Source organism: Pyrus communis, chromosome 14 (genome assembly GCF_963583255.1).
Source record: "Pyrus communis chromosome 14, drPyrComm1.1, whole genome shotgun sequence".
NCBI lineage: Eukaryota > Viridiplantae > Streptophyta > Magnoliopsida > Rosales > Rosaceae > Pyrus > Pyrus communis.
The window spans coordinates 3208124-3276255 of NC_084816.1; the positions used below are offsets into that span (position 1 = coordinate 3208124).

At 37.6% G+C, this 68132-nt stretch overlaps 4 protein-coding genes and 1 pseudogene across 14 annotated transcripts; all 5 read left to right on the forward strand.

Moving 5' to 3' along the window:
• The first annotated feature begins 3129 nt into the window (after positions 1-3129).
• On the forward strand, positions 3130-7262 carry LOC137715268 (26S proteasome regulatory subunit 6B homolog). Its single transcript, XM_068454531.1, has 6 exons — positions 3130-3744; positions 4840-5070; positions 5284-5442; positions 5643-5795; positions 6207-6290; positions 6762-7262. Exons 1-6 carry the CDS (start codon positions 3244-3246, stop codon positions 6894-6896), a joined length of 1263 nt encoding a protein of 420 aa, XP_068310632.1. The 5' UTR covers positions 3130-3243; the 3' UTR covers positions 6897-7262.
• A 6552-nt stretch (positions 7263-13814) lies between these two features.
• LOC137715143 (putative disease resistance protein RGA3) lies at positions 13815-24486 on the forward strand. The gene is made up of 12 exons (XM_068454379.1): positions 13815-14143; positions 14230-15191; positions 18126-20883; positions 21031-21208; positions 21668-22025; positions 22182-22293; positions 22396-22695; positions 22843-23049; positions 23171-23296; positions 23453-23563; positions 23663-23866; positions 24078-24486. The coding sequence occupies exons 1-3, from the start codon at positions 13969-13971 to the stop codon at positions 20163-20165; spliced, it is 3177 nt and encodes a 1058-aa protein (XP_068310480.1). The 5' UTR covers positions 13815-13968; the 3' UTR covers positions 20166-20883; positions 21031-21208; positions 21668-22025; positions 22182-22293; positions 22396-22695; positions 22843-23049; positions 23171-23296; positions 23453-23563; positions 23663-23866; positions 24078-24486.
• Positions 24487-32833: 8347 nt separating this feature from the next.
• Positions 32834-42333, forward strand: LOC137714981 (putative disease resistance protein RGA3). Of its 11 annotated transcripts, none has more exons than XM_068454167.1 (14): positions 32834-33047; positions 33134-33234; positions 33540-33726; positions 33814-34778; positions 35985-38934; positions 39077-39248; positions 39354-39423; positions 40089-40169; positions 40417-40509; positions 40779-41138; positions 41295-41406; positions 41509-41565; positions 41645-41720; positions 41924-42333. In XM_068454167.1, exons 3-6 carry the CDS (start codon positions 33552-33554, stop codon positions 39112-39114), a joined length of 4128 nt encoding a protein of 1375 aa, XP_068310268.1. In that variant the 5' UTR covers positions 32834-33047; positions 33134-33234; positions 33540-33551; the 3' UTR covers positions 39115-39248; positions 39354-39423; positions 40089-40169; positions 40417-40509; positions 40779-41138; positions 41295-41406; positions 41509-41565; positions 41645-41720; positions 41924-42333. The 11 variants fall into 11 exon arrangements, with proteins under 11 accessions (XP_068310268.1, XP_068310269.1, XP_068310272.1 ...); XM_068454168.1 differs by having other exon boundaries at positions 40779-40900; positions 40979-41138; positions 41509-41720; XM_068454171.1 differs by having other exon boundaries at positions 40779-40833; positions 40935-41138; positions 41509-41720.
• Positions 42334-48050: 5717 nt separating this feature from the next.
• LOC137714793 (26S proteasome regulatory subunit 6B homolog) lies at positions 48051-49260 on the forward strand. The gene is made up of 3 exons (XM_068453928.1): positions 48051-48203; positions 48609-48692; positions 49045-49260. Exons 1-3 carry the CDS (start codon positions 48051-48053, stop codon positions 49177-49179), a joined length of 372 nt encoding a protein of 123 aa, XP_068310029.1. The 3' UTR covers positions 49180-49260.
• Positions 49261-55180: 5920 nt separating this feature from the next.
• Positions 55181-60664, forward strand: LOC137715654 (putative disease resistance protein RGA3; annotated as a pseudogene).
• The last annotated feature ends 7468 nt before the right edge of the window (positions 60665-68132 follow it).

Sequence of the window (68132 nt, forward strand, 5' to 3'; positions counted from 1 at the left end):
GGTGTAATATATATATGTATGCTCTAGTGCTACGATCACGTGAAGCTGGGCGATAAATCGCGGGTCACCTACAAGTCGGAACCACCTAATGTGGTCTGTACGACAGGCTTGCACCTAACTTGGATCCAAGGCGAGCATGCGGTGCGGGTGAACATACACGTGAAGGCTATGCCCCTCACTCTGGGCGGGAGCACTAACACCGGGGGTGCAGATTATGAGCTCTCTAAGCATCTCAAACTACTATTGCATACAAACATGAATACCACTTACCTGTGCGTCCACAGCACCAATACACATATATAAATGTATGCCGCTACTAATGCATGTGATGATGCATAAGTAATAATAATAAAATGTATGGCATAAAACAATTACTCTTTTTAATCTATTTCTGGGAATTAATATGTATATAGGTATATACGGAAAACAAAAGCCCACTCACTGATAATTAGAAGGGTCGTAGCCCCCCTGCCTCGAGTGTGAATGCTCGTCCTCGGAAAACGAATCACCTATACGCGAAAAAGCTACGAAAACGTTAATTTAAAAGCACCTAAGCAACTTCTCGTAATAACTTCTCATACATTGCTCAAATTGGACAAATGAATATACCAACGTGATCTACACAACCTCAGGATCACACCCATATTTTTAGAATAATTTTTGGACCACGCACGCGCCCCCACGCGCCGTCCTAGGCACGGACCTACGCGCCCCCACGCGCGGCCACGTGCCATGCACACTGACGGCGTCAACTGACGCCGTCAGGAATATTCCGTTAAACTGACGGAATATTCCGTTAGACTTAACTGACGCCGTCCACTGCCGTTAGGAATATTCCGTCAGATTTGACGGAATATTCCGTCACCTTCTCCGGTGAGACTCCGGCGCCGGCGACGGCGCCGGAAAACTGGGAAATTTTCCAACTTAGTTTTCTCCTTCGTTTTTCAACCATTTTTCACGAACTTTATACCAAAATGAAGCTTAGGACTAGTAGAATCACGATAGACTAGTTTCAAGGGCTAAAAATTGCTAGATCATACCTGTCCACAACTTCAAAAGTCGGCCAACTTTGAACAGGACGATCCCGACGTCCACTCCCGTCCAACGATACACTCCGAGGTTCCTTGGGACCTCACAAACACAACTACGAGCTTCAAAATTCCAAAAACAAGCTAGTTTAAGGGTTGCATGAACAGTACATAATTCGGCCATTGTCGAAACGACGTGAAAACGTTAGAATTCTTACCTGAATTTGGTATGGTTGTGCTCCTCACAACCTCACGAGTCCAATGGTGTAATTGGTTTCTTGATTGGTGAAGGTTTGAATATGTTTGTGTGTAGTCCGTAAGTTTGCAGAAGGAAGAAGAAGAAGATGGACTCGGGGAGAGAGAGAGAGAAAGACAGAGTGACAGAAAGTGAGGGAAAGAGGGAGGGAATCCCGGGAGAAAAAGAGAGAGTATGAGTGTGTGTGGTCCTACTACACCACACAACACAAAACTACACGTAAGTTTAACGAACTAGGGGGTAAAATTGTAATTTCACACGTACGTTAAAATGAAATTTGGGACGGGATGTTACACTGTGTATGAATCAAACATATTTTAAAACATTCCAAAAAGATGAATATTCATTTTAATATAGTTTATAATTGGGTACATTTTAATTCGGGGTTGGTACGTTTTCGTTTGACTTCGGCACATTTTCATTTAATGTTGGTACGTTTCCATTTGGTGTGGGTGTACATTTAGATTTGAAAAGTTTAAATTTTCAGACTTAAATATAGTTGAAATTATTAAAAATATATAGCAGATATTTAAATGTAAATTAATTTCAACTAATCTGAAGTAATTCAAATCTCAGTATCTTAATCAAATGTTTCAAAAGCTTAATAAACTCAAAAAGCATAAATGTTTAGTCTACAAAAGTCTAAAATGAGGCATCTAATTCTAATTTTTTTTTTTTTCCTTCTAAAGGCTGTAATAAAATTACCAAAGGAATTTTAAACAGAGTTTGGTCCTAAGAGTTTAAAGGTTCGGGGCAATGCCAATATAAGTGTCCTAACACAACTCCATATAAAAAAAATATTTGTTTTATCGATTTCATGTGTACTTATGGAATGTTCAAAAAATAGCCTTTCACTACACTTAGAGAACACTTCAAATACAATGTTTCACAAAGAAGAGAAAACCAGATTACTTCTAATGGGAGAAGGGCGCCGAAAAAACCTAGATTACAAGTTGATAGATAATGAGTTTTTATCCCTCAATTTGAGATCTTGAAGTGTTGTATAAAACTTATAACCGATGTGTTTTTTCTCATATACTAATTTTTATGAGGATTCAAAAGAAATTTATAAAGCATCTTTGATTCTTTAATCTTTATGCATAACCAATAAATGAGCACTACATAATAATAATATTGTAGAATGGAAAGAAAAAACAAGCTAATATTTATAACCAAACAGGACATTGTAAAGTGGAAAGAAAAAAAAAACGGCAAATTGTACAATTCGAACCTAGAATGTTCTATCCAAGGGTGATTAACGATAACCAGTGTAGCCAGCGCCACTAATTCAATAAAAACATATGTAGATGACTACCTACTATTTTTGTGCTCTCGATTTTTTTAGGCCCCAGACGATGGTTTGGCTAGTTAATTTTGGTTATAAATCAAAGTAAGTAAAAGGTAAGTGGCATAGCGTATTGCCTCAGAGGTTGGGCCTTTGTAAATACACTCACTGCACCTGATTTCAGAACTTCCCCACCTTGTTCTTCTATTGTTAAAAAAAAAGTGAAAAAAACAATGAAAGTATAAGTCCATATATGCTACATGCATCATCATTTAACGATCAAAATAAAAGACATAAATCAAAAGTCTAACATTAGTAACAAATTCTAACGTCAAATTTTCTCCCTCGTATTATGCTCATCTGGCTGCCTTTCGAGCGCACTGTTACATGGAGGGTGAATCTTTGAATGGAGGTTTTACAACTAGGATTGAAGATGTTCAGATGCGGGTTTTTGCCCTTTTGGGCCGGGTCATAGGGTAATCCAACAACTATTTGGGCCCGTTTAAGAGCCCAAGCTAACCTCTTCAAAACTGATTTGGACTTTTGCTTTATTAGTCGGAACTGTACTTTCGTAAGGCTCACTCCATCTCTCTCTCTCCTCGCTTCTCTTCTCTTCTCCCAGAGCGAACCAGAAGAATCGAAGCGCCAAACCTAAACCCTCCGAGAGCGCAAAAATGGCAGGCTCAGCCATGGTGTTGGATCCGAAGCCCTTGCCGGAACCACCGGCATCGATCCCCTCCATAAGATCCGACCTCCAGGGCTACACCGAGCAGAGCCAGGCCTCCGACGAGGACGATCTCTACAGCCGCCTCAAGTCCTACCAGCGGCAGCTCGAGTTCATCGACATACAGGAGGAGTACGTCAAGGACGAGCTGAAGAATCTGAAGCGCGAGCTCCTCCGCGCCCAGGAGGAGGTCAAGAGGATCCAATCGGTGCCGCTCGTCATCGGGCAGTTCATGGAGATGGTCGACCAGAACAACGGGATTGTGGGCTCCACCACCGGCTCCAATTACTATGTTAGGATTCTCAGCACCATTAATCGGGAGCTCCTCAAGCCTTCCGCTTCCGTCGCCTTGCACCGCCACTCCAATGCCCTCGTCGACGTTCTGCCTCCGGAGGCCGACTCGAGTATTTCTCTCCTCAGCCAGTCTGAGAAGCCCGACGTCACCTACTCTGTAAGTTGTGCCCAATTGATTTGATTAGGGTAGTGACTCAATGTAGGGTCTTTTTTTTCGTTTGTTTGACTATTTACTATCACTGCTTAATTGGAGTAAATAGATTACTATTAGGGTTTTGGGTTTGGGAATTTAACAATACCCAGGTGTCACTTCTTGAGGAGAACCGTGGCTATAAAGTTAGCTATTCTGAATAACTCATCCTATCGGTGTCATTTGACTGGGTCGAGTTTATTGTCTTTGCTCAATGGTTTTATGTTAAGAGAATTTGAGTAGAGCCCAGAATTTTCCCAGTTGCTCAAGTTCTATGAGTCTAAGATTGAAAACTAACTATTTGTGTATGCCTAAAATTGTCGAGCTTTAGGGTTTGTAGAGTCTTTTCAAGCAAGAGATGGACTGCCTATTATTCGGTTATTGTTGTGTAAACTAGGAAACTCAATAATCTTTTCTAATTTATACCTTATTGGAGAGAACTGGTTATTATTGATGACTGAACTATTTAGGGCTAAAACATGGGTCTGGGAATCAACTAATTTTCTTTAGTTGGTTTTATTGGTTGGTTAAGCAAGCCAACACAATCAGAATGCTATGGTGTGTAATATGCATGCATTTTTTGAATAAGCGTCACGGGGACGTGTTACTTTTGGCTCACACCCTCTTTTGTTTTAAAATGTCGAATTGTTGAGTACATTTCCTGTTGCTAGTATTTTTTTTGATGTCCCCATCAAGCATCCAATAATGGAATCAATAATGGAATTTATCTAAATACGAGTTTAATATAAGAGATTGAAGTGCATTTGATTAAAAGAGAATTTGAAAAAAATAAATGGAATTCGTAACTTAAAATGATTAAGCAGTAGACTAGTACTATGGTTCAGTTCAGTTCCCTTTCTTAAGAACTGAAGCAAACCAATCCAAGTTGTTTGTGCTCAGTAAAATGCAGTCAAGCCGTCTGTTTGGTGATGGTTTTTGGTGGTTATTTTGTTTGCCTCTTCCTTCTTCTTAACTAAATACTGCATTGGCATACACATATTGGCTTTATCATAATATAATAATGTTAATCCCTTATCGTTTTTTTTTTTTTTGGTGTATCAGGATATTGGAGGATGTGACATTCAGAAGCAAGAAATTCGGGAAGCGGTAGAACTGCCACTTACTCACCACGAGTTATACAAACAGATTGGAATAGATCCCCCACGTGGTGTATTACTCTATGGTCCACCTGGAACCGGTAAAACCATGTTAGCGAAGGCTGTTGCTAATCATACAACTGCTGCCTTCATCAGAGTTGTTGGCTCAGAATTTGTTCAGAAGTATTTGGGAGAGGTAAGCTTTCATATAAGATCATTTTACTATGTTTTGTGTGTTATCCTACTTCTTACATTCCACATACCCTTATCATTTTTGGAATAGCCAATGTCGTGGGTGAATGTAGCAAGGGCACTGTGATATTTTCATGTTTCCTCACTATCTGTGGATTTATATTTATTGACTAACTTAGAAACATTGTGAGCACTTATTGTTTATTTATTTGTCAAGGGTCCACGAATGGTACGTGATGTTTTCCGTCTTGCCAAGGAGAATGCTCCTGCCATCATCTTTATTGACGAGGTGGATGCTATTGCTACTGCTAGGTTTGATGCTCAAACTGGAGCTGACAGAGAAGTTCAGCGAATCCTTATGGAGCTCCTTAATCAGGTAGGTTTTGAGTTTTGATTTGAAAGAATAAGTAATCCGAATGAACTACTGCTTCATATCAACCAGAGCTTGGATGCTTAATGCACCATTATGGGGTTGGAGAAAATATTTGAACAAATGTCAAGTGAAAGATTAACCCTGAAACAATATTTTTCTGTTTTCTGTTCTCAAAGTTGATTTGGGCTTAATAACTTTTGCAGATGGATGGGTTTGACCAGACAGTGAATGTTAAGGTTATTATGGCTACTAACCGAGCAGACACCTTGGATCCTGCACTTCTGCGTCCTGGAAGGCTTGATCGAAAGATTGAGTTTCCTTTGCCTGATAGGAGGCAGAAAAGACTTGTTTTCCAGGTAAAATAACAGGCTTAAAGTATCTTTCAATGAAAGAGTTATTGTTGGTAAATTGTTGTTTGTACGCTGTGAGGTAACTTTTTTCTCATTATCCTAAGATTTGTAGCTTCTGCGATGTCCATTCAGTGCCATCCATATCATTAGATTTAGACCAGTTACCTCTCCCTATATCTTAGTTGTGGACTGCACAGGAGTTGGACACCTCAAAACACACCTGCACCCAATGTCTATATGAGATTATCCCATTTAAAACTGTCCACCTTACGTCTTATGATATTTATGAAACTTGCCATCAGCTTTCTATATACCTTTTCTTCTATATTTTCTCTTGCAATCCTGATGTCTTACTCTTATGGAATTTTGGCAAGCTATTGCAAACAATGTAGTGTAACATACCTGCTTGTCCTGCAGGTTTGCACTGCTAAAATGAACTTGAGTGATGAGGTAGACTTGGAAGATTATGTCTCTCGGCCAGACAAAATCAGTGCTGCTGAGGTGAGATTAATTTCTTTAAGGAGAGAATATGCATATTGTTTTAATTCTTCTACCAGTGTTAAGTCCTGTTACTGCTATGTTATGTGTGTTTTTTCTTCTCTGTTTTAACTTAATTTGGGGTTTTGGTTGTTGGGGTTTTTTGGTCAGGCTTGTGCTATGTTCGTGAAATACTTAAGAATATTTGCTTCAAGCTCTTGGTTAGAACAATTATGGCGATTGACATATACATATTCTTTTTAACAGTCAGCATGAGAAGCTTTGGGGGGGTCGGATTTAGCCGTTATCAAGCATTAAAACGAGAACCTCAATATGAATGGCTATAAATTTGAATATGAGTTCTCTTATTGGACTTCACCTGTAGTATTCTGAGTGTAAAGATGTTGAAGTTTTGTGGCGATCTCAGATCTTTAATCATTTTTTTATAAAAAATTGAGTCTATAGTAACTGTTGTAAATGGTTCGGTTTGTACAGATTTCTGCTATATGTCAAGAAGCAGGAATGCATGCAGTTAGGAAGAATCGGTATGTCATACTCCCAAAGGACTTTGAGAAGGGTTACCAGACCAACGTGAAGAAGCCCGACACTGATTTTGAATTCTACAAATGATCGGTGCTGGAAGCTCATATTATAGTTCTGTTGCTCGGGTTTATAAAGATGCTTTGTTATGTTTAATTTGGTCACAATCACCACGCAAGCCGCATCCGGAGATATTGGTTTCGTTGCTTTGAACAATTGTAGCTCAATGTAGGGATGCCTTTTACGACATTCCGAGTTATTGCGGCGACGATGTATAACATCGAGCTATGGAATGGTTTTATTTTCCACTTGTCCTTCGGATAATGTGGGTTGCGTTTTAGTTGGATACTTGTTTTGGGAAAACTGTAACAAAGTAATACTGAAATTTTACTTTCCGTTCTTACTGTTTGTAGTGATGGCACGTTTTGCAGAGCTTTTACTTGCTATTCTTATTTCCTGGCCATGGCTTCTTAGCCCATTGGGCAATAGTTGTGCATCTGAAATTGGGAGTGTTTGGGATAGGAAGGGGGTACCTGTGACCCCTCCGCCCCGTGAGTATTAGGCCTTTGGGTACTAGCGTATCCAAGGTGCTTTGGGCTCGTGATATGTCCTGTCACCGGATTATATCCAGCCGGAAGCTGACTCTTCAAGAGTCTCTCTTGGGTGTCTGGTGTGCTTGAGCTCCTACCAACAGGGACATGGGACTACTATTAGGTAGGAATATAGAGATTGGTCTGTACCATCACTAGTAGAACATTAAGGTCTGCCTAATACGTCTTGCAACCTCCTCTACCTACTCAAAATTCTCAAGTTCATAGTTTCTCTCAAACTATCTATTTGACTTAGGCATCGAAAGCCCTTTGGTGGATGCCCTCGCCCTTTTATGGGTCTTCGTCAATTAGGCTAACATTGTTTGGTAATTGCAAATGTGATTACGTCAATCTAATCTTGTTAGAAATTTGCATCGACATTTGAGATTTAAACATAAAATCAATTGACAATATAAGAAATAATCAAATTACTTAAAAGTACATATAACGTCTGTTTTTTTTTTTTTTCCCCCTAGTGTGAAATTAAGGCTCAATATTATTTACGTACGAACGGTTAATTATTTATTTTCTTATAGATAAGAAAATAAAATCTCTCTCTCCTAGAAAGCATAAGTAGACTTTTATGATCACTACACTTACTTGCATATGTATGATTTTTTTAAAAAAATTTCCGAATCCTCGTGACACACGTTGGAATAATGCTGCCTTTAGGTTCTTGTTGCTGGTTGACAAGGACTAAATAGCTCCGAATCGGTGAAGGAGAAGGAGCCACGTCTAAAGTAAATCTATCCTCAATTAACTTTTTATCTGATAGGAATCCACCCTGAATTATTGAATGCACCACCTGTTTTATAAAAAGTTTAACCTACAGACATGGTTGTCCATCGCAAAAGGATTATCGTCAGATTATTTTTTCAGGAATCATATGGATTTCGTGATTGTAATTATTTATCATATATTGTGTGATGATAAATTATTTTAAAATTTAAATTTTAATATATATAAAATTGATCATACGATGTACGATAAACGATTATGATCACGAAATTTCTAAAATCCTTAAAAAAAGGATTCAGTAAAGAATATTTTCCCATCATATCTTTCTCCATTGCACTTGTATTGTATCGAAGAAGAGAGAAACTAATAACTCTGACTTAGACATCGAAAGCATTTTGGTGAATACCTTGCCTTTTTTTTGGGTCTTCGCCAATTAAACTAACGTTTTCTTGATATTTTGCAAGTGTGATTATGTCAATCTAGCCTTCTTAGAAATTTACATCCATATTTAAAATTTTAACATAAAATTAATTAACAATATAAGAAATAATCAAATCACTTTAAACACATGTAACATCTATTTTTTTTCTTACTGTGAGATTAAGACTCAATATTATTTACGTACAAACTGTCAATTGTTTATTTTCTTATAGAAAAGAAAAGAAAATCTTTCTCTCCTAGAAAGCAGAGTAAACTTTGATGATCACTATACTTACTTGCATCCAGCTGTCTGCATGATATATGATTTTCAAAAAAATCCGAAGCCTCGTGGCACACGTTGTTGGAATAATGTTGCCCTTCGTTCTTGTTGCTGGTTGAAAAGGACTGAACAGCTACAAATCAGAGAAGGAGAAGGAGCCACGTCTAAAGTAAATCTACCCCTGAATTATTGGATGCACCACCTTATTCACGTTATGAAAAGTTAAACCTACCGACATTATTGTCCATCATATCTTCCTGCATTGCACTTGTATTGTATCGAAGAAGAGAGAAACTAAAAACTCTGATTAGCTGAGTTGCGGGGAATTGAAGGAATGGCGGCTGACGCTGTGCTTTAATTATAGCTTTAATTTGTGATGTATATTTGATATGTGCAATGTACAATGGTTCGGGTATATATGAGGAAAGAGACAAAGAAAAAACAAAAAAACATTCCCCTTAAAACAAGGAGTAAAACAAGGAGTAAAACATGGAATAAAACAAGGAATAAAACATTCCTTAAATCAAGGAATAAAACATTCCTTAAATCAAGGAACTCATTATTTTCAACACTCCCCCTCAAGCTGGATCGAGGAGGTTCACTGAGCCAAGCTTGCCCAATAACCGATGAAACTGAGATGATGCTAGTGCCTTTGTAAAAAGATCTGCTAGTTGATCATGGCTTCATGTGAACATGGTCCGGATGATTTGCGTTTGAACTTGAGCTCTGATGAAATGACAATCCACTTCAATATGTTTGGTTCTTTCATGGAACACAGGATTGGCAGCAATGTGCATGGCTGCCTGATTATCACACATAAGCGTCATAGGGGTAGAACTAGGAAACCCTAAGTCTGAAAGAAGCCCTTTAAGCCAAATGAGTTCACAAGCAGTGGCTGCCATGGCTCGATACTCAGCCTCTGCGCTGGAACGAGCAATTACCTGTTGCTTCTTACTCTTCCATGTGACAAGGTTTCCACCAACAAATGTACAATAGCCTGTGATTGATTTCCTATCAATTGCATTACCTGCCCAGTCTGCATCTGTGTAGCCACTAATGACAGTGGACTGATTGTTATGCATTGTAATTCCTTGCCCAATTGAACCCTTAAGATAACGAAGGATTCTCTTAACAAGGTTAAGGTGATCAACAGTGGGAGAGTGCATGGACTGACTAGCCAAGCTCACTGCATATGTGATATCTGGACGAGTGATAGTAAGGTATATGAGTTTGCCTACTAATCGTTGATAGTAGCTTACATCATGCATGGCTTCTCCATCTATGCTGAGCTTCAGTTTACAATCAACGGGAGTGATAGCAGGCTTGCAGTCAAGCATTTTTGCTTCTTGAAGGAGGTCCAATACATATTTCCGTTGATGTAGAAACAGTCCTTTTGAAGATGTTGCCATTTCGATCCCCAAAAAATACTTTAACCTTCCCAAATCTTTGATAGCGAAAACTTGATGTAGTGAGAGTTTTAGTGCCTCAATCTCCACGGTATTATCTCCAGTGATGATAAGATCATCAACATAGATGAGGACCACCAACTTCCCCCTGGTGCCAGTTCTTACAAATAGCGAAGAATCAGCATTACTTCGCATGAATCCAGCCTTTTCCAGAACAGAACTGAGCTTGGCATACCAAGCTCTTGGTGATTGTTTCAATCCGTATATTGCCTTGTGCAATTTACAAACCATGTTGCCTTTAATACCATCATAGCCTGGAGGAGGTTGCATATACACTTCTTCCTGCAGCTCGCCGTGAAGGAAAGCATTCTTCACGTCCATTTGGTAGAGTGACCACCCACAATTGATTGCAACTGACAGTAAAACCCTGACTGAGTTCATCTTGGCCACCGGTGCAAATGTTTCCTTATAATCTACACCAAAGGTTTGGGTGAAACCTCGAGCAACAAGTCTAGCCTTGTGTCTCTCGATAGATCCATCAGCTTTGAATTTAGTCTTGTAAATCCAACGACTTCCAACAGCCTTCTTTCCTGGTGGTAGGTGAACTAGGCTCCAGGTGCAATTCTCTTCCAGTGCACGAAGCTCTTCTTTCATGGCTTGGTTCCATTGTGGGAGAAGAAATGCTTCTTGAAAGCTTCTTGGTTCATAGTGCTTATCAATTTCACTGAGAAATGTAGCATGAGATGTTGAGAACTTACTAAAGCTGATACATTCATTGATTGGATGTCGTGAGGCATATGTAACATAGTCCTGCAACCTGACTGGAGGTTTTCTGATTCGAGGAGGATTTCTTTTAATCACCTGAGACTCTGTAGAGGGCGGAGAATGATCAGAGTAGAACTCGTCTTCACTCTCATTGGCAGTAATTTGGTCAGTTTGAACTTCTTCACAATCTGGACTTACAATGACTGATCTATTTTCCAACATCGGATAATTAAAGTTTTGAGGGAGTGGGAACATGTCAACTAAATCCTCCCCCTGACTTGTAAAATAGGGATAGTCTTCTTCGAACTTCACATCTCTTGAAACTGTGCACTTCTTAGTGACTGGATTGAAGCACTTGTATCCCTTTTGAGTGGTCGAGTATCCCATAAACACACACTTGGTTGCCCTGGCATCTAGTTTGTCACGGTTCAAGGTTTGGATGTGAACAAAACATACACAACCAAACACCTTGAGATGTGTCAAATCTATTTTCCTCCCCTTAAGAACTTCATATGGAGATTTAAACCCTAGCACACGACTTGGAAGTCGATTGATGAGATAAGTGGCAGTAAGGATGGCAAACGACCAAAATTTCTTTGGAACGTGCATGTGAATCATGAGAGCACGAGTTTTTTCCAAGAGATCTCTATTTTTCCTCTCGGCTACTCCATTTTGTTGGGGAGTCCCCACACAGCTGGTTTGATGTATGATACCCTGAGAACTTATGTATTGAAGCATGTTGTTGGATAGAAATTCAGTGCCATTATCTGACCTTAAAACCTTAATGTTTGATTGAAATTGCGTTTTAACATGCATGTGAAAGTCTTTGAAAATGGTAGGGACTTCACTTTTTGATTTCATAAGATATAGAAAACTTGTTCGAGAGAAATCATCAACAAATAGAACAAAATATTTAAAACCTTCCATTGATTCAGTTGCAGGTCCCCATACATCGGTGTGTACCATTTCAAAAGGTTTACTTGTCCTAGACATTGAATTACCAAAAGGTAGCCTAGTAAACTTAGAAAATTGACAAGTATCACAAGTAGGATAAGGGTTACAAAAAATTGGAAACAGTTTTGACAAGACAAGTTCAGAGGGGTGAGCTAATCTCCTATGCCAAAGTTGATTTTCATCTATGGACTTTGATTGAGCTTGAAGAGCCTGAGTGAAACATGCATTCTTGCACAAGTAGTAAAGTCCATTTATGAAGACCCCTTCACCAATCATCTTCATGGTGAGAACATCCTGAAACATCACTTTATTTGGTGAGAAAATAGCACGGCAGTTTAGGGTGTTGGTGATCTTTCCAATTGACAAAAGTTGGAAGGGAAAGGTTGGTACATAGAGGGCAGTGGAAGGTGTTTTTTGAGAGAGTAAGTTTATTTCTCCTTTTCCCAAAACTAAGACATTTTTTCCATTTGCAACAGACACATGTGAGGGGCTTGAAATTTTTTTAAAATGATGTAAATTTGTAACTTTGTTTGTGATCTGTGGCGCCTGAATCAATTATCCAACAATCAGTTTCAGTACTAGTTAATAGGGCAGTAGTAAAGGCTTTGAGTATACCTGATGCTTCTCCCTTTGGAACTTTCTCATTTCCAGCAAGAAATCCGGCAAATTGTCCCAACATAGCTGTGTGACTACCCTCTTCATTGCCTTGACCATGTGTGCCTCCTCCGTGTCCCTTACTTTGTAGGTAAGCTGCAAATTCATTGATCAATGACAATGGATATCCTTGTGAGATAGTAGGAGCGTGAGCATTAGCAAGTTTTGCCTTGAAATGAGGTTGAAATTGTTGTGAGGACCTTGGTATCATCCTTCCATCTTTGCTGAACTTAGGCTTGAGTTCAGGATGAAGTTCCCAACACTTGTCTTCCTCATGACCAACACCATTGCAATATTTGCATTTTAGATGTGTGTTTCTTCCCTTGTATACCTTGGCTTCTGAGTTCTTGTAATTTGATGCATATGCCCGAGTCTCCGTTAATCTAGGATTGGGATCAACATTCATAACCTTCTTCCTTGCTTCTTCTCGTTGGATAGTTGCACAAACATTGTTGAAGGTAGGCAGGTCTTGACTCATCAAGATGTGACTCCTTAGGTCCTCGTACTCAGAACTCATACTCCCTAACAGCTGATAAATTTTGTCTTCCTCAGCTCGTTTTAGGAGAATGGTAGGATCTGTGGTATGAGGGAGATATACATCCAACTCATTCCACATGGCTTTGAGACTCCCAAGGTGTTGAACAAATGCTTTCCCTTCTTGTTGAGCACTGGCAATGTCCTTCTTTAATTGGAAGACCCGTGCATAGTTGTTTTGATTTCCATACATATCCTGCAAAGCTTTCCAAAGATCATGGGCGGAATTGGAGTAGCTAAAAATTTCAGCAACATGTTTCTCCATGGTGTTGAGCAGCAAGGACATGACAAGTTGATCTTTGCAGAGCCATGCATTGTATGTAGAGGAAGAACGATCTGGAGCTTCCACGCTTCCATTTACAAACCCTAGCTTCCCTTTGCCTCCGAGAGCTAGGGAAACAGCTCGAGACCAAGGAAGATAATTGAACTCGTTCAAGAGAACTGAACATAAACGTTGATTGGTGTTAACCTCAACGTCTGAGGAGTTTGGAGAGAGATTGTGCCGGGTTTCCTTATCATGGTTGACAGAACTTTCTTCAGTCATGACTTAGACTTTGAAAGAAAGAAAAATTCGCAGCAGCAAGAATGGCAGAGACAGGTTACAAATGAACCTGCTCTGATACCATATAGAAATTATAGATTTAATTTGTGATGTATATTTCATATGTGCAATGTACAATGGTTCGGGTATATATATGAGGAAGGAGACTAAGAAAAAACAAAAAAACATTCCCCTTAAAACAAGGAATAAAACATTCCTTAAATCAAGGAACTCATTATTTTCAACACTCTGATTAACTGAGTTGCGGGGAATTGAAGGAATGGCGGCTGACGCTGTGCTCACTTTTGCTGCGGAGGGAATACTGAACAAGGTGCTTTCACTCGCTGCTCATGAATTCGGTCTTGCGTGGGGTTTCAAAGCTGAACTCAGAAAGCTTCAAAAGTCCTTCGCCAGCATTGAACGTTTCTTAGTTGATGTTGCCGACCAACCACAAGGTAGTATATATTTCTGAATTCTCTCGTAATCTCACGCGCACATGATACAATTACAAGCTATTTAACCTCTTTCCATTCTCTAACAGGTCGGAGTAAGTCAATAGAGGAATGGGTGAAGAACCTCAAAGACGTTGCTCAGGATGCTGAGGATGTCTTGGACGAATTCCAGTACGAAGTTGATCGGCGTAAAGTCGAAATCCAAAACCATATCAAGAAAAAGGTTCTTAACTTCTTTTCACTCTCCAATCCACTTGCATTTCGTCTTCAAATGGCGCATAAAATTCAGAAGATCAACGCATCCTTGCTGGATCTCGAGAGGAAAGCATCTCCTCTTGGACTAGTTTCCAAGAATAAAGATGCAACCCCTCGAGGAAATAGATGGGACAGACAAACCGACGCATTCATTCGCAGAGATGAAATAACTGTTGGAAGGGAAGGTGTTGTGTCAAAAATAGTTACAACCCTGACCGACTCCAAATACGATCAAGAAAATCTTTCTGTTATGGCCATCGTGGGAATGGGAGGCCTCGGCAAGACAACGTTGGCCAAGTCAATTTACAATGAGGATTCTGTACAAAAGTTTTTCGAAACGAGAATATGGGTTTGTGTATCGGACCCTTTTGATGTCAATTTAATTCTACTTCAAATGTTAGAGCAGCTTAATCCGGCAAACGCCCCTTCTTCGAAAGATAACCGGAATGCTCTGCTTAAGTTCCTTAATGAAGAGTTGAAAGATAAAAGATATTTGCTTGTACTTGATGACGTTTGGAATGAAGATCCCATAAAATGGGAGAATTTGATGGAGTGTTTGTTTAAGCTTCATTCTGCGGGGGGGTCCAAGATTATTGTCACTACTCGTAGTGGCAAAGTCGCATCGATCCCCGAAAAGCTACTTCAACGACATGAATTGGGAAAGCTTTCTGTGGATGAATGCTGGTCCATCATGAAAAATAGAGCGTTCCCCAACAAAGCTGATATACCTACGGAGTTCCGTACAGTTGGATTGAAGATTGCCAAAAATTGTGGTGGCGTTCCATTGGTAGCAAAGGTGCGTATTATTATATATCATAATATGAAATTTGCACCTTTATTATTTATTATTATTTTTTATATGTTTTCATTTATAAATTAGGACAATACTTGTATCCACCAATGGGTTCACCACCTTATCCACCCCATGGAAAATTCAATTTACATAAATTCGTGGGTGTAAAAACTTTACCAAAAACAAACCGATCCAGTTAGAATCAATTAAATTAGTTAAGCGACTTAAGCCAGCTGCATTATTATTGGATGAATTATCTCTTTGTTTATTTATTTATTTATATTTTTACTCAAGTCATGTTGGTAGTTGTTACGTCATGCATTGTCTAAATTATTTTAAGACGCCTTAGAAAGCTTAAACTGGGGTAATTTTTTATTTATTTTTAAATTTTGCAAAATTTACACTTTATTATATTATTTTTTTCTCAATTTCATATATAGCTAAGGTTTAATTTTTTTACACTTTCATAATTCTGTCAGTCTCGATTTCGTTAACTAACGACGAGGCTTAATTTTAACCCAACAAATTTGCCATGTGGACAAAAACTAATTAAAAAATATTTTTAAAAAATTAATAAAAAATTCTAAACTAAAAAAATCTCTCCCTACCCTCTTGCCCTTCTCTCTCTGCCGTTCGAATGTAAAATTTTCGTTCTTTACGAGTCACGACACAAAGGTCACTGAAATTTCGCTTCTTCCAGATGAAATGAAAAAACCGAATTTAATTAGCTTCAAAAAATCACTAAAACTCAAAATGAAAACCAAAAGGTGTTGAGCTCAAACCATCACCAACCCCCGCACCCCGGTCTCCCTCCGACGCGTCATCACCAGCACTTTTGAGTTTTTGGGGATTGGGTTTTTGGAGCACAAAAAGGGCGATCGGGAATTGGGAATTGGGAATTAGAGGGAAAGAAAGAAAGGGGGAAGAGAGAAGAGAGAGAGATTTTGTATTGGGAAATTGAGCTAGTAAATGGGTAAACTCCAGTTTGACTTCCTAAAAAATTGACCACCTAAATTATTTAAAATCAATCAACTATTCCCTTATTGTTAGATTTTGTTTCCCATTCCGTCAAATTCAAGGATAAATAAGTCTTTTCATCATTAATTATTACTAATCAATTAGAACGACCAATAAAATAATGATATGTGGATAAGAATAATTCAAAAACTTATAACATAATAAGAAACCAAACGTTTACATAATGAATCATTTCACATAGTTATTACACATTATTATATGTTCACATTTTATAATTAGATTGGTAGTTATAAGTGACATGTAAGAATTGTGATAAAAATATTAATTTGTCCTTGAATTTGATAGAATAGTGGACGAAATCTGATGACAAGGGATTAATTATCTTATTTCAAATAGTCAGGGGGTTAATTTACCAAAAAAAAAGAAGAAGAGGTCAATCTCAACTGAAGTAATAGTTCAGGAGGTCAAACGACAATTTACCCTTTATAAATACACCAACCAAATTAGCGTGCTCTCAAAATACAATCTCTACTAGCCCTCTTCAACAAAAATAATCTCAAAAATATATTATTATTGTGTTAATAATTTATCAATATTCTTTCGAAAATGCGTTAATATTGTGTCGATAAAATATTAATGTGAGGATATTTTTATCAATGAAGGTTAGTAGAGATTGCATTTTGAAGGCAAAGATTATCTTTTGTTGGTGGGTTTGTACAAGGGCTACTAAGACCTGTTTTCCTTTTGTATTTTATATTTATTTATGAATTAATTAATTTTTAATGTTTATTAAATGATTTGTTTGTCTACATGGAAAATTTGGTGGGTCAAAGTGATGTCACCGCATTAATTAACGGGATAGTTGACCAAAAGACTAACGAAAGTATAAAAATCAAACTTTAAGACTTATTATATTAACACTCCATAAATTGTTGAATAAACCTCACATACTTAATACACTCCGCATTTGCTTTTTTAATGAAAAATTATCTTAATACACCCCACATACTTCCCCATAATACCCTCACACCTCACATTCTCATTATACACCTTATATTTTCTACATGCATCCCATATTTTCTATACACCTCACATTTCTCAAATCTTATAAAGCTTTTAATTTGGACAAAAAATGCCAATTGGAATTGACAAAAGATGCCATCTCAGATTTAAAGCATATGTGAGTTGTTTTCAATTCCACCATTAAAACACATGTCGTGTATTTTTAATATTTGATGGTAATTTTAGGTGTTTAATTCTTCATGTAATCCCTGTGATCCTTAAAAGATGAATACGAACATAGAAGCTTGAATAACGTAGCATAAGCAAGATTAAATAATTATCGATGTCATCAAAATCTTTAAAACAATAAAAAATATGAAAGCTTACCTCATGTGAAGCTTTCGAAACATCGATTTCGTGTTTCATTCGTCAAAAATAATTTTTCTCAATCAACATGTTTGTAGTTTCATTGGTTATGGTTTTATTCAACAATGGAGGGTAGGAGGGATTTTGATAGTCGAATAAGATAAATAATACGTTAAAAGTGATTTAAGGTGTATTTAGATTTTTTTTAACCTAATAAGGTCAAAATTGCCATTGCATATTAGGATAACTAAATCATTTAATATTAAATTTTAATGTGGGGTGCATTCAACAATTTGTGAGGTGCTAATATAAAAAGTCATCTTTAATTATGAAAGCAAGACGAACAAAAAAAAAAGCGTAATAAAGTGCAATTGTTGTAACCTTAAAAACATTAAAGAAAAAATTACCCTTAACTAGTTGAAACTATTCCTTTTTTTTTTTTCATATATTTTTCTTTTCATTTTTTTCATCTGATAAAAAAATATGGTGAAAAACATTATTATGCTTCGCATAGATCCAAAAAAAAAAAAAAAAATCAGTCATGGTTAAACTACTTTACTCTCTATTGATAGAAACTCTCAAATCAAACAGGTTTTGGGAGGCATTTTGTGCAATAAAAAAAATATTGAAGACTGGTTGTCGTTTGAAAAAAGTAGAATATGGGAAAACCTATCAAAAGAAGAAGATAGAATTATGCCAGTCTTGAAGTTGAGTTTTGACAATTTAGAATCGCCATCACTGAAGCAATGTTTTGCATATTGCTCAATGTTCAAGAAAGATTTTGAAATTCAAAGAGATAACTTGATTCAACTTTGGATGGCTCAAGGATTACTCCACCCTTCCCCTAGTGAAAATAAAGATAAGGAGGACATAGGCAATGAATATTTTGATATTCTATTGCAAAGTTCCTTATTTCAAGATGCTACAATGAGTGACAACGGCACTGTTAGCATATGCCAGATGCACGATCTTGTGCACGACCTTGCAGAACATGTATCTAAATCAGAAAGCTTGACGGGAGACTTATGTGGCATAGATAATACAAATGAGATTCGACATGTTGCTCGGGTTTCTACTTCTATGCTAGATAAAATTCTAGAAAGAAGTGCTAAGAAATTGCGGTCAGTGTTTTTCGACGATGGTGAAGTTCCTAGTAACATTCTTCCACGATTCAAAGCTTTACGTGTCTTAAATTTAAGTAATGCTAAGATTGAAGAATTTCCAGTTTCAGTTGGAAGGTTGAAACACTTGAGGTATCTTAACATTTCTAAAACAAGATTCAAAGAACTCCCCAAATCTGTAGGCAAGCTCTACAACCTGCAGACTTTAAGAGCAACAAATTGTGCCCTTGAGGAGTTTCCAAAAGAGCTGCAAAACTTGATCAACCTGAGGCATATTTATTTTGATATGAGTACAAAATTCCCCCAGGGGATAAGGCGGTTGACTTGCCTTCGAACATTACCTTACTTTTCGGTGGGTAATGAGACTGGTTGTCAAATTGAAGAGTTGGCTGACTTGAAACATTTGAGAGGTAAATTAATTGTTTGTAATTTGGAGCACGTAAAGAATGGAGAAGAAGCAAAGAAAGCTAAGTTGGAGGATAAGAGGAAAATATGCCATTTAATCTTCCACTGGACAAGAGATAGGTTAATAACCAACAACAATGAGCAGGGGGATGTACTCGAAGGCCTCCGACCGCATCCTGGGTTGGAGAGCTTACGTATTGAAAACTTCATGGGCGATAAGTTTCCATCGTGGATGATGAGTGGGTCATTATTACTCAACAACTTGAAGAAGATTACGTTACTTAGATGCGACAAATGTGAAGTAGTCCCACCGCTTGGTCATCTACCTAAACTTACGATGCTTGAGATTAGCAGAATGTACTTGAAATGTATTGGAGTTGAGTTCTACGGTTACAATCTTGTCCACAATGTAGCCACGACAAGTAAGGAGATAATTACTTTATTTCCTGCACTAAAAGAATTAAATATTTCTAACTGCTACGATCTAATTGAATGGATGGAATTGGAAGCACCAATGATGTCAACACAAAAAGTTGTGGTTTTTCCTTGCCTCGAGAAGTTGATGATACATGGATGCGATGATTTAACTTTTTTTGCCCTTGGATCTTGCGGCTCTCTTAAGAGTTTGTATATTAAATGGTGTAAAAAGTTGAGGCATTTGGGGGATGGGCTAGACACACTTCATTTCCTTGAGAGCCTGAATATAATAGGATGCAGTAGCCTAGAGTTGATTCCAATTACACAAGGCATGACATCTCTTCGAGAATTACGTATTAATGATTGTGAAGGATTGTCAAGCCTACCGAGTGGGTTAGAGTACTGCACCTCTCTCCAGACATTGCATTTAGAAGGTTGCAATGGTGTAACATCGTTTCCATTTTACACCCTTGCACGTCTTCGCCGTTTGTATATTAAGGATTGTAATGGACAATCAGGCCCACTGAGTGTATGGGCCTCTCTCGTGGAATTGATTATAGTTGGTGGTAATAATCTGACATCAATTGATATTAAAGGCGGCATGTCCTCTCTTCAGCATTTGACAATTAGTAATTGCAAAGAATTATCAAGCTTACCTGCTCTTCCACAACAATGTCCTTCTCTTTAGGAATTGTATATAAGAGATTGCCCAAAGGTAGCATCGTTTGGTGTCCAAAGTAGCAGCATTAGTCTACAATCTTTTTCAGATTTGCGCACCTTCACCTCCCTTCGAGAACTGACGATTGAAGAATGTGAAGGATTGGAAAGTTGGGTGAGCGGGCTGCAATTTCCACTCTCTCTTGAGACACTGGTATTAAAAGGTTTCCCTAATTTAGAGATTCTTCCAAGTTTAGACAACCTCAATTCTCTCCGTGAATTGGGGATTGTAAATTGGAAAAAGCTAAAATATCTGCCGATGGGGTTACAACAGCTCCCGCCCTTGAAGAAATTGGAAGTCGGTGAGTTCTGGGAGGAGCTCGATTGCTTCCCTGATTTTCAAGTTGGATCATTAATGCACCTTACACGCTTGGAGTTGACGGGTTGGCCTAAGCTCAAGTCTCTGCCTCAACAAATTCAACACCTCACTTCTCTAACATCATTGTGGGTATATAACATTGACGGAGTGGAGACCTTGCCAGAATGGTTGGGTAGCCTTACATCCCTTAGGTATCTGCAGATTCAGGTTTGCAAGAATCTGACCAACTTACCTAGTGTCCAAGCTATGCAACGCCTCACCAAATTACATTCCCTGTGGATTAGTCACTGTCATCCCCTTCTAAAGCAAAGATGCAGCAGGGATAGCGGCACAGATTGGCCCAAGATTTCTCACATTCCACAAATCATAAGTACGTTTTAAAATTCTTGAAATGAAATTACAGAGATCATGTTACATGTTTATCTCTTTTCTTCTTTTATTCGTCTCAACTACTACATACAAATTTAAACTAGCATAACAAAAGTTATTTATTCTTCCCCCTCTTTTTTTAAATCAGTTGACTGGAAATCATACAATGGTTGAGTTGAAGGTAGGCAGCACCTTACCAAACTACAGCAAATGTGTATAGGAAAAACCAAATTTCACGGTGTGCAAGGCCACGAGATTATTTGTATTCCAGTTTCATGTTCAAACAACTCCAATTGGCTCCAACTTTCGCATTGAAATCAAGTCATGTAAGCTTTTCAAAGTTTCAAACCCACACCTCCTATTCTCTTCTAATTGACCAATGTATTGTACTGTTGACTTATGATTACTTGTAATTTTTTAACAGATTTAAATTGTATGCATAGGGACTTGAGTAACTTGATGAACAGAGTGTACCCACACTAATGCAGAAATTGGGTAAATGAATCTTCAGTTACAAGCTTTTTACTATTAGTTGAAATCTGTTCTTTATGTTTTTCTTAAGTTTTTTGGTGTTATCTTTGTACAGGCAGAATTGGGATTCCGATCAAAACTCATGCATGGATCAGTATCATTTTTCAACCTCAATCATGTTTCCTTATCATCAGATCTGAATTGGGATGCAAATTGGTAATATTCTCTGTTTGATACTCGTCACCAAATCGAAATGCATCCTTATGAGTTTGCTCAGAGATTTGAATTCAGTTGATTTTTTTTGTGTTGTGTAGATCTTTAGAAGCTTGGACTTCCTAGTGTCCTTTGTGCCCTGCATTGTTGTGAAAGGAGAGTGCAAGGGACAGCCAACTGTTGAATAGAGGGCGAGCTTGAGATTCGAAACTGAAAAACGATTGTGCTACCCTAATCGTAACTCCGTCTCTTCAGTTACTCTCCAAAAGACTCATGCTCATTTTGAAATGTAATTATAGTAAAAACCAGAGAAACTAGTAAACATGGACGTAGCCCAGCTTGCATGTATGGAAGGTTCGTACAATGTCCTATGGACTTGGTACTGTCTTTAATGAATGAAAGAAATTCTGGAGGATTTATTGAGGATGAGAGTCTGTAAAATCAGCTCCAGTATATAAGGTGTGCTTTTCTTCTTTTCTTTTACATTGAACAATCTAAGCATGCATGTTTTCCCTTCTTCAGGTTTTCTCCATTTCATATTCACCATGAACTTATTAGTGATTATGCCATTGATGATAACGGTGTTGTAAGAGTAATTTGTATTGCGAAACAAAGTTTGCTCAGTGCAGGTCCATTTTGGGTACTTTGGGTCACTCTTCATTATGGTGTTACTCATCATTGTCTCAGCACCTTAATATTTTACTCAAGAGTTCTTTGGGCTATGAAGGTAACACTATCTCCTTTGAGCCACTTTTTAATGCAATTATAAAAGGATTAACATTTTTATCCTTGAGAATTAGTCGTGTTTATGATAAACTGTTTATTGCAGATATGAAGGAAGTAGTCTCTTAACAAATTCAACACCTCACTTCTCTAACATATTTGGCAATAGAATCATTTGAGGGAGTGGAGACTTTGCCAGAATGGTTGGGTAGCCTTACATCCCTTACAGTTCTGGATATTGTGAATTGCAAGAATCTGACCAACTTACCTAGTGTCCAAGCTATGCAACGCCTCACCAAATTACATTCCCTGTGGATTAGTCACTGTCATCCCCTTCTAAAGCAAAGATGCAGCAGGGATAGCGGCACAGATTGGCCCAAGATTTCTCACATTCCACAAATCATAAGTACGTTTTAAAATTCTTGAAATGAAATTACAGAGATCATGTTACATGTTTCTCTCTTTTCTTCTTTTATTCGTCTCAACTACTACATTCAAATTTAAACTAGCATAACAAAAGTTATTTATTCTTCTCCCTCTTCTTTTAAATCAGTTGACACAGAAATCATACAATCGTTGGATTGAAGGTAGGCAGCACCTTACCAAACTACAGCAAATGTGTATTGGAAAAACCAAATTTCACGGTGTGCAAGGCCACAAGATGACAGACTGTATTGGAAAAAAAATGTTATTTTTTTCTTTGTTTTTCCAAATTTCACGGTGGAAAAACCAAATTTCACGGACTGTAGTTGGATGGAAGGTAGGCAGCACCTTACCAAACTACAGTAACTCTCTCTCTTCAGTTACTCTCTAAAAGGCTCATGCTCATTTTGAAATGTAATTATAGTAAAAACCTGAGAAACTGCTAAACATGGATGTAGCCCAGCTTGCATGTATGGAAGGTTCGTACAATGTCCTATGGACTTAGTACTGTCTTTAATGAATGAAAGAAATTCTGGATGCTTTATTGAGGACGAGAGTCTGTAAAATCAGCTCCAGTATATAAGGTTTGCTTTTCTCCTTTTCTTTTACATTGAACAATCTAAGCACGCATGTTTTCCCTTCTTCAGGTTTTCTCCATTTCATATGCACCATGTACTTATTAGCGATTATGCCATTGATGATAACGGTGTTGTAAGAGTAATTTGTTTTCTGAAACAAAGTTTGCTCAGTGCAGGTCCATATTGGGTACTTTGGGTCACTCTTTATTATGGTGTTGCTCACCATTGTCTCAACACCTTAGTATTTTACTGAGAGTTCTTTGGGCTGGGAAGGTAACACTATATCCGTTGAGCCACTTTTTTATGCAATTATAAAGGATTAACATTTTTCTTTGAGAGTTAATCGTGTTTATAATAAACTGTGCATTGCAGATATGAAGGAAGTAGTCTCTGTTATTTTAAGCAGAAAATTCAAGCTGCCAACAAGGAGTTACTCCTACAAACATGTGCATTCCCTACCCCAACTGTCTAGGATAAAATATAACATCTGTCCTTTTTCTACAGCCGTGGTGGAGGGCATCGGCATGGGCCTTGCAGCGGCCGAAGTTGCTGGAATGAAGTGTATCGTAACCAAAAGTAGGTAACTTACTTTTAATACATGAACAAAAAGAGTGCTTCCATATTTCCCACCTTCTTGCTATTCTCAGATAATACTTCTAATTTGATAGAAAGTTCATGAGCATGCTTTGTGTGTAATCCTTGCTAGTCATGTATGTCAAATTTTTAGGGCAATCAAATGAGAAACATGTTCACTTCATCTCCTAAAACTCCAATTTCATGTACACAGCTGAAGAAAACTTTCAAAATGCGTATGCAAACTTTGACTTCTTTGGAGATTCGCCGGAGGAGCGATTTCACTTGGGAACCTGCAGAAGCCTTTTGTCAAACAGTAGTAGTTTATGAATTAAATTCATTCAAAGCCGGTCCTCCATCTACAAAATGTTGGTGAAGGGTTACAAAATGTTGGTGAGGAGTCTCATGATCATGAAATGATTGAAGATGATTTCTTGAAGGTTGAAATTTCATGAAGTTTTGCTTATAGTGGTTGTATATGATTTTACATTTGATTGTCGGGGTTTACAGATTCTGCCCCACCCATTGTATGTTTTCTCAAGTAATATAATTTGGGCGTGAGGGCCTAGCCCCCCCAGCTTCGACTGGGTTCCAGCCCTCTTTAAATATATATATTTTTTAAATATATGTTTGTGTATTAAAAAAAGGCACGTTTTGAGCCTTCGCAGTGTTCACTAAAAACCTTAGGACCAGCCCTAACAACACCTTGGCAGGGACAGAGCCCCCATAGGCTTACCGGGATAGGGGGGAGGGGGGGGGGGGGGGGGGGGGGGCGGCGGGTGTGGCGGATGCCATGTAAGATTATTTACCTTTTTATGGCATCTAATACTCCTAAGTTGTCCGTGTAAGTTCTTGCAGCAGATACTAAAGTGTGACCTTTAAATTGTCAAGAGGCCACAAAAGCAAGTAAACTCATCCAAATGATGATCTTGAAATAAATAAAATTCGTAAAAGAAAATAAAATAGTAAACCCGTTCAAATGTGAAGGAATGGGGCATTGTGACATTATTTTGTGTACAAACTAAATTTGAGATTTGTATATTTGTCCAACTAGTGGACCGAAAGAAAAAGAAAAACAAAGGGCAAAGATGGGATCCGCTCCGCACGTTTGACATTTAGTTCCATATTTGCAATTTTGAAAAAAGTTGATATTTCATTATAAATTAATTGACAATATGGTGAGTTTTTAGTTACATATAAGCACATGCAATGTTCATTTTTTTAAACTGATGTGGAATTCATAATCTCAACACTTACTCATGGAACGTGAAACCCATAAAACATATATATGTTAACCAAAACATCAAACTAACATTATTCTAAACCTATCATAAATGCTATGTTATATTATTCTAAACCTATCATAAATGCTATGTGTTATAACTTGTTACATGACATTACAGTTTAAAATTTAAAATACCCTAAAATAATATTCGGTTGTATGCAAGTTTTTCTCCTTATTCACTATTGAAAATGGAGTCCAAGGGGTATATGCAAATACAACCTTTTTTTCTTTTGGAAATAATGACTCACTGTTATTTATTCATTTCTTATTTCCATGCTATAAATGCTCTCCTTACAAACATAAACAAAGCAAAAAGGTCCTACACTACCTAATTTATGGATCATGTCCTTGATCACTACAAAGATGTTGTGAAGTGCAAACAAAGAGCCTTGGTTTTTATTTAACTAAAAGGCCCCCTCCATGTGTTAGCCCTTACAAAGCAGAGAGTTTAAAAAGAAATCAGACCAAAATGTCATTACAAACTTCAATTAGTAATACACCATTCCTCTTCGATTTCATGGTTCCTTGCATATTTTCAATGAGGTCAACCTACCACATATGTAGGAGGACGAGTCGAGTACACTAAATCATAATCTTTCATGTTAATGATATAAAATTATGTTTAAATTTCTTTATAAATAATGTTGATTTGTATGACATATCGCAATGATAATAAACCTAAAGTTGTGAAAGTTGCTCTTCATGTATAGATTATTTTGACTCAAATTTTTTGGTGCAACTTCAATACTACGTATCAGTCAATGGTACGAGTGTTTTAATCATTAAATTTAATTTTGCACAATTATTTTATTTATTTATTTTCAATTTCTTCTTTCACGTATCATTCAATATGCTGCTGAAAGAAATTCCCAAATGTTTGCCTTGTATTTTTGAAATGTTTTAATTGGGTACTTGCCTTGTAAAGGTGGATATTCTGTATCAATGTTTGGGGCCAAATGCTGGCATTTGGCAGAGCTCACTCATTAGTAAGTAAGCTCTCACCCTCGGTCATGGGCCTTCTGGGACTTGTAGTATTGGCAATGCAAAGCAATTGCCTGCCACGGTGTGGCATCTTTGAGATCTGAGCGTGTACATTGATTGCATGCATTCAACTCTCTCCTCTCCCTCTCTGCCTCTCCATCATCACTTTCCATGCTCCACTGTGAACATTTACCTTTCTTGAATCGAGAAAGTCATGAATTGAAATGATACAATGTTATTTAAATTTAATTTTTATTTTACGTGTCAGTAAACATTTGAAAATTCAAGAATTGAAAGGATATTAATTTCTTCTATACTCGCTAATAGTAAGTCAATGTGTCATAAAGTAAAAGACAAATTTATTAGAAGAAGTCATGAATTAAGATGATACATTGTTGTTCATGTATAGTTGATCTCAAACCTGAACTGAATTTGATGGGTGTACTCTATCTAAATTTTTTATTATTTAAATATCACCAAACATAAGAAGTTAGAAATCGGAATGATACTAGTTTCCTAATTCTCATTCCTAAAGTTGAAAGCTTCAAGACATAAAACAAAATACCAACATTAATTGTACATGATTAGTTTGCTGCTAGATCATGCTTAAGATGGGTTGTCTGCCAAGCTGGGAGAATGAGAGACTAAATACAAGTGGACAATTTAAAACAATGTTTAATCTTATAACCAATATTAAACTAAAATTCATGTGCTTTTTTGTCTATTCCATGGTGCTTTTAGTAACACCAACTTTGAGAAACATAATAAATACAAAACAAATTGGGGCCCAAGAGAGAAGAAATTTTTCAGTGTAGCCGGAACACAAATAAAACACTACATATCATTATGTAAGTACAAGAAAATTTTATTTTTCAAGTATCATTTCAATTATATAATGATATAATGTACCACTCTTTATTTTGTTCACATTAAAAACAAAATCTATGATAAGAAGAAATTTCATGCAGCTTTTTAAGGTGAAATGATTCCTAGAGATGCCCAAACTCCAACTTCATGTTGACATATTGTTTTCCCCCTATATTCTTTAATGAATTAGGTTGATAATTTTAGAAGACATACACTGAAAATTCTTCTTTCACACCCAAACTACATGCACAAATGTTTACCTGTTAGCAAAGGCTGATCTATATAGGGACCTGGGAGGTCCCAGGACCCGTCAACGAACCTAAATCCCTGCTATAAATTTTCCGAGGATCCCTCATACTCGAGCGTGAGGTATGTGCATGTTGTAGGTTGCAAGTTGCAGTGGTTGTCTTCTTCTCGGAGAAGATGACCGCGCACGAAGAAGAAAGAAAATAAGGACCCTTCCTGCCTGTCTCCTCCTTGCTTTTGCCATGGTCTCATCCGTCGGTGCCTCCCACTTCTCCTCCAACCTTTCTCTGTCGTCTGGCGGGGGCAGTACATAAGCTCAAATTTCCCCAAATTATTTCAACCATCTTAGTAATTTTTCTTATGGGTGAAATTTCCTTCATAATGTTAGTAAGATGGATATGATCTGTCATGGGTTGGTGAAATTTGAGGGTGAAGCTGCCATGGCTTCGGGAAAATGGGGAGAGAGGCGGTTAGTGGAGGTATGGCAGCTTTGTTCTTAGTGAGAGAGAAGGTGGATGTTTGGAAACTAGTAAAAGAGAAAAATGGTGTGTTTGGTTAGAAAGAGAGTGGGAGTTTGGGGAGAGTTTTAATTGACCAGTGTTTCAAATTTAGTGGTTCATATTAGATAATCAATAACTTAGGTACTCCCTAGTAACTTATGAAACCTCGTAATGGATGCTGGAATTATGATTTTATAATTTGTAATATTGTTTTGCATATGATTTTTGAATGAAATGTATTATATTTAAATTTTCAATGTTATTTTTGTCTATAAATTTTTTGACCTTTATAATTGGGACCCCCGAGTTTAAAATCCTGGATCCGCCATTGCATGTTAGGATATAGATTTTGTACGTATTTCATTCATCACGTATTATTTCAGCTTTAATATGTTAAAGTCAATTGAGAAGTGATATAAACACAAAAACGATACATCTCCTTAAGGTAAGTCCCTCTCCAACCCGCGAGGGGTATAAGATTATGTATGTTTAATCATGGTTGTGGAGTACATTCCATTTGAAGTTTTGACTCACCAAAAGTGAAGAAGAAGAGAGGACCAAAAACTTGACCTATATAAAAAATAAAATCTTGTCCGTAACCGGAAATGTATCTCTCTTTCTTTATCGTTCTCATGACAAAAGAGATACCAAAAAGTGAAATATATCCCGGCTGCCCGTTGTATGACAGAATTTATCCTCTATAAATGTTCATAAGTTTTAAGTTCACAAATTCTTGCCTAGTCTTATTTAATTAGTGAGAAGGTAAAGCATCCTGTTTCATGTGATGGGCTAAGAATTTATTTTTGGAATTTTTGCACTTGGCATGGGGTGCTGATGATGAGCATGCAGATGATGGAGTAGATCTAAAATGTAATAATGGTAGGTTGAGGGTGGTTGGCAATAAAATAAAAAAGGCGGAGGTAGTGATTGGATCATGGTTTCCCTCCCTCCAGTCCACAACTCTTCCATCAAAGACGGTACACTCTGCCTAGCACCCACAGCTCATAAATTATATTATTGAAGAGCCCGAGCTAACCGCAGTCAACGCAGATAAACTTTCGTAAGGCTCACTCAATCCCTCTCTCTCCCTTCGCTTCTCTTCTCTCCAGAGCGAACCAGAAGAATCGAAGCACCAAACCGAAACCCTCCCAGAGCGCAACAATGGCAGGCTCAGCCATGGTATGATAAATGTCAAGAAAGCATATCAACGACTCTCAAACCGACAATGCAGTTAAAACAAAAGTCAAATATCCATTAATCTTCACAAAACTAACTAATTAGCTTCTGTTAGATAAAAAGAAAAGGCCCTGGCATAAGCTTTGCACGCCCAAAGCAAAACGCTGGCAACAAAAGACAGGCACCCAGTGCTTACTGGGGCACTTTTTCAAGCAAGTGCCCAATCACATACTGTCCCCACTTAATCACCTACACAATCCTCAGGTGTGGGTCACACGTGAATTTCCACACATCGGCCCCACTTATGGGTCACACGTGAATTTCCACACATCGGCAACCACGTGGAGCCATGTCGGGACTCACCCAATCACGTGGGGCCAATGGGGACCCACCCTCGGGACTCACCCAATCACGTGGGGCCAATGGGGACCCACCCAAACACGTGGCATTGGGACCCACCCAATCACATGGTAGTACGGGCCCGCCTCCTGGCTCTGATACCATGTAGAAATTTTCAGGTCAACGGGCCGAGGGCCCACTCCAACAACACCGATACTGTCCTCACTTAACCACCTGCACAATCCTCAGGTGTGGGGTTTTATCACAAAAGGTCTCGATATTAGTTAGAGAGGGGTATTTCTATTTAAAGCACTCTTCTCTTCTCCCTCTGTCCGATGTGGGACTGGGGGTTCCAACAGTGATCCTATCAGAAATGTAGAAAAGTGTTGAAAAAATGAAGAAAACAAATTATAACAAATTCAAAAGTCTAAAATAAGAGAACTCATAATACTACAGGTGAAGTCCAATAAGAAAACAAATTATAACAAATTCAAAAGCTCTTGGTTAGAACAATTATGGCGACTGACATATACATATTCTTTTTAACAGTCGGTATGAGACGCTTTGTGGGGTCGGATTTAGCCGTTTAATGATTGATAACGAGAACCTCAATATGAATGGCTACAAAGTTGAATATGAGTTCTCTTACTGGACTTCACCTGTAGTATTCTGAGTGTAAAGATGTTGAAGCTTTGTGGCGGTCTCAGATCTTCAATCATTTTTTTTTTTTAAATAAAAAATTGAGTCTATAGTAACTGCTATAAATGGTTGGGTTTGTACAGATTTCTGCTATATGTCAAGAAGCAGGAATGCATGCAGTTAGGAAAAATCGGTATGTCATACTCCCAAACGACTTTGAGAAGGGTTACCAAACCAATGTGAAGAAGCCTGACACTGACTTTGAATTCTACAAATGATCGGTGCTGGAAACCCATATTATAAATCTGTTGCTCGGGTTGATAAAAGATGCTCTGTTATGTTTAATTTGGTCACAATCACCACGCAAGCCACACCACATCCGGAGATATTGGTTCCTTTGAACAATTGTAGCTCAATGTAGGGATGCCTTTTACAACATTCTGAGTTATTGCGGTGATGATGTGTAATATCGAGCTATGTAATGGTTTTCTTTATTCTTCTCCCTCTTCTTTTAAATCAGTTTGACTCCATCCTACAGTAGTTGGATGGAAGGTAGGCAGCACCTTACCAAACTGCGGCAAATTTGAAAAACCAAATTTCGTGGTGTGCAAGGCCACAAGATTATTTGTATTCCAGTTTCATGTTCAAACAACTCCAAATTAGGTCATGTACGCCTTTCAAAGTTTCAAACCCACACCCCCCATTCTCTTCTAATTGATCAATCTACTGTACTGTTGACTTCTGACTTACTATATATATTGTGTGTTTTCCAGTGGCGTCTAAATTTCTTTTGGCCTGCAGTGGCGTTTTTCAGGATGCTCAATGGGTGCAAACTGCGTAAAGGTATTGATGCACAAGATATTAATTTTCTCGCTCAACCTTCATTTCTCATGACGTTGTTGTTCGGAAATACCTTTTCAAGCTAGCATGTAATTCATGAATTGGCTTACAACGTTGTTGTTGAGAAATACGTTGAAATCGAAGCGAATTTGGTTGAGATTTGAAACTGAAAAACGATTGTACTACCCTAATTGTAACTCTCTCTCTCTCTCTCTCTCTTCAGTTACTCTCTAAAAGACTCATGCTCATTTTGAAATGTAATTATAGTAAAAACCGGAGAAAATACTAAAAATGGATGTATCGTACGATGTCCTATGATGCATCTTGAAATAAATAAAATTCGTAAAAGGAAATAAATAAAATTCGTAAAAGAAAATAAATAAAAAAGTAAACCCATTCAAATGTGAAGGAATGGGCATAGTGACATTATTTTGTGTGCAAACTAATCTGAGATTTGTATATTTGTCGGATTGCTGGATCGAAAGAAAATAGAAAAACAAAGGCAAAGATGGGATCCACTCCGCACGTTTGACATACAGTTTTGTATATGTAATTTTGAACGAAGTTAATATTTCACTATAAATTAATTGATAATATGGTGAGTTTTTATTTACATATAAGCACATGCAATGTTTATTTATTTTTTTTACTGATGTAAGATTCATACTTTTAACACTTACTCATGGAACATGAAACCCATTAAACATTTATATGTCAACCAAAACATCAAAGTAACATTATTCTAAGCCTATCATAAATGCTATGTATTATAACTTGTTGCGTGACAATACATGTTTAATTTATAATACCCTGAAATAATATTCGGTTATGTACAAGTTTTTCTCTTTATTCACAATTGTAAATAGAGTCAAAGGGGTATATGCAAATGCAGCCTTTTTCTTTTGAAAATGATGACTCACTGTTATTTATTCCCTCCTTATTTCCAAGTTATAAATGCTCTCCTTACAAACATAAACAACGCAAAAATGTGAAACCCCACCCCCAAATTTTAATGTAATTTCACATTTTCCCTAATAATATATGAAATTGCATTTTAGTCCCCTTATCCTCACCCAATCCGGTTTCCCTTTAGAGCAGTTCCACCGTGGGCAATAGCCCAGTGGACTGGCTCTCAAACGGTGCCAGAAGCCCGAGCAACTTGGTCTAGCGTGTGCTGGCGATGGAGCCCGAGGGAAAGGCCTAATAGGAGTTGCCAGCCTAAGAGCTCGAAGGGCATGTGACGCAAGGTTGATGTCTGGGCAATGTCAGCCATCATCTCCTCTGCATTTCTCGAACTCTTCCTGGTACTATTCAATTTGAGGAGGGAGAGAAAGAGAGTCAAACCTCGTCCTTCAGCATGTGGAGGAGGGTCGTCTTGCCGGAATTGTCGAGGCCCAGAAATAGAATCTTGGCCTCCTGCCACAACCCGAGGAAGGCGAGGACGCCATAGAACCAGTCGAACAGAAACATGGCGTCGGCGGCAAATTTTTCTCCGAGAGCAGATCGATCGACGGAGTTGTGAGGGAAGTAGGAAAAAACCCACAAGGAATCGGAGTGGGAGATGTCGAATCGGAGGGGGGTTTGATTTGTTGTCATCCTCTTTCTCTCCATTTGCATTTTTGGGGAAACAAAAATTGAGACCGATTAGGGGTTTGGTTGCTTTTGGATGTGAAAAGAAGAAGAAAAATAATGGTGCGTTGGCACCATGTGAAAAGAAGAAAAAATAAAAAAATAAATAAAAAAGGTTTTGGAATGGTGTACTGCACCTTGTGAAAAGAAAAAGTAAAAATAATAAAAATAAATTTTTATTACAAATAGAAAATAATATAACGAGATCAATTAAAAATCATATCTTATATTACAAATAAAATTATTTTGTATTATTTAAAAAATAATATTTTATTATCTATTCCCATAACTATTCAAGTTCAACTGTAATGATACAAAATGTAGTTACTATTCACTAGATGGATTAAATAGTGAACAGCTTGAGTAGAGTTTCCCACGGTTGAAGTTCTCTCCATTTCTCCTCCTCTCTATGCTTGCCACGTGGCAGCACCACACGCCAACTCTCCTTCTCTCTTCTCTATCCCCTCCCCGAGTCAACTCTCTCTCCCTCTCCTTCAGCTCTCACTTTTCCCCGAACTCACCCACATCTCCCTCGCACTCTATCCTTCTCCCCGATCTACACACACACCATCTTTACCACTATTTGGCAGTGACGACGACCCTCGACCTCGACCAAGCACCCAACTCTCCCTCTCTCGTTCCCGACACCGTTGCAGTCACTGTACAAGCTTTTCCGACGAAGGTAAGTCGAAATCACCCTCCGATCTCCTCCCCTCGTAGTCTAGACTTCTTGTTTTTAAGTGGAAAAATGGTTTTGGTGAAGGTTAGGCACGAAAACAGCTCGGGGAAACAGTTTTCAATTTCCGGCGAGCCCCGTGCCCTTCGAGCAGGTTTCCGGCCAGTTCTGGCCGTCCCACGACGTGAGTTAGGTATGAAACTCTTCCCCTCGTCTCATTTGTCATTTTAATACATAGATCGCACCTTAAGGTTTGGTGTTGCCGTCGACCGGAGCTGGGAAGGCTCCGGCCTTGTTCCCCGGCGAGAAACGGACCAGGCCCTTGTGTCCGTGTAGAACTGGGCCTTCGGGCTGTTGAGCGTGAGCCACGTCTAAAGTAAATCTATCCTCAATTAGCCTTTTATCTGATAGGAATCTACCCCTGAATTATTGGATGCCCCACCTTATACACGTTATGAAGAAGAGGGAAACTAAAAACTCTGATTGGCTGAGTTGCAGGGAATTGAAGGAATGGCGGCTGAAGCTGTGCTTACTTTTGCTGCTGAGGGAATACTGAACAAGGTGCTTTCACTTGCTGCTCAAGAATTCAGTCTTGTATGGGGTTTCAAAGCTCAACTCGGAAAGCTGAAACAGTCATTGACCGACGTTGAACGTTTCTTGGTTGATGTTGCCGACAACCCACAAGGTAGTAATATATTTCTGAATTCTCTTATAATCTCACACACGCGTGATACAATTACAAGGTATTTAACTTCTTTTCATTCTCTAACAGGTCGGCCAAAGTCAATAGAGGACTGGGTGAAGAAACTCAAAGACGTAGCTGAGGATGCCGAGGATGTCTTGGATGAATTCGAGTACGAAGTTGCTCGGCGTAAAGTCGAAATCCAAAACCATATCAAGAAAAAGGTTCTTAACTTCTTTTCACTCTCCAATCCACTTGCATTTCGTCTTCAAATGGCGCATAAAATTCAGAAGATCAATGCATCCTTGGTGGATCTCGAGAGGAAAGCACCTCTTCTTGGACTAGTTTCCAAGAACAAAGATGCAACCCCTCGAGGAAATAGATGGGACAGACAAACCGACGCATTCATTGGCAGAGATGAAATAACTGTTGGAAGGGCAGGTGTTGTGTCAAAAATAGTTACAACCCTGACCGACGCCAAATACAATCAAGAAAATCTTTCGGTTATGGCCATCGTGGGAATGGGAGGCCTCGGCAAGACAACGTTGGCCAAGTCAATTTACAATGAGGATTCTGTACACAAGTTTTTCGAAACGAGAATATGGGTTTGTGTATCAGACCCTTTTGATGTCAATTTAATTCTACTTCAGATGTTAGAGCAGCTTAAACCGGCAAACGCCCCTTCTTCGAAAGATAACCGGAATGCTCTACTTAAGTTCCTTAATGAAGAGTTGAAAGAAAAAAGATACTTACTCGTACTTGATGACGTTTGGAACGAAGATTTCAGAAAATGGGAGAATTTGATGGAATGTTTGTCAAAGCTTTATTCTGCTGCAGGATCTAAAATTGTTGTCACTACTCGCAGTGGAAAAGTTGCATCAATCTCTGAAAAATTACTTCCACGACATGATCTGGAAAAACTTTCAGCGGATGAATGTTGGTCCATAATGAAAGATCGAGCTTTCTCCAATAGCAGTGCTCATATAACTCTTGAATTCCAAACAATTGGAAGAGAGATTGCTAAAAATTGTGGTGGTGTTCCATTGGTGGCAAAGGTACGTAATATTATAATGTATTATAACATGGAATTTACACCTATATTTTTACATGTTTTCATTTATAATTTAGGAGAGTATTTGCATTCAACCCATGGGGTGCACCACCTTATAAAATAGGACAAGGCCTTGTGACATACGTATTTTGTCCTTACAACTCGTCATCATCATTACAAAATTTCATTTCAAATCTTAGATTTTAGCGATTTGATATCATGGATATTTTACCTAGTACCAAAACAAATGGATGACTAAAAGATCTCCCATTTGCTTGATATTTGGTAGCAAACAAACTGATCCGATCTCTTCAGATTTTAGCTATATTATTTGCAAAATGATTTTTTTTCTTTTTTTGGAAACCTCGACGATACGAGGGAAATTTTATTGATTATGAAAAAATAAGTTACACCAAAATGACATAAACCTTATCCTCATAAAACAAAAATAACAACAATACATGAAAAAAAAGAGGAGGGACAAACCTTACCCTTCTAGAAACGAAAGTAAGAAAGATACAAAGAAAGAGGGGGGAGGAGGGGACATGAAATCTAACCCCTCTATAACTAAACCTAAAGGTCTAAACCTGCAAAATAAGTTGAGCAATACCACAAAGTTAGGAAAAAAAACAAGAAAGTGAGATAAACCTGGATGCCAAGATACACATTAATTTGAAAAGTGGTAGCTAGGTCAACATAGTCTGAAAACAAAGCAGCACGAGCTGTCTATGGAGGAGAATCATTATTTACAAAATGATTGAATTGAGTTCAAATTTTGAAAGTACAATTTGTGTAGATTGGTTTTTTATAGGGTGTAAAAACTTCACCAGAATAATAACGGAAATGATATGTACACATCACTTATACATTAAATGATATACAAAAATGTGATATCCCAAACATTTCTTATTCAAAAATCAGCATTAGCAACTTATTCATTTGAACGAACAAAAACTAGATTAAATTAATTCATTACCGCAGCAGATCAAGAATAAAATGTGTTTTTAACTACTTAATGGGTATTCTGGAAATTTCGTCAAACACCAAAAATAATGGAAACTAATGTCATTTTGCTTACGGCTTAGATTTTGTCCTTTTAGGCAAGGGGATTAAAAATTAAGCAAGCAAAAACGTCTTATTCATGTGAGTCCCTAGCTATTTTCTACATTGTTTGAGGACACCTTTTAAACTCACTAATCCAATCTAACAGGTTTTGGGAGGCATTTTGCACAGAAAAAGTATTGAAGAATGGTCATCGTTTAAAAACAGTAGAATATGGCACAACCTATCAAAAGAAGAAGATATAATTATGCCAGTGTTGAAGTTGAGTTTTGACAATTTAGAATCACCATCATTGAAGCAATGTTTTTCATACTGCTCAGTGTTCAAGAAAGATTCTATAATTAAAAAAGATAAGTTGATTCAACTTTGGATGGCTCAAGGACTACTCCATCCTTCGCCTGGTGAAAGTAAAGATATGGAGGACATAGGCGATGAATATTTTAATATTCTATTGCATAGCTCCTTATTTCAAGATGCTTCAATGAGTGACAATGACATTGTTAGCATATGCCAGATGCACGATCTTGTGCACGACCTTGCAGAATGTGTATTCAAATCAGAAAGCTTGACGGGAGACTTATGTGGCATAGATAATACAAACGAGATTCCACATGTTGCTCGGATTTCTACTTCTATGCTGGATAAAATTCCAGAAAGAAGTGCTAAGAAATTGCGGTCAGTGTTTTTCGACGATGGTGAAGTTCCTAGTAACATTCTTCCACGGTTCAAAGCTTTACGTGTCTTAAATTTAAGTAATGCTAAGATTGAAGAATTTCCAATTTCAGTTGGAAGGTTGAAACACTTGAGATATCTTAACATTTCTAAAACAAGATTCAAAGAACTCCCCAAATCTGTAGGCAAGCTCTATAACCTGCAGACTTTAAGAGCAACAAATTGTGCCCTTGAGGAGTTTCCAAAAGAGCTGCAAAACTTGATCAACCTAAGGCATATTTATTTTGATATGAGTACAAAATTCCCCCAGGGGATAAGTCGGCTAACATGCCTTCGAACATTACCTTACTTTTCGGTAGGTAATGAGATTGGTCGTCAAATTGAGGAGTTGGCTGACTTGAAACATTTGAGAGGTAAATTAATTGTTTGTAATTTGGAGCACGTAAAGAACGGAGAAGAAGCAAAGAAAGCTAAGTTGGAGGATAAGAAGGAAATATGTCATTTAAGCTTCGAATGGACAAAAGATAGGTTAAGAACCAACAACAATGAGGAGAGGGATGTATTGGAAGGCTTCCGACCGCATCTTGAGTTGGAGAGCTTACATATTGAAAACTTCATGGGCGATAAGTTTCCATCGTGGATGATACTGCTCAACAACTTGAAGAAGATTCAATTACTTGGATGCGACAAATGTGAAGGAGTCCCACCGCTCGGTCATCTACCCAAACTTACGGAGCTTGAGATTAGGGGAATGGATAACTTGAAATGTGTTGGAGCTGGGTTCTACGGTTATGATCTTGTCCACAATATAGCCATGACAAGTAAGGAGAAAATTACTCTATTTCCTGCACTAAAAGTATTATCTATTGTGAAGTGCAACAATCTAATTGAATGGATGGAAGCACCAATGATGTCAACACAAAAAGTTGAGGTTTTTCCTTGCCTCGAGACGTTGGATATCAGACACTGTTCCAAATTGAGAATTGTTCCGAGTCATTTTCCATCTCTTCAAAAGTTGGTGATAATATCTAGTGATAGTGGAACGCCAATAGAAAAAATAAGCAGTGGATTAACAACTCTCACTTCCCTCAGAATAGTAGGTATTAAGGAGCTTACTTGTTTTCCAAAAGGGATATTGAAGAACAACAATAATCTCTCATCTTTGGTGATAAGTCGTTGCGATGGTTTAACGTGTATTGCCTCAGATGTATTTGGTTCTTGCGTCTCTCTTGCGAATTTGAAAATTTCGAATTGTAATACGTTAAGGCATTTGGCGGATGGGCTAGACATGCTCCCTCTCCTTGAGAACCTGGATATTCGGTGGTGTCCTAGTCTAGAGTTGATTCCAATTACACATGGCATGGCATCTCTACGGGAATTAGTGATCGAGTATTGTGGACGATTGTCAAGCGTACCGAGTGTGTTAGGGTACTGCTCCTCTCTCCAGAAATTGCAATTACAAGGTTGCAATGGTGTAACATCGTTTCCATTTTACACCCTTGCATGTCTTCGCCGTTTGTATATTATGGATTGTTATGGACCATCAGGCCCACTGAGTGTATGGGCCTCTCTCATGGATTTGACTATAGATAGTTGCAATAATCTGACATCAATTGAAATTAAAGGTGGCTTGTCCTCTCTTCAGAAGTTGAGAATCACATATTGCGAAGAATTATCAAGTTTACCTGCTCTTCCTCCTTCTCTTAAGGAACTGCATATATGGGGATGCCCAAAGGTAGCATGGTTTGGTGTCCAAAGTAACAACATTAGTCTACAATCTTTTTCAGATTTGCGCACCTTCACCTCCCTTCGAGAACTGATGATTTTCAATTGTGAAGGATTAGAAAGTTGGGTGAGTGGGCTGCAATTTCCACTCTCTCTTGAGAGGCTGGTATTAAATGATTTCCCTAATTTAGAGATTCTTCCAAGTTTAGACAACCTCACTTCTCTCCGTTATTTTTGTATTAAAAATTGGCGAAAGCTAAAATATCTGCCGACGGGGTTACAACAGCTCTCGTGGTTGGAGAGATTGAGCATCGGTGGGTTCTCGGAGGAGCTCGATTCGTTCCCTGATTTTCAAGTTGGATCATTAATGCACCTTACAAGCTTAGACTTGTATGGTTGGCCTAAGCTCAAGTCTCTGCCTCAACAAATTCAACACCTCACTTCTCTAAGAGAATTGGTGATAACATCTTTTAACGGAGTGGAGACTTTGCCAGAATGGTTGGGTAGCCTTACATCCCTTACATATCTGCGTATTGGAGGGTGCAAGAATCTGATGAATTTGCCTAGTGTCCAAGCTATGCAACGCCTCACCAAATTACGAACCCTGGATATTTATGAATGTCATCCCCTTCTAAAGCAAAGATGCAGCAGGGACAGCGGCACAGATTGGCCCAAGATTTCTCACATTCCATATATCGAAAGTACGTTTTAAAATTCTTAAAATTACAGAGATCATGTTACATGTTTATCTCTTATGTTCTTTTATTCGTCTCAACTACTACATACAAATTTAAACTAGCATAACAAAAGTTATTTATTCTTCTCCCTCTTCTTTTAAATCAGTTGACACAGAAATCATACAATGGTTGAGTCGAAGGTAGGCAGCACCTTACCAAACTACAGCAAATGGAAAAACCAAATTTCACGGTGTGCAAGGCCACAAGATTATTTGTATTCCAGTTTCATGTTCAAACAACTCCAATTGGCTCCAACTTTCGCATTGAAATCAAGTCATGTAAGCTTTTGAAAGTTTCAAACCCACACCTCCTATTCTCTTCTAATTGATCAATATATTGTACTGTTGACTTATGACTTACCATATATATTGTGTGTTTTCCAGTGGCGTCTATATTTCTTTTGGCCTGCAGTGGCGTTTTTCAGGATGCTCAATGGCTGCAAACTGAGTAAAGGTATTGATGCACAAGATATTAATTTTCTCGCTCAACCTTCATTTCTCATGACGTTGTTGTTCAGAAATACCTTTTTCAAGCTAGCATGCAATTCATGAATTGGCTTACAACGTTGTTGTTGATAAATACATTGAAATCGAAGCGGATTTCGTTGTTCAACCATCTGTCGATCACTTTGAGTTACACATGCCAGATTAGTTCTCATTCTGATTCACATTGTTTTGTTCCTAAACTTTTTAAGTGGAATTTTCTTCTGGCCAGATTGTTGTTTTAAAATTATCGGTTAATGACTTTTTATCCTGTCACAATGGTAGTTGTAGATTTAACACATTTGTTGCTTCAATCTCTTGCAGTTTGCCTAATCTATTGGTTCCTGCACAACGAGGAAATTTGTTTGTTTATATTATCCCAAGACCTGACCTATTTTCAGAATAACGAAGTTGATATAATATATAGAACTGTTGTAATTGCTTTCTTATGAAGATTTAGGACTGAGTTTTGAGGCTCCTTGTAATATCTGAATTGTATGCGCCTTGATTTGAATACTATTGATTTTGTGTCTGTAGTTGATATCGCTCCAGTAACTTGATGAACTATTGAGTACCCATGTTATTGCTGAAATTGCTGAGAGTGATAATCTTGTTAATTTTTGTCTTTCCTAGCAGAACATTCAAGATCTTGGGACTTTTTGGGATTCAGTGAGAAAGTTAATTGAAATGCAATCATCGGGAGTGATATTATTGTTGGTACGTTCGAATGAGATTAAAATTATGGACTAATGACTTTTCATCCCGACGAAAACTGTAGCACTTTCCTTATTCCTTTGATTCTTGCATAATGAGGAAAGTGGGCAAATTTTTTTCCAAGACTTGTTATCTGCTAAAACCATGTTCATATAATATGCAAAAAAGTTATTATTCTTAAGAAGATTTTGGACTGAGACTTTTATAATTACTTGTAATTTTTTAACAGATATTTAAATTGTATGCACAGGGACTTGAATTCAGTTGACTTTTGTCTCTGTGTTATTGATAATCCTCGAATAACTTGATGAACAGAGTGTACCCACACTATTGCAGAAATTAGGTAAATGAATCTTCAGTTACAAGCTTTTTACTATCATCAAATCTGAATTGGGATTCCGATCATAACTCATGTATGGATCAATATCATTTTTCAACCTCAATCATGTTTCCTTATCATCAAATCTGAATTTGGATACAAATTGGTAATCTTTTAGCTTGTCGATTACAACTGGATCAATATTCTATGTTTGATACTTGTTGCTAAATCGAAATGCATCCTTATGAGTTTGGACAGAGATTTGAATTCAGTTGATTTTTTGTGTTGTGTAGATCTTTAGAAGCTTGGACTTCTTAGTGTCCTTTGTGCCCTGCATTGTCGTGAAAGGTGAGTGCAAGGCGCAGCCAACTGTTGAATAGAGGGCGAGCTTGAGATTTGAAACTGAAAAACGATTGTACTACCCTAATCGTAACTCTCTCTCTCTTCAGTTACTCTCCAAAAGACTCATGCTCATTTTGAAATGTAATTATAGTAAAAACCGAAGAAACTACTAAACATGGACGTAGCCCAGCTTGCACGTATGGAAGGTTTGTACAATGTCTTATGGACTTAGTACTGTCTTTAATGAATGAAAGAAATTCTGGAGGATTTATTGAGGATGAGAGTCTGTAAAATCAGCTCCAGTATATAAGGTGTGCTTTTCTCCTTTTCTTTTACATTGAACAATCTAAGCACGCATGTTTTCCCTTCTTCAGGTTTTCTCCATTTCATATTCACCACGAACTTATTAGTGATTATGCCATTGATGATAACGGTGTTGTAAGAGTAATTTTTATTGCGAAACAAAGTTTGCTCAGTGCAGGTCCATATTGGGTACTTCGGGTCACTCTTTGTTATGGTGTTACTCATCATTGTCTCAGCCCCTTACTATTTTACTCAAGAGTTCTTCGGGCTGTGAAGGTAACACTATCTCCTTTGAGCCACATCTTAATGCAATTATAAAAGGATTAACATTTTTATCCTTGAGAATTAATCATGTTTATGATAAACTGTTTATTGCAGATATGAAGGAAGTAGTCTCTGTTATTTGAAGCAGAAAATTCAAGCTGCCAACAAGAAGTTACTTACTCCTACGAACATGTGCATTCTCTACCCCAACTGTCTAGGATAAAATATAACATCTTTCCTTTTTCTACAGCTGTGGTGGAGGACATCGGCATGGGCCTTGCAGCGGCCAAAGTTGCTGGAATGAAGTGTATCGTAACCAAAAGCAGGTAACTTACTTTTACTACATGAACAAAAAGAGTGCTTCCATATTTCCCACCTTGCTATTCTCAGATTATACTTCTAATTTGATAGAAAGTACATGAGCATGCTTTGTGTGTAATCCTTGCTAGTCATGTATGTCGAATTTTTAGGGAATCAAATGAGAAACATGTTCACTTCATCTCTTAAAATTCCAATTTCATGTATACAGCTGAAGAAGACTTTCAAAATGCATATGCAAACTTTGACTTCTTTGGAGATTCGCCGGAGGAGCGATTTCACGTGGGAACCTGCAGAAGTCTTTTGTCAAACAGTAGCAGTTTATGAATTAAATTCATTCAAAGCCGGTCCTCCATCTACAAAATGTTGGTGAAGGGTTACAAAATGTTGGTGAGGAGTCTCATGATCATGAAATGATTGAAGACGATTTCTTGAAGGTTGAAATTTCATGAAGTTTTGCTTAGAGTGGTTGTATATGATTTTAAATTTGATTGTCGGGGTTTACAGACTCTGCCCCACCCATTGTATGTTTTCTCAAGTAATATAATTTGGGCGTGAGGGCCTAGCCCCCCAGCTTCGACTGGGTTCCAGCCCTCTTTAAATATATATATTTTTAAAATATATGTTTGTGTATTAAAAAAAGGCACGTTTTGAGCCTTCGCAGTGTGCACTAAAAACCTTAGGACCAGCCCTAACAACACCTTGGCAGGGACGGAGCCCCCATGGGCTTACCAGGAGAAGAGGGGGGGGGGGGGGGGTGGGGGGGGGGGGGGGGGGGGGTGGGGGGGGGGGGGGATGCCATGTAAGATTATTTACCTTTTTATGGCATCTAATACTCCTAAGTTGTCCGTGTAAGTTCTTGCAGCAGATACAAAAGTGTGACCTTTAAATTGTCAAGAGGCCACAAAAGCAAGTAAACTCATCCAAATGATGATCTTGAAATAAATAAAATTCGTAAAAGAAAATAAAATAATAAACCCGTTCAAATGTGAAGGAATGGGGCATTGTGACATTATTTTGTGTACAAACTAAATCTGAGATTTGTATATTTGTCCAACTACTGGACCGAAAGAAAAAGAAAAACAAAGGGCAAAGATGGGATTCGCTCCGCACGTTTGACATGCAGACTGCAGTTCCATATTTGCAATTTTGAAAAAAGTTGATATTTCATTATAAATTAATTGACAATATGGTGAGTTTTTAGTTATGTATAAGCACATGCAATGTTCATTTTTTTTTAACTGATGTGGAATTTATAATCTCAACACTTGCTCATGGAACATGAAACCCATTAAACATATATATGTTAACCAAAACATCAAACTAACAGTATTCTAAACCTATCATAAATGCTATGTGTTATAACTTGTTACGTGACATTACAGTTTAAAATTAATATACCCTAAAATAATATTCGGTTGTATACAAGTTTTTTTCCTTATTCACTATTGGAAATGGAGTCAAAGGGGTATATGCAAATACAACCTTTTTTTCTTTTGGAAATAATGACTCACTTTTATTTAACTAAAAGGCCCCCTCCATGTGTTAGCCCTTACAAAGCAGAGAGTTTACAAAGAAATCAGACCAAAGTGTCATTACAAACTTCAATTAGTAATACACCATTCCTCTTCGATTTCATGGTTCCTTGCATATTTTCAATGAGGTCAGCCTACCACATATGTAGGAGGACGGGTCAAGTACACTAAATCATGATCTTTCATGTTAATGATATAAAATTATGTGTAAATTTCTTTATAAATAATGTTGATTTGTATGACATACCGCAATGATAATAAACCTAGTGTGGTGAAAGTTGCTCTTCATGTATAGATTATTTTGACTCAAATTTTTTGGTGCAACTTCAATGCTATGTATCAGTCGATGGTACGAGTGTTTTAATCATTAGATTTAATTTCCACAATTATTTAATTTTTTTTTATTTTCAATTTCTTCATTCTCGTATCATGCAATATGCTACTGAAAGAAATTCCCAAATGTTTGCCTTGTATTTTTGAAATGTTTTAATTGGGTACTTGCCTTGTAAAGGTGGATATTCTATATCAATGTTTGGGGCCAAATGCTGGCATTTGGCAGAGCTCACTCATTAGTAAGTAAGCTCTCACTCTCAGTCATGGGCCTTCTGGGACTTGTAGTATTGGCAATGCAAAGCAATTGCCTGCCACGGTGTGGCATCTTTGAGATCTGAGCGTGTACATAGATTGCATGCATTCAACTCTCTCCTCTCCCTCTCTACCTCTCCATCATCACTTTCCATGCTCCACTGTGAACACTTACCTTTCTTGAATCGAGAAAGTCATGAATTGAAATGATACGATGTTGTTCAAATTTAATTTTTTTTACGTGTTAGTAAACATTTGAAAATTCAAGAATTGAAAGGATTTCAATTTCTTCTATACTCATTAATAGTAAGTCAACGTGTCATAAAGTAAAAGACAAATTTACTAGGAGAAGTCATGAATTAAGATGATACATTGTTGTTCATGTATAGTTGATCTCAAACCTGAACTGAATTTGATGGGTGTACCCTACCTAAATTTTTTGTTATTTAAATATCAACAAACACAAGAAGTTAGAAATCATTCTTAATTCTCATTCCTAAGTTGAAAGCTTCAAGACATATAACAAAATACTAACATTAATTGTACATGATTAGTTTGCTGCTAGATCATGATTAAGATGGGCTGTCTGCCAAGCCGGGAGAATGAGAGACTAAATACAAGTGGACAATTTAAAACAATGTTTAATCTTATGACCAATATTAAACTAAAATTCATGTGCTTTTTTGTCTATTCTATTGTGCTTTAGTACATCATAAAACACCTTTGAATATTCCATGTAACACCAACTTTGAGAAACATAATAAATACAAAACAAATTGGGGCTTAAGAGAGAAGAAATTTTTTAGTGTAGCCAAAACACGAATAGAACACTACATGTCATCATGTAAGTAGAAGAAAATTTTATTTTTCAAGTATCATTCTAATTATATAATGATATAGTGTACACTCTTTATTTCGTTCACATTAAAAAAAATCTATGATAAGAAGAAATTTCATGCAGCTTTTTAAGGTGAAATGATTCCTAGAGATGCCCAAACTCCAACTTCATGTTGACATGTTGTTTTCCCCCTATATTCTTTAATGAATTAGGTTGATAATTTTAGAAGCCATACACTGAAAATTCTTCTTTCACACCCAAACTACATGCACAAATGTTTACCTGTTAGCAAAGGCGGATCCATATAGGGACCTGGGAGGTCTCAGGACCCGTTGACGATCCTAAATCCCTGCTATAAATTTTTCGGGGACTCCTCGTACTTGAGCATGAGGTCTGTGCAGGTTGTAGGTTGCAAGTTGCAGTGGTTGTCTTCTTCTCGGAGAAGATGACCGCACACGAAGAAGAAAGAAAATAGGGACCTTTCCTGCCTCCTCCTTGCTTCTGCCATGGTCTCATCCGTCGGTGCCACCCACTTCTCCTCCAACCTTTCTCTGTCGTCTGGCGGGGGGAGTACATAAGCCCAAATTTCCCCAAATTATTTCAACCATCTTAGTAATTTTTCTTATGGGTGAAATTTCCTTCATAATGTTAGTAAGATGGATATGATCTGTCATGGGTTGGTGAAATTTGGGGGTGAAGCTGCCATGGCTTCGGGAAAATGGGGAGGGAGGCGGTTGGTGGAGGTCTGGCAACTTTGTTCTTAGTGAGAGAGAAAGTGGATGTTTGGAAACTAGTAAAAAAGAAAAATGGTGTGTTTGGTTAGAAAGATAGTGGGAGTTTGGGGAGAGTTTTAATTGACCGGTGTTTTAAATTTAGTGGTTCATATTAGATAATCAATAACTTAGGTACTCCCTAGTAACTTATGAAACCTCGTAATGGAAGTTGGAATTATGATTTTATAATTTGTAATATTGTTTTGCATATGATTTTTGAATAAAATGTATTATATTTAAATTTTCAATGTTATTTTTGTCTATAAATTTTTTTGACCTTTATAATTGGGACCTCCCGAGTTTAAAATCTTGGATCCGCCACTACCTGTTAGGATATAGATTTTGTGCGTATTTCACTCATCACGTATTATTTCAGCTGTAATATGTTAAAGTCAATTGAGGAGTGATATAAACACAAAAACGATACATCTCCTTAAGGTAAGTCCCTCTCCAACCCACGAGGGACATAAGATTATGTATGTTTAATCATGAAACTTTTGAAAAGTGCTGCTAAGGAGACATCATGATCGTGAGAAGGGTTAAAACTTCTTATTCATGCATGATCTTTTGGGATTATCTAGTAGTTGCGGAGATAGCTTGTTTTGGATGTTTAAACCATGCATGTACACTTTAATCATGGTTGTGGAGTACATTCCATTTGAAGTTTTGACTCACCAAAAGTGAAGAAAAATAAAGGACCAAAAATTTCACCATGACCTATATAAAAAATAAAATCTTGTCTGCAACCGGAAATGTATCTCCCTTTCTCTATCATTCTCATGACAAAAAAGATACCAAAGAGTGAAATATATCCCGACCGCCTTTATCGTCTATAAATGTTCATAAGTTTTAAATTCACAAATTCTTGCCTAGTCTTATTTAATTAGTGAGAAGGTAAAGCATCCTGTTTCATGTGATGGGCTAAGAATTTGTTTTTGGAATTTTTGCACTTGGCATGGGGTGCTGATGATGAGCATGCAGATGATGGAGCTGATCTAAAATGTAATAATGGTAGGTTGAGGGTAGTTGGCAATAAAATAAAAAAGGTGGAGGTAGTGATTGGATCATGGTTTCCCTCCCTCCAGTCCACAACTCTTCCATCAAAGACGGTACACTCTGCCTAGCACCCACAGCTCATAAGTTATTTTATTGAAGATCCCATGTCTCATTAGCTTCAACCTTCAATTAAATTGGTCACTTCTTGTCTTAATTTAAGTCATATCATCACCATCAGAATAAGATAACTGATAACCCCCAATGGATTAGATGGTGGGAAACTTGAAAATATTTTAATAGCTGTCACTCAAATTCGATTTTCAATCAACTCAAACATAGTTAATTTTAAAGATATATATTTGTCTTAATTTAACTACTACACGAGTTAGGAGGCCGGTTTTTACAACTTGAGTTTTGCTTTTGTTTCTCTCTAATAACTTCATAGTTGTTTGAGAATACTTAAATAATCCTTGAGACTAAACATAAATATACTTACATACATTATATATGAAATTCGTAGGAAGCTTGACATGATAACTTTTCACACGTATATGTTTATGTGGGTTATAAATTTGAAAACCCTCTTGCAGTCCTCTGAGCATGAAACCTCATTTGACCAAAAAAGCACCCGTTCCCACAGGGCAATGATGAACCAAAAGAAGCTGCAGGAGCTACTGCCACTGCTGCTCTAGCCTACCAATTTGGGAATTTGAAAATTGAATGTTGAAATGAAGAGGCCTTTTGGTATTCGCAAAACACCGCCTAGTGTTACTATCGTCATTATAATTATGACATATACAATTATTTATTATTTATATACTCAAAGTGAAAAATAATAACTATTATAATATGCAGAGTAAAACATTAGATAACAAATGTTACGAATACAAAACTTCGACTGGCTTACAATTTGTGTAAATTAATTGTAATATATGTTTATATTTTAATAAGAGAATTGTTATTAGCACTTCAAAAATCTCATTTGACACTCCAAACTTTCTATAATTAGAAAGAAAAATTCACTTGTAAGGAGTATAGAACGAGATTTTTGGAGTGCTAATAATAGTTCCCTTTAATAAAGTTGGAATTTTTTGATTTTTTTTTTCTTCTAAAGGGTTGTAATAAAATTATCAAAAGAATTTTAAACAGAGTCCGGTCCAAAGATTTTAAAGGTTTGGGGCAATGCCATAAGTGGCCTAACATAACTCCATATAAAAAACTTATTTGTTTTATTGTTTGCATGTGTATTTATAGAATGTAAAATAAATAAAAAAAAGTCTCTCACTACCCTTAGAGAACACTTCAAATACAATATTTCACAAAGACTAGAAAACCAAATTACTTCTAATGGGAGAAGGGCACCAAAAAAACCTAGATTACTAGTTGATAGGTATTGAGTTTTTATCCCTTAATTTGAGGTCTTGAAATGTTGTTGTATAAAACTTATAACCGATGTGCTTTTTCTCATATACTAACCTTACGAGGATTCAAGAGAAACTTATAAAGCATTTTCGATTCTTTAATCTTTATGCATAACCAATGAATGAGCACTACATAATATTCTTCTGTTTTCTGTTCTCAAAGTTGATTTGGGCTTAATAACTTTTGCAGATGGATGGGTTTGACCAGATAGTGAATGTTAGGATTATTATGGCTACTAACCGAGCAGACACATTGGGTCCTGCACTTCTGCGTCCCGGAAGGCTTGATCGAAATATTGAGTTTCCTTTGCCTGATAGGAGGCAGAAAAGACTTGTTTTCCAGGTAAAATAACAGGCTTAAAGTATCTTTCAATGAAAGAGTTATTGTTGGTAAATTGTTGTTTGTACGCTGCGAGGTATCTTTTTTCTCATTATCCTAAGATTTGTAGCTTCTGCGATGTCCATTCAGTGCCATCCATATCATTAGACCAGTTACTTCTCCCTATATCTTAGTTGTGGACTGCACAGGAGTTGGACACCTCAAAACACACCTGCACCCAATGTCCATATGAGATTATCCCATTTAGTCTTGTCTACCTTATGTCTTATGATATTTATGAAACTTGCCATCAGCTTTCTATATACCTTTTCTTCTGTATTTTCTCTTGCAATCATGATGTCTTACTCTTGTGGATTTTTGGCAAGCTATTGCAAACAATATAGTGTAACATACCTGCTTGTACTGCAGGTTTGCACTGCTAAAATGAACTTGAGTGATGAGGTAGACTTGGAAGATTATGTCTCTCGGCCAGACAAAATAAGTGCTGCTGAGGTGAGATTAATTTCTTTTAGGAGAGAATATGCTCTTTGTTTTAATTCTTCTACCAGCGTTAAGTCCTGTTACTGCTATGTTATGTGTGTTTTTTCTTCTCTGTTTTAACTTAATTAGGGGTTTTGGTTGTTGGGGTATTTTTGTCAGGCTTGTGCTGTGTTCTTGAAATACTAAGAATATTTGCTTCAAGCTCTTCGTTAGAACAATTATGGCGATTGACATATACATATTCTTTTTAACTGTCACTATGAGAAGCTTTGTGGGGTCGGATTTAGCCGTTTAATGCTTGATAACGACAACCTCAATATGAATGGCTATAAATTTGAATATGAGTTCTCTTCGGTTTGTACAGATTTCTGCTATATGTCAAGAAGCAGGAATGCATGCAGTTAGGAAGAATCGGTATGTCATACTCCCAAAGGACTTTGAGGAGGGTTACCAAACCAACGTGAAGAAGCCCGACACTGACTTTGAATTCTACAAATGATCGGTGCTGGAAGCTCATATTATAATTCTGTTGCTCGGGTTGATAAAAGATGCTCTGTTATGTTTAATTTGGTCACAATCACCATGCCACATCCGGAGATATTGGTTCCTTTGAACAATTGTAGCTCAATGTAGGGATGCCTTTTACGATATTCCGAGTTATTGCGGTGATGATGTATAATATCGAGCTATGGAATGGTTTTAATTTCTACTTGTCCTTCGGATAATGTGGGTGCGTTTTAGTTGGATACTTGTTAAGGGAGAACTGTAACAAAGTAATACTGAAATTTACTTTCCGTTCATACTGTTTGTAGTGACGGCACATTTTGCAGAGCTTTTACTTGTTATTCTTATTTTCTGGCCATGGCCTCTTAGCCCATTGGGCCATAGTTGTGTATCTGAAATTCGGAGTGCTTGGGATAGGAACGTGGCACCTGGGACCTGTCCGCCCCATTAGTATTAGGCCTTTGTGTACTAGCGTATCAAAGGTGCTTCGGGCCCATGATATGTCTTGTCATCAGGTTATATGTGACTGGAAGTCTACAGAGTCTCCGTTGGGTGTTTGGCGTGCTTGAACTCCTACCAACAGGGACATGGGACTATAGTAGGCACGACTGCAGAGATTGGTTTGTACCATCACTAAGAGCAACTTCAGCGTTGCTGGGTGCTCGGGGGAAAGGCCAGAGAAAAGGGGCCCGAGGCCCTGTGGACTGGCTCCAACGTGAAGGAGCCCGAGTGGAGGTGGAGGCCCGAGCTCCGGGCCCGTGGAGAATTACCAGCCCGAGTGGATGTGACGCCAGCGCTGACGTCAGCCTGGCGTCAGGCCATTTTAAAATTTTTTTTCTGTCAGACGCATGCACCCCACTTGCGCGTGGGGGCGCGTCGTTGACACAAAATCAGAAGAAAAAAAAAAGTGACTTTTCAGTTACCGTTGGGAAGCCACGTGGCTTCCCACGGTCCGTTCGATCTCAACGGATCTTTAACTTGGATCGTTCGATCTCAACGGTAAAAAAAATAAAAAAAGTCTTATTTAATATCCACCGTTCGATCTGAGATCAACGGTGGATATTAATATGCTTTATAAATATAAAAAAATAAAAGAAAAAATAGTTTTAAAATTAAGAAAAGTTACCGTTGTGACACGTGGCACAATCTGGAATGTTGGAATTCAATTTTTTTTTATATCCAACGGCAGAGATTAATAAGTTGAATAAAAATTTAAAAAAAAATTTAAAAAAATTCAAAAAAAAAATCTGAATTTTTTTTTAAAAAAAATTGTTTTTACTTTTCTATAAATGTTTTCTCATTATCATCTACCTTACACCACAATTTCATATTTTCTCAACTACTTTCACTCACATTCCTTTCTTTCTCTCAAAGTTTCAATCCATTTTTTTTTCAACAAAATGGCTACTGATGCAGGTACGAATTGGTCGCTTCTTGAAGATGTTGCATTGCGTACTAGCTGGGTTGAAGTTACTCATAGTTCGCTTACGGGTAATGAGATGCAGTTGCGAGAAATGTGGAGTCTTATTCATACCAATTATTTTGAGAAAATTGGTGGGAAAAGAACCAAAGAATCGATGTCCAGTTGTTGGAAATTACTTAACCAATCGTTTAGTACGTGGAGAGACGCCTTGGCACAAACTAGTAGTAATATTTGAAGTGGGAAAAATTACTCGGATCAGGTAGCAATATATTATTTATTTGTTTGTACTATACCCAAATTTACCTTATAATTATTTGTTTGTATTAGTTATTTGTTACCTACTTACATTATAATTATTTGTTTGTATTATTTATTTGTTACTTATTTTCATTATAATTATTTCTTCTCCCGCATTGTGTAGGAACTTTAAGCACAAACTTGGTACGCTGCCAAAACCAAAAGCAAAAATAAATCATTCAATCAGTGGGAATGTTGGAATATTGTCAAAGATTGTCCTAAATTTAGAGTTGTGCCTGTGAGTCCAGAAGTTTTCATAAACAGCACCCCTCTACACTCTACACCCGATCATGTCTCGCATGTTCATGAAGATGATGCAGAAGAAGTGCTCGAAACACCCCTCCCTGAACAAGCGTCGGGTTCGACCCATTATCCAATTAGGCCTCAAGGTAAGAAGGCTTCAAAGAGAAAAGGGAGTGCTTCCAAGAATGATTATGCAAAGTTCATGGAAGAACTTACTCACCAAGGTGAATTGACTTTGGCAAGGGAACTGGCGAAATATGAGGCTGATAAGGCTAGAGAAGACGCAAAAGCTGCAGCTATTGAGAGATAATTTCAGGCTAATGAGAGAGAAAGAAAGCTACTTAGGCAAGAAATGGAACATGTTAGAGAAGAAAGACGGGCTCAATGAGATCGTGAGATTATGAACACGCCTTTAGAAGGGAAGTCTCCAAATTCTAAATTTTTTTGGAAGTCAGAGAAAGCGGACGTGGTGCGAAGGAGGCGTGCAAGAGAAGCGAGAGCAAGCCAAGATGGTCCTAGCACCACAAGAGAAGATCATCCTAGCACCACAAATTGGTTAAGTGATGATGAATAGAGTAGTTTTTGTAATCGGAGCCCATAATTTTCCAATCACTTTGGGTTGTAATTTATTATTTTTTGAATATAGTACTTTATTTTGTTTCCAATTTATTGAATATTTATCCAAATGAATTTGGTAAGTTATTTATACTAAGAGAATATTTATTGAAATGACAAAAACACACCAAATAAAATTACATAAGCATACCGAATAATAAAAAACTCACTAAAAAAATTACATAAACATACCAAATAATAAAACACACCAAATAAAATAACATAAACATACCAAATTAAAAAAAACACACTAAATGAACTTAATTATCTTCAGCTTGTTTCAATGCCCCACTGGTGCTCTATCAAGTCAATTTGCCAGGCATTGTGCATGTCTGGCATTTGAAATGTAGTATATCGTTGAATGAGCCTTTCATTGTAACGTCCATCCCCTTGTAATGACTCATGTTGCACGGGCTCATCGGTGGCGTCATGAACACAATATATACGTGTTCTTGAATTGTTCATCGTATCTGGCTCATATTCATCAACAACTTCATAATCGTACTCATCTTCCACAATTATGTTGTGAAGAATGATGCACGTCATCATGATGGATCGAAGCGACTCTACATCAAACAATCTGGCAACACCCCTGACGATTGCCCAGCGAGCTTGGAGGATACCGAAACAACGCTCCACATCCTTCCTGCACCCCTCTTGACAGCTTGCAAAGTGTTTTTCCTTTGCACTTCGCAGACGTGGCACTGTTTTGACAAATGTTGACCATCGCGGGTAAATGTCATCAGCTAGGTAGTATGGCCCGTCGTACATACGTCTGTTGACCTCATACGTGACTTTTGGTGCCTTTCCTTGCAGGACATAGTTGAACACTAGGGATTGGACAAGGATGTTGATGTCATTTTAAGCTCCCGGAACCCTGAAAAAGGCGTGCCAAATCCATGTATCAAAAGATGCCACCGCCTCCAGAATGATACTTTTTGCTTTTTTTCTGTCCCCATAAGCGCATTGCCATGCACTTGGATAGTTTTTCCACGTCCAATGCATACAATCAATGCTTCCAATCATCCCAGGAAAACCACGCATCTCGGCCTTCTTCAGAAGCCGTTCCAAGTCCATGTTTGTAGGTTTGCGGAGGTACTCAGCAGTGTAGATAGATTCGATTGCTTCGCAAAACCTCATTAGGGACTCAAGAATGGTTGCTTTCCCCATCCTCGTTATCTCATCCACTTGGTCTGCAGATGCTTCATATGCAAGCATCCGCAAGGCAGCAATAATTTTTTGCTCAGGAAGGAGACCCATAGCACCAAAAGCATCCTTCTTTTGCACAAAGTAAGAATCATGGTTGCAAACAGCAATCATGATTTTGTTGAACAAATGTCGTTACAATCTAAAACAACGTCCAAAGTACTTATCAGGGAATGCACTATTAGGGACAAAATAATTGTCCAAGAGTTCCATACCTCGTCGTTGCCTACTTTTATCAAGGTTTCCAGAACAGCTGGGCCTGCAGATCTGAGCCACAGCTTGAATGACTCGGCGGGAATGTGAGGCTCTGCTCATTCTTACTTCGTCATCTCTCCTTCTACGCTCCTCATCCTCTTCCCTCTCATTTTTTGCCACCTGGTGATTGAACATTCCTTCTGATTGGTTAAACAATTCTTCCTCTTCTTGATCGAGTTCCCACATCATCCTTGAGGAAGAAGAAGACATTGTAAGAAAGAAGCAGAAACTATGAATAAGGATATAGATTTTTGTGAAGAAGGAAGCAGAAACTATGAATAATGATAGAGATCTTGAGAAAATTGGTGTGAGATTTGTGAGGATGGATGGTGGATTATATGGAGGATTCAGAAAGAATTAGGTTGTAGATAATGCCACGTGGCATGCCGTCATTCGTTAAAAATCTGATGGAAATCTATCCTCAAAGATTGTAAATAGATTATGACACGTGGCGCGATGTGATTGGTTAATAATCTTATCAGAAATCCATCACCAATAATTGTATTTTTGGATAATGACACATGGCATAACGAGTACGATTAAAAATTTTATCGGAAATTCATCCCCAATAATTGTCTTTTTGGATTTTATGACAAGTGGCACAACGAGAACAATTAAAAATCTTATCCGAAATTACAAATAAAATTATTTTTTATTATTTAATAATACTTCGGATAATGACACGTGGCGCAACGAGAACGATTAAAAATCTTATCCGAAATTACAATTAAAATTATTTTGTGTTATTTTATAAATAAATAAAATACTAATATTTTATTGCCTATTACCAGGGCTATTGAAGTGTAACGGTGAAAATGCAAAGGCTATTGCCAGGGCTATTACTGTTCATTAAGGGCGATTACTGTTAATAAGGTGGATTGAATAGTGAATAGCCTGGGGGGAGGGCTCCAATGCTGGAGTTGCTCTAATAAAACGTTAAGGTCTGCCTAATACGTCCTGCAATCTCCTATCTCAGTTGTTGGCTAGGGTTCAGGTCCATTAATAGTCATGTCAAATGGGAAAAATAGTAATCGCCACATTCTAATAAAAAATCTCAAGTTCATATTTTCTTTCAAACTATCTATCTGACTGAGGCATCAAAAACCCTTTGGTGAATACCCTTGCCCTTTTTTTGGGTCTTCGTCAATTAGACTAATGTTTTTTGGTATTTTGCAAGTGTGATTACGTCAATCTAGTCTTGTTAGAAATTTGCTTCCACATTTGAGGTTCTACCATAAAATCAATTAGTAATATGAAAAATAATCAAATTACTTAGGAGCACATACAACATCTTTTTTTTTTTTTTCTTTTCTTGATGTGAAATTAAGGCCCTTATCATTATTTACTTATGAACTGGTAATTCTTTATTTTCTTATAAAAAAGAAAATAAAATCTCTCTCTCCTAGAAAGCATATAAGTAAATTTTTATGATCAGTATACTTACTTGCATCCAGATATATGCATAATATATGATTTTTGAAAAAAATCCGAAGCCTCGCGACACACGTTGTTGGAATAATGCCGCCTTTAGTTCTTCTTGTTGGTTAAAAAGACTGAACAGCTCCGAATCAGTGAAGGAGACGGAGCCACGTCTAAAGTAAGTCTATCCTCAATTAGCTTTTTATCTGATAGGAATCCACCCTGAATTATTAGGAAAATGATTCTAGTCGGATTTTTTTTCTAAGGAGTTAAGAATTTTATAATTGTATTCGTTCATCATATATTATGCTGTCAAAAATAATTTAAAATTCAAATATAAATAGTATCTAATGAAAATTAATTGTATGATGTACGATAAAAAAACACGATTGTAGAATTCCTAGAATCCTGCGGGGATCCTTTTTCGAATTATTGGATGCACCACCTTTTTCACGTTATAAGAAGTTAAACCTACGGACATTATTGCCCATCATATCTTCCTCCATTGCACTAGTATTGTATCGAAGAAGAAAGAAACTAACAACTCTGATTAGCTGAGTTGCAGGGAATTGAAGGAATGGCGGCTGAAGCTGTCCTTACTTTTGCTGCGGAGGGTATACTGAACAAGGTGCTTTCACTTGCTGCTCAAGAATTCGGTCTTGCATGGGGTTTCAAAGCTCAACTCAGAAAGCTTCAAAAGTCATTCACCGACATTGAACGTTTCTTGGTTGATGTTGCCAACCAACCACAAGGTAGCATATATTTCTGAATTCTCTTATAACCTCACACGCACATGCTATAATTTAATTACCAACCTCAAGTACTGTTCTACTTTTTCATTGTCTAACAGGTCGGAGCAAGTCAATAGAGGAATGGGTGAAGAACCTCAAAGACGTAGCTCAGGATGCTGAGGATGTCTTGGATGAATTCCAGTACGAAGTTGAGCGGCGTAAAGTCGAAATCCAAAACCATATGAAGAAAAAGGTTCTTAACTTCTTTTCACTCTCCAATCCACTTGCATTTCGTCTTCAAATGGCGCATAAAATTCAGAAGATCAATGCATCCTTGGTGGATCTCAAGAGTGAAGCACCTGTTCTTGGACTAGTTTCCAAGAATAAAGATGCAACTCCTCGAGGAAATAGATGGGACAGACAAACCAACGCATTCATTGGGAGAGATGAAAGAACTGTTGGAAGGGAAGGTGTTGTGTCAAAAATAGTTACAACCCTGACCGACTCCAAATACAATCAAGAAAATCTTTCGGTTATGGCCATCGTGGGAATGGGAGGCCTCGGCAAGACAACGTTGGCCAAGTCAATTTACAATGAAGATTCTGTACACAAGTTTTTCGAAACGAGAATATGGGTTTGTGTATCGAACCCTTTTGATGTCAATTTAATTCTACTCCAGATGTTAGAGCAGCTTAAACCGGCAAACGCCCCTTCTTCAAAAGATAATCAGAATGCTCTGCTTAAGTTCCTTAATGAAGAGTTGAAAGATAAAAGATATTTACTCGTACTTGATGATGTTTGGAATGAAGATTTCGGAAAATGGGAGAATTTGATGGAATGTTTGTCAAAGCTTTATTCTGATGCAGGATCTAAAATTATTGTCACTACTCGCAGTGGAAAAGTTGCATCAATTTCTGAAAAATTACTTCCACGACATGATCTGGAACACCTTTCAGTGGATGAATGTTGGTCCATCATAAAAGATAGAGCTTTCTCCAGTAGCAGTGCTCATATAACTCTTGAATTCCAAACAATTGGAAGAGAGATTGCTGAAAATTGTGGTGGTGTTCCATTGGTGGCAAAGGTATGTAATATTATTACATGGAATTTACACCTATATTTTTACTTGTTTTCATTTATAAATTAGGAGAGTATTTGCATTCAACCCATGGGGTGCACCACCTTATAAAATAGAACAAGGCCTTGTGACATACGTATTTTGTCCATACAACTCGTCATCATCATTGAAAAATCATCATTACACAATCACATTTCAAATCATAGATTTTAGCTATTTGATATCATGGATATTTTACCTAGTAGCAAAACAAATGGATGACTAAATGATCTCCCATTTGATTGATATTTGGTAGCAAACAAACTGATCAAATCTCTTCGAATTTTAGCTATATTATTTGCAAAATGATCTTTTTTTCTTTTTTTGGAAACCTCGACGATATGAGAGAAGTTTTATTGATAACAAAAAAGAAGTTACACCTAGTCAAAGGAGGACTTAAACCTTACCCTTCATAAAACAGAGATAACAAAAACAATACACGAAAAAAAAAGGGAGGGGCATAAACCTTACCCTTCTAGAAACGAAAATAAGAAAGATACAAAGAAAAGAGGGGGGAAGGGAGGGGACATGAAACCTAGCCCTTCTAAAACCAAACCTAAAGGTCTAAACCTGCAAAACAAGTTGAGCAATACCACAACGTTAGGGGAAAAAAAAAGTGAGATAAACCTAGATGTCAAGATGCACATTATATTGAAAAGTGGTAGTCAGACAAGCTAACATAGTCTGAAAATAAAACAGCACAAGCCGTCTGTGGAGGAGAATCGTTATTTGCAAAATGATTCACTTGAGTTCAAATTTTGAAAGAATAATTTGCGTAGATTGGTTTTTTATAGGGTGTAAAACCTTCATCAGAATAAGTAATTAACAAGGTATGTACACATAACATATACATTTGATGATATACAAAAATGTGATATCCCAAGCATTTCTTATTAAAAAAATCAGCATTAGCAACTTATTCATTTGAACGAACAAAAAGTAGATAAAATTAATTCATTACCGCAACAGATCAAGAATAAAATGTGTTTTTAACTATTTAATGGGTATTCAGGAAATTTCGTCAAGCACCAAAAATAATGGAAACTAAAATCATTTTGCTTACGGCTTAGATTTTACCCTTTTAGGCAAGGGGATTAAAAATTAAGCAAGCAAAAACTTCTTATTTATATGAGTCCCTAGCTATTTTCTACATTGTTTAGGACACCTTTGAAACTCACTAATCCAATCAACAGGTTTTGGGAGGCATTTTGCACACTAAAAGAAGTATTGAAGAATGGTCATCATTGAAAAACAGTAAAATATGGCACAACGTATCAAAAGAGGAAGATAGAATTATGCCAGTGCTAAAGTTGAGTTTCGACAATTTAGAATCACCATCATTGAAGCAATGTTTTTCATACTGCTCAGTGTTCAAGAAAGATTCTAAAATTAAAAAAGATAACTTGATTCAACTTTGGATGGCTCAAGGCCTACTCCACCCTTCATCTGGCGAAAGTAAAGATATGGAGGACATAGGCAATGAATATTTTAATATTCTATTGCATAGCTCCTTATTTCAAGATGCATCAACGAGTGACAATGACACTGTTAGCATATGCCAGATGCACGATCTTGTGCATGACCTTGCAGAACTTGTATCCAAATCAGAAAGCTTGACAGGAGACTTATGCAACATAGATAATGCAAATGAGATTCGACATGTTGCTCGAGTTTCTACTTCTATGCTGGAAAAAATTTCAAAAATAAGTGCTAGGAAATTGCGGTCACTGTTTTTCGACCATGGTGAAGTTCCTAGTAAAATTTTGTCACGGTTCAAAGCTTTACGTGTCTTAAATTTAAGAAATGCTAATATTGAAGAATTTCCAATTTCAATTGGAAGGTTGAAACATTTGAGGTATCTTGACATTTCTAAAACAAGATTCAAATCGCTCCCCAAGTCTATAGGCAAGCTCTATAACCTTCAGACGTTAAGAGCAATGAATTGTGCTCTTAAAGTGTTTCCAAAAGAATTGCAAAACTTGGCCAACCTGAGACATATTTATTTTGATAAGAGTACAAAATTCCCCCAGGGGATAGGGCAGCTAACATGCCTTCGAACATTACCTTACTTTTCGGTGGGTGATGGAATTGGTCGTCAAATTGAAGAGTTGGCTGGCTTGAAACATTTGAAAGGTGAATTAATCATTTGTAACCTGGAGCACGTAAAGAATGGAGAAGAAGCAAAGAAGGCTAAGTTGGAGGATAAGAAGGAAGTATGTCATTTAAGCTTCAAATGGACAGAAGATAGGTTAAGAACCAACAACAATGAGGAGGGGGATGTACTAGAAGGCCTCCGACCGCATCCTGAGTTGGAGAGCTTAAGTATTGAAAACTTCATGGGCGATAAGTTTCCATCGTGGATGACGGGCATGTCATTATTGCTCAACAACTTGAAGAAGATTCAATTACTTGGATGCAACAAATGTGAAGGAGTCCCACCGCTTGGTCATCTACCCAAACTTACTGTGCTTGAGATTAGTGGAATAGCTAACTTGAAATGTGTTGGAGCTGAGTTCTACGGTTATAATCTTGTCCACAATGTGGCCACGACAAGTAAGGAGAAAATTACTCTATTTCCTGCACTAAAAGTATTACATATTGTGAAGTGCAACAATCTAATTGACTGGATGGAAGCACCAATGATGTCAACACAAAAAGTTGTGGTTTTTCCTTGCCTCGAGGAGTTGGATATCAAAGATTGTTCCAAGTTGAGAAATGTTCCGAGTCATTTTCCATCTCTTCAAAAGTTGGTGATAATTTCTGGTGATAGTGGAACGCCAATAGAAGAAATAAGCAGCGGATTAACAACTCTCACTTCCCTCGAAATAGGAGGTATTAAGGAGCTTACCTGTTTGCCGCAAGGAATTTTGAAGAACAATAATAATCTCTCATCTTTGAGAATAAGGGAATGCGATGATTTAACTTGTATTGCCCCTGATGTATTTGGATCTTGTGGCTCTCTTAAGAGATTGTCTATTTGGCAGTGTAAAAATCTGAGGCATTTGCTGGATGGGCTAGACACACTCCCTCTCCTTGAATACCTGTATATTGGGGGATGTGATAGTCTAGAGTTGATTCCAATTACACAGGGCATGGCATCTCTTCGGGAATTACATATTAGTTATTGTGAACAATTGTCAGGCCTACCAAGTGGGATACGGTACTGCCCCTCTCTCCAGGAATTGCATTTACAAGGTTGTGATGGTGTAACATCGTTTCCATTTTACACCCTTGCATCTCTTCGTCAGTTGAATATTTTATTTTGCGATGGACTATCAGGCCCACTGAGTGTATGGGCCTCTGTCGTGGAATTGCATATATCCTTTTGCCCTAATCTGACATCGATTGAAATTAAAGGCAGCGTATCCTCTCTTCAGAAGTTGACATTCAGCAATTGCAAAGAATTATCAAGCTTACCTGCTCTTCCACAACAATGTCCCTCTCTCCAGCATTTGGAGATAAGTGAATGCCCAAAGGTAGCCTCGTTTGGTGTCCAAAGTAGCAGCATTAGTCTACAATTTTTTCAGATTTGCGCACCTTCACCTCCCTTCGACATTTGAGGATTGAAGAATGTGAAAGATTAGACATTTGGGTGAGCGGTCTACAATTTCCACTCTCTCTTGAGGTGCTGGAAATAGTCAGTATCCCTAATTTAGAGATTCTTCCAAGTTTAGACAACCTCAATTCTCTCCGTCGTTTGGAGATTGTAAAGTGGCCAAAGTTAAAATATCTGCCGACGAGACTACACTGCCTCCCGCGCTTGAAGGAATTGTGGATCGGTGGGTTCGAGGAGCTCGATTCCTTCCCTGATTTTCAAGTTGAATTATTTATGCATCTTACAAGATTATGGTTGTATGGTTGGCCTAAGCTCAAGTCGGTGCCTCAACAAATTCAACACCTCACTTCTCTAACATCTTTGACGATATTTTCATTTGACGGAGTGGAGACTTTGCCAGAATGGTTGGGTAGCCTTACATCCCTTACACAGCTGAGGATGGGGTATTGCAAGAATCTGACCAACTTACCTAGTGTCCAAGCTATGCAACGCCTCACCAAATTACATACCCTGTCAATTATTCAATGTCATCCCCTTCTAAAGCAAAGATGCAGCAGGGACAGCGGCACAGATTGGCCCAAGATTTCTCACATTCCACAAATCGAAAGTACGTTCTAAAATTCTTGAAATCATATTACAGAGTTCATGTCACATGCTTATCTCTATAAATTTAAACTAGTATAACAAAAGTTATTTATCCATCTCCCTCTTCTTTTAAATCAGTTGACTTCCACAAACAGTAGTTGGATGGAAGGTAGGCAGCACCTTGCCAAACTACAGCAAATGTGTATTGGAAAAACCAAATTTCATGGTGTGCAAGGCCACAAGATTATTTGTATTCCAGTTTCATGGTCAAACAACTCCAAATGGCTCGAACGTTCGCATTGAAAGTAAGTCATGTAAGCTTTTCAAAGTTTCAAACCCACACCTCCTATTTTCTTCTAATTGATCAACGTACTGTACTGTTGACTTCTGACTTACTATATATATATATATATATATATATATATATATATATATATATTGTGTGCTTTCCAGTGGCGTCTACATTTCTTTTGGCCTGCAGTGGCGTTTTTCAGGATGCTCAATGGGTGCAAACTGAGTAAAGGTATTGATGCACAAGAAATTAATTTTCTCGCTCAACCTTCATTTCTCATGATGTTGTTGTTCAGAAATACCTTTTCAAGCTAGCATGTAATTCATGAATTGGCTTACAACGTTGTTGTTGAGAAATACATTGAAATCGAAGCCGATTTGATTGTTCAACCATCAGTCGATCACTTTGAGTTACACATGCCATATTAGTTCTCATTCTGATTCACATTGTTTTGTTCCAAAACTTTTTAAGTGGAATTTTCTTCCGGCCAGATTGTTGTTTTAAAATTATCGGCTAATGACTTTTTATCCTGTCACAATGGTAGTTGTAGATTTAACACATTTGTTGCTTCAATCTCTTGCAGTTTGCTTATTCCATTGGTTCCTGCACAATGAGGAAATTTGTCTGTTTATATTATCCCAAGACCTGTTTTCGGAATAACGATGTTGATATAATATATAGAACTGTTGTAATTGCTTTCTTATGAAGATTTAGAACTGAGTTCTGAGGCTACTTTTAATATCTGAATTGTATGCTCCTTGATTTGAATACTATTGATTTTTGGTCTCTAGTTGATTCGCTCCAGTAACTTGATGAACTATTGAGTACCCATATTATTGCTGAAATTGCCGAGAGTGATATCATTGTTAATTTTTCTGTCTTTCCATACTATTGAGTACCCATATTATTGATGAACTATTGAGTACCCATATTATTGCTGAAATTGCAGAAGATTCAAGATCTTGGGACTTTTTGGGATTCAGTGAGAAAGTTAATTGAAAGGCAATCATTGAGAGTGATATTCTTGTTGGTATGTTCGAATGAGATTAAAATTACGGACTAATGACTTTTCATTCCAATGAAAATTGTAGCACTTACCTTATTCCTTTGATTCTTGCATAATGAGGAAAGTGGGTAAATGTTATTCCAAGACTTGTTATCTGCTAAAACCATATTCATATAATATGCAAAACAGTTATTATTCTTATGAAGATTTTGGACTGACTTTTATGATTACTTGTAATTTTTTAACAGAGATTTAAATTGGATGCAGAGGGATTTGAATTCAGTTGACTTTTGTCTCTGTCGCTGATAATCCTCGAATAACTTGATGAACAGAGTGTACCCACACTAGTGCAGAAATTAGGTAAATGAATCTTCAGTTACAAGCTTTTTACTATTAATTGAAAAGTTGAAATCTGTTCTTTATGTTTTTCTTAAGTTTTTCGGTGTTATCTTTGTACAGGCAGAATTGGGATTCCGATCATAACTCATGCATGGATCAATATCATTTTTCAACCTCAATCATGTTTCCTTATCATCAAATCTGAATTAGGATACAAATTGGTAATCTCTTAGCTTGTCGATTACAACTGGATCAATATCATAAGCATGGCAGATTAAGCCATAATCTCCATCAAAAACAGCAAGAAGATGTAAGAACGAAGAACAGTGAAAATGTAAGAGTAGAGAGAATTGTATCTTGTGGAAGAAGTTGTTATATTGACTGAATGAATTAATGCTATCCTTTACAGTAGTATATATATATCTAAAAGCCTAAAACCAAACTTACAGCTGTCAAAACTTATTAACTAAGATAGCTAATCACCTTAACCACAACTATACACAATATGACTAAAATGCCCATACACATATATCCTTGGTTAATACTCCCCCTCAATCTTAGCTGGGGAAACCCAGTCTAAGATTGGTACAATGATGAACAAATAAAGGACTGTGTAAACCTTTAGTCAAAACATCTGCAACCTGAGCATCAGTAGGAATATATTGGACCCCTAGATCACCCTTTTGAACTCTTTCCCGAACAAAATGAAAATCAGTATCCAAGTGTTTAATCCGAGTATGAAAAACTGGATTAGAACACAAGGCTAAGGTGGAAAGATTATCACAATGTAGCACCGGTGCAGATGGAAGAAAAATATGCAGATCTTTGAGCACTAATCGAATCCAAGCTATATCTGCAGCAGCATTAGCAAGTGCTTTATACTCTGCCTCAGTAGAGCTGCGAGACACACTGCCTTGTTTCTTGGACTGCCAGGAAACAGGATTGGAACCGAGAAAAACAATATACCCTGTGATAGATCTTCTGGTGTTTATATCAGCAGCCCAGTCTGCATCACTGTAAGCAAGTAATTCCATTCGTCCCTGAGCAGAATATGTCAATCCACACTGCATCGTACCTTTAAGATATCGAAGGATTCGTTTAATCAAACAAAAATGTTCCTCAGTAGGAGTTGTCATAAACTGACATGCATAATTGACTGCATAGGCAATATCAGGCCTAGTGAAAGTCAAATACTGTAATGCACCCACCAAACTCCTGTAAACTGTTGGATCAGCCATTGGTTGCCCTTCATCCTTCAATAACTGAGTATGAGGCTTGCTCGGAGTTGAACAAGGTCTGCAATGCAACATGCCAGCCTTATTTAGAAGATCAGTGACATATTTTGACTGATTAATGAAGATATCACCATTATCTCTGTAGGTTATTTGCAAACCCAAAAAATAGGTTAACTTCCCCATATCTTTCATATCAAATACACTGGCTAAATCATCAATAACTTGCTGTATCAACTTGGAGGAAGACCCTGTGATGATAATATCATCAACATACAATAGCAATATCACTACATCAGAACCACTGACCTTCACAAATAAACTAGGATCAGAATGAGAAGATTGAAACTCCAAAGTAGGGAGATAACTTGTAAACTTGGCATTCCAGGATCTAGGAGCTTGTTTAAGTCCATATAGAGACTTAAGTAACTTGCAGACATGAGTAGGATATAAAGAATCTTGGAAACCTTGAGGTTGTTTCATAAACACTTCTTCTTGTAATTCTCCATGAAGAAAGGCGTTCTTCACATCTAACTGCCTTAAATCCCATTTGTTCATTGCTGCCAGGGATAAAACTAGCCTTACTGTTGTATGTCTGACCACGGGACTAAAAGTTTCTTCATAGTCCAAACCATGTTCTTGACTAAAACCTTGAGCAACAAGCCTTGCCTTGTACCTGGACACCTTCCCATCTTGATCCTTCTTGATCTTATACACCCACTTACTGCCTATGACATTTCTGTTTGGTGGAGCTGGTACTAATTCCCAAGTACCTTGTTTTTGCAAAGCTTCAAACTCTTCCTTCATTGCATTTCTCCAATTCTCCGAAGTAACAGCTTGCTTGTAATGAGTTGGTTCGGAAGACTCATGAATATCCAGTATAGCAGTCAAACCACAAAAAACAATATCATCACCAGATGATGAAGAAGATGAAGTAAGACAAGAAGAAGAATCTGAATTCATAGAAACAGAAGCACAATAACCAGAATAATCCTTCCTTTGTATAGCTCCACTTTTTAATCTTGTAACCATATTATGCTCAGAAGGCACATGAATAACAGCATTATTAATCCCATGATCATTGACAGCGGGAAGAGAAACAGAAGATGAACCAACCACATCATCAGAAGAAACAGAAGATGGAACCACCAGAGGATCATATGTAGAACAAACATGAGGAGATAGATCTTCAGAATTAGAAGTTACCTGAATTTGGGAAGGGTTATGGACAGGCAACCTTGGAGAAGAAGAAGTTTGATGAAGAGTAGTAGTAGCTTGTAATGGTAACAATGCTGAACCCGATAATGAACCAGAAGATTGAGAAGAAACAGAATGCAGATTCACAGATTGAGCAGGAACCACATTATTCATCTCATGTTGCGCATAACCATGTGACAACACTCCAGAAACTACTCTAGATAACTTCCTTTGGTTTGATGAAATAGGCACAGAAGAAGTAGCAGATATGGACTGAGATGTCTTAAAAGGAAAAACATTTTCATCATGAATAACATGCCTGGACAACACTAGCCGCTGTGTAGATAGATTAAAACACAATACTCCTTTGTAACCTACTGAATATCCCAAAAATACACATGCATCACTTCGTGCTTGTAGCTTATTGACATTATAAGGTCTCAAATAAGGAAAAACTGCAGAACCAAAGACCTTTAATGATCCTAAAGAAGGTGATTGACCAAACAACTTCATATAGGGTGATACCATTGCTAAATTTTGACTTGGCATTCTATTTATCAAGAATACTGAATGACTACATGCATGAAACCAGAATTGTTGTGGCAAAGAAGCAGCACTAAGTAATGTCACTGTAGTTTCAACAATATGCCTATTTTTCCTTTCTGCAAGACCATTCTGCTGAGGGGTATAGGGACAAGAAACAAAATGTAAAATACCATTGGTATCCAAGAAATGCTTAAACACTTTACTCATGTACTCTCCTCCTCCATCAGATTGTAAAGTCTTAATATTTGCTTTGAAATGATTCAGAACAAATGCATGAAATTTCACAAAAACAGTATACACATCAGACTTATTAACAAGTGGGAATATCCAAGTAAACCTTGTGCATTCATCAACAAAGATTACATAATATCGATAACCTTCCACAGAAACAGTAGGTGAAGGTCCCCATACATCAGTATGCACTTTCTCAAAAGGAATACTGGACTTATTACACTTAGAAGGAAAGGGTTGTCTAGACATCTTACCCCTAATACAAGCTGAACACAACTGTGGACTCTTATCTACAGAAACAGAAATCTGAGAATCTTTAAGCATCTTGAGTTGAACCTCATTGGTGGGATGCCCAAGTCGATGATGCCATAGAGATGTCTTGACAAGTTGCCCCAACAAAGCTTGAGGAGTATTATTCATTAGCTGCGAATATCTGTAGAAATGCTGCTGAGGAATGTAATACAAGCCACTACTACTACTCCTTCCTCTCATTAGGATTGTCTTGGTTGCCTTGTCCTGCACCCAAAAACCAAATTCATCAAGTATAACATAACAATGATTATCCTTGCATAATCTATAGACTGATAATAAGCTAGCTGCTAACTATGGAACATGTAACACCAATTGAAGAGTTAAAGGTTTAGAAGAGGTTAAAAGAGAACCCAAACCAGTATTAGCAACAGGAAGACCCTCTCCATTGCCCACTGTAATCCTGTCATTGCCCTCAAAAGGTGTCACAAGTGTCAGATTATCAAGATCAGCAGTCATATGGTGGGTAGCACCTGTATCTAGTACCCAATTAGGCTGTGGGGAAGAACCAAAATGCTGCTGAGTTTGGGCAGTAAGAGCAGTCAAAGAAGAAGATGGCTGAGCACCTTGATATGCATAATTGCCTCTGTGGTAGTAGTTGAGAGCAGTATGCCCTCTCTTTCCACAAATTTGACATTCCATAACTGGAGGAGCTGAACTGGAACTCGCATCATACCTTGAGTAACAATTAGGAGCAGTATGGCCTCGTTTATTACAAATCTGACATTCAGGAATCAATGTTGGTCTTGAACCAGTATTACCATTCCAATTTTGTCCCATGGACCCACCTTTCGAACCAAAATTAGAGCTTCCATTATGACTTGGGCTTCCAGCAAAGAAATTAGAATTCCCTGAAAACCTGCCATTATTGTTCCCATTATACCTTGGCCTGTTGTTAAACCGGCCATTGTTACCTCCATAATTCTGATAGCCCCGGTTATGCTGAGAATTTGCATGACTGTGTTGATAAGAAGCCTGAGACACAATTCCCCCTGTTGGCCGCTGAGTATTAGTCTGAGAGTTAGCATTAACATCACTGACAAAACCATAACCACCAGAAAACTGTTGTTGAGACGACCTTTGACTCTGTGATGAACTAGCATTGGACGATTCACCTTGGCAATGCATAGCTGACATAGGAAAAGTCATAGTAGACTGTGAATCTTCAGTAGTCCTCTCTGCAGCTAACAATTGAGCTCGAAACTCTTTAAGAGAAATAGGAGTTTCCCGAGCCACAATCACAGTACGGATCATGTTAAATTCTGCTGGCAATCCAGCCAAAGCAGCAACAATCAGATCATTTTCAGATACAACCTCTCCTGCTGCAAGAAGTTGGTCCTTAAGAACCTTGATTCGCAACATATATTTCTCAACACTATCAGACCCCTTCTTAACAGTCAGTAACTCAGTCTTGAGATGATTGACTCTGGCTCTCGAAACAGTAGCATACCTATCTTGCAAATTCATCCAAGCTTCATGTGCAGTTTTACAGCCTACAACGTATTCAACTGCTTCATCTCCCAAAGTAGCAAGCAGTAAACTCACAAGAGCCCTGTCTCTTTTAATCCACTCTTTATACGCTGCTGTAACTTCAGTCGTTATACCACCATCTTCAGTAAAGACAAACTTTGGTGGACAGACCGAAGTACCATCAAAATGATCAAATAGATCACTTCCTTCAAGAACAGATCGAAACTGAAATGACCACTTCACAAAATTATCCTCCTGAAGCCTAATTGTTAACATTCCAAGTAGACTTTCAACCTTTATCATATTCATCGCCATAACAGTAATCAAGGAGCTTCGTGCTCAGATCAATCAACAGTAAACAATCAAGAAACAATCAAGAGCTTCGTGCTCCAATCAATCACCAAGAATCAATGAGCTTCGTGCTCAGAAAACAACAATCAGAAAACAATCAAGAGCTTCGTGCTCCAATTAACCACCAAGAATCAAGGAGCTTCGTGCTCAGAAAACAATCAAGACTTTGCGAGCTTCGTGCTCCAATTAACCACCAAGAATCAAGGAGCTTCGTGCTCAGAAAACAATCAAGACTTTGCAAATTGACAAAATCAAACACGAATAGGCTTCGTGCCCTAGAAAACAATTATAGGCTTCGTGCCCTAGAAATTATCACATCAAGCCACAGATCCATAAATTCTGATAACCACGAGACAAGAATTCAACAATTAGACGAAGAAACGACTCAAGTTCGAAGATCAAAGCGGAAAAAACCTGATGTCGCAACAGAAATCAAAGATCTCAATCCAAGCAGATCAAAATGCCTCGCACAGACAGCGCAGATACACCGCAGAAAAACCTTAAGCCTGATGAGCTAACCAGGATCCT

Bases quoted from the DNA above. Each gene is read 5' to 3' on its own strand.
- LOC137715268 (XM_068454531.1), top strand. From the start codon at position 3,244: ATGGCAGGCTCAGCCATGGTGTTGGATCCGAAGCCCTTGCCGGAACCA. The intron at 3,745-4,839 runs GTAAGTTGTGCC...TTGGTGTATCAG, and splicing joins AGCCCGACGTCACCTACTCT to GATATTGGAGGATGTGACAT. The intron at 5,796-6,206 runs GTAAAATAACAG...CTTGTCCTGCAG, and splicing joins AGAAAAGACTTGTTTTCCAG to GTTTGCACTGCTAAAATGAA.
- LOC137715143 (XM_068454379.1), top strand. From the start codon at position 13,969: ATGGCGGCTGACGCTGTGCTCACTTTTGCTGCGGAGGGAATACTGAAC. The intron at 14,144-14,229 runs GTAGTATATATT...ATTCTCTAACAG, and splicing joins TGTTGCCGACCAACCACAAG to GTCGGAGTAAGTCAATAGAG. The intron at 15,192-18,125 runs GTGCGTATTATT...CAAATCAAACAG, and splicing joins GCGTTCCATTGGTAGCAAAG to GTTTTGGGAGGCATTTTGTG.
- LOC137714793 (XM_068453928.1), top strand. From the start codon at position 48,051: ATGGATGGGTTTGACCAGATAGTGAATGTTAGGATTATTATGGCTACT. The intron at 48,204-48,608 runs GTAAAATAACAG...CTTGTACTGCAG, and splicing joins AGAAAAGACTTGTTTTCCAG to GTTTGCACTGCTAAAATGAA. The intron at 48,693-49,044 runs GTGAGATTAATT...CGGTTTGTACAG, and splicing joins ACAAAATAAGTGCTGCTGAG to ATTTCTGCTATATGTCAAGA.
- LOC137714981 (XM_068454170.1), top strand. From the start codon at position 33,552: ATGGCGGCTGAAGCTGTGCTTACTTTTGCTGCTGAGGGAATACTGAAC. The intron at 34,779-35,984 runs GTACGTAATATT...CCAATCTAACAG, and splicing joins GTGTTCCATTGGTGGCAAAG to GTTTTGGGAGGCATTTTGCA. The intron at 38,935-39,076 runs GTACGTTTTAAA...CTTTTAAATCAG, and splicing joins TCACATTCCATATATCGAAA to TTGACACAGAAATCATACAA.